This window comes from Podarcis liolepis (genome assembly GCF_965112155.1).
Source record: "Podarcis liolepis genome assembly, chromosome: 12".
NCBI classification, from domain to species: domain Eukaryota; kingdom Metazoa; phylum Chordata; class Lepidosauria; order Squamata; family Lacertidae; genus Podarcis; species Podarcis liolepis.
This window is the reverse complement of record NC_139563.1, coordinates 51067303-51128697: the sequence shown is the minus strand read 5'-3', so window position 1 is coordinate 51128697 and position 61395 is coordinate 51067303. Positions and strand designations below refer to the sequence as shown.

Genomic DNA, 61395 nt, shown 5'->3' with positions numbered 1-61395 from the left:
TGTTAAAATAAGATTGGCTTTGCTTCTAAACTTAAGTTGAATACAGTCATACCTTGGATCCCAAACGCCTTGCGAGTCGGAACATTGTGGCTTCCGAATTCCGCAAACCCGGAAGTGAGTGTTCTGGTTTGCAAACGTTCTTTGGAACCTAAACATCCCACTGGCTGCAGGAAGCTCCTGCAGCCAATCGGAAGCCGCGCCTTGGTTTTCGAACGTTTTGGAAGTTGAAAGGACTTCGGAAATGGATTCCGCTTGACTTCCGAGGTACCACTGTAAATCTACCCTTCTTAACAGAACAGGAGGAAAGATTATTCAGAAATTTGTAACTACTACTAACTAGCCAATAGGTTTCTTGGAAGAAAGCAGTAAAGGAAAGATACTGGAGGAAATTATCACTGATTGCAAGTTCGTGAAGTTAAACAAGTAACTTCATAGTTTGTTTTTTATGAAGATGAAATAATCAGTGCACCTAACCTGTGGTCTAGAATGGATCAGTTTCTTTGAGATTTTGCTCAGTGTCAACTGAATGTCTTAGGCAACTTTAACAAGGAGAAGAAAACATTATGGATTCATGTTTGGTGTTTAGAATGTCAGCTGTAATTTTGACTGCAGCAGGTGAAAATCAGGGCCATATAATTAAAAGCTACTGCTGATTTGCATGAGGCAGATAATTTTAGCACACTCTTGAAAACAAACCGGTATGAGAAAGTCATGAGTGAAGAGAGTTAAAACACAAATACCCATTTTTAAACCACCAAAATTAGTGTGATATAGCTGGCAATGGGGAGGGCCTGTTCACACTTGTTAGTGTTTCTTGCCTCTATTTCTCTTCCCCTGTCTAGGTTGTGAGAGAGAGCAGGTCTCAAGCTTTTGCAGTTCAAACTGCAAGTAAACCCTTCTGCCAAACAAGTTACATTCAAGCAAAACAAGAACAATCTTTATTTTCTTTAGAACAAAATATACAGCAGAAGCATTAATAGTCTTTTGAACATAGTAACCTATTTTTTACACATTGATGATGGATGAAATACCTAATATTTACCAACCCTCCTCTTCCAACAGGCTGGTAGCAGTAAAAACCATATGGAAATAAACTTAGGTTTCATTTCACTTAAACCATGATTAGATAACTGATTCCAGGTTTATGTCTCAAAACCAGCCTTGAATGATTGATACTAATTTGTTAAGTGGTATATAGAAACTGGAATAGAGGTATTTCTAGTCTATTTCATACTGTAATATGATACACATTTCCAAATACTTGTAACATTTAAAAAAATATAAAAATCAGTTTCTCTACTGTGCATGATGCAAATATATACGTTTGTAATAGGGAGCACCAGCACATAAAACAGCCTTACAAAATACCAAGTTAGCAGCCTGATTCTAAACACTTGGGTGGGACAAAATGTTCAAACACCAGCATAATACTCTTTCAGTAGCCATAAAGCACTGTGCTATGCAGTATGTTGGCACCAGTCAAGGTGTTGCATCCTGAACATTTACTTGCTTGTGGAGCAAGTATTAAGATCATACTGTTAGATATAACTCGGGGTGGAGGTGTTCCTTTGGGCTGGGCAATGCTTTTACTTTTGGAAGGGTATTTTTTAAATTTTACTTTTACATCCTCTTTCCATTTTCTATAGAACAGCACATGTATTATTTGAATTTGAAGCACTTCATATTCTTAATTTGGCTTTAGATCACATCAACCTCATGTGCCCTATTACGGGCAGAATTTGCATGCGGTACTAACCAGCCCTTAAAGAACGTAACTGAAAATAGGGGTAGCCACTGAGTGTGCCCTAGATGATACTGAGCTCATAACCATTCCTACTAGCCATGCTGGCTGATTCTGTGTGAATCCAACATCTGGAGGGTACCACATTGACTACCTCTGCATTACAGGAACAGCAAGGCTTAAGTCACTAGAATTGTCACTACAATACTAGAGTAAATGACAGTGTTTGCATTTTAGCTGGTGCTTTCTTGATGTGAAGTGCTTCAAGCAAGAGTGCTTCAATGCGCTACATGTGATGTTTCAATAATACAAGCAGCATTGCTTTTTACGTTTTCCAGAATAAATTAAACTCAAACCTCAAAACTGAAATCAGTGGCTAGAAAACAAATGCTATTCATATTAAATTTGAATTATTTTCCCTTACAGACCTCCATCTAATCTAGTCTTTCAATACCCTTTTGCAAAGATATGTATGTGACCCCACACATTTGTAATACACTATGTGCTTATGCCGGTTTTTTCAGTGTATATTACGACTACCTGCTGAATCCAGATTATGTGATTGTAACTACTGCAGTACACACAGTAATCATTTTCAATAGGTTTTACAGTTTATTCCTGCATTTGACTTGTACAATTAACTACTGCCAAAATTTTCCCTGTAGCAAAATTATAATTATAAATTGGTCACTCCAAGATGATGGCTACTATAAACACTTATACAGCGTATTGTCATGTACTACAAGCGCTCGCCAAAGAAGAGGAGACATTTTAAAAGAATCACCAGCTTTTCATACCATCTTGTCCCTAAGGATTTTGCTGATCCCTCGTTATGGTGCCTGTGGATTAATTGGCAAAAGGTGTTAGTCGGATGCCTCCTAATTTGTGCTCCCTTTAGGGAAGGATGAAAACCAACAACTGGATGTAACAATTCCAACCAAGGAACTCCCAAGAAAAAAAAGTCTGTTTACAAGCTGTGTCAGCTTGCCTGCAGTGTAATGACTGTCATGGCATGCCTAGTTCTGTAGTTTCAATAAAAGGGTAACATCTCCAAGCCACAGCATCCTTGTAAAATGTTTTCTTTAGGAGCACAGTCAACTTCTGTGGTTAGAAAACTATAACTCTAATTTATGGGCTCATTCATTCGAGCAAAGTAGTGTAGAAGAAAACATACAAGGGTTTTTTATGCTGGCTATATTATTTCAGATATCTGAGTAAGCTTGAAAGCATATGATGTGTCTTGCAAACAGTACTATATACATGGATTATAGCAGGGCCCCTGCCACTTCATAATAACCTCCCTTGTACAGCACCTATGAAAAAGGTGTGTGAAAATTGCACCTGTGTACTGGTTGCAGTCCACAATTGGTCATTAATTTTCATAATGCGTATGTGGAACAGGTGTGAAAACAGCTGCACACAGTGGTATACATGCTTCTCTCTTGGGAAATTAATCTACAGGAAAGTTGGGTGAAGTAACCCATTACTGCTTATATGAAAATCTTTCTTGAAGTGCAACCATAGCCATCTCTGAAAACTGGGTTTTTTGAGATGTGGCCAGAATACAGGAATTCTGGTTGGGGTATGCTGTGACAACTTTGGTGCAGAATGTTACATCATTAATAAATATTCCGTCCCCTAAAAGGATATGAAGTAAAGCAGTCCAGCTATAGTACACCTGAATTAACACTTTATACGCCAGATCCATTTAAATCATTGCAGTTTGGAAAAGAAAACCAAGAAGGAAAGGGGAGGAGACTTGAATTGGCAGTTGTAAGCAAAAATATGAACTAAGGGAAGCCCTGGAATTCTTTGTTTTGGTAAATCATTCATATTGTAATGTCCTACACTAAGATGAATTACTTAAAGTCCAAGGCAATCTCACGGCTTCCTATATTGCAATCCATAAAACTATCGCTGGCAGAAAGCCAAGTAGTATCTCGTTACAGTCATTTCTCAAATGTCTGCTAACCTACACATTAAATTAGAAAACCCTAAAAGCAGCTAGGAAAGGGGAAAAGCACTTCCGACTCTTGCATTTGGAGTCTTAACTGTGCCAGAGAGGTAGGTATTTGGTTATAGAAAGTTTTCGAACAGCCACTGTTGGATGCAACACAAGCAAATGGGAACGTGAAAGATGAAAGCTAAATTCACACACACAACTTGAAAACGAGGAAATTGCAGTTACTGAGGAAGAGCTGCAAGAGTTGTTTTTCTGCTAAGAGGTATCTTGGGTGTTAATTCCAAAGAGGTAACAAAAATATGGTAAACCTGTGTATTTTAGTCAGTATTAGAACTATCTTCCATTTTATCCATGACCTTTAAAAACAAACTTCTTAAAAACCCAAGTGCTAGCAGCTAGAATTCTGAAAGTTGAAATGAGCCGGTGCAAAACTGCCAACATGTCATTTAGGCATTTTAAGTGTTAAACTGGGTGTGAATGTCTCATTTAATCTGTATTTGTTTCACTTCGTTCCACCCACAGGTGCAAAAGGTTGCAACATTAGGCTGCAATCCTTTGCACAAGTTGGTTCCACTGAAAAGATCTTACTTCTGCATTTGGTATGGGAGGGTGGAAGTGAGAGGTCAGCTTTCTGTTCCAAACCTAGACAGCCCCGCTCTTTCTTTTTTTCAAGAAAAAGTCTAGACAGCTGGAGTTAATACAACAAAATTTACATAAATCATTATCAACATCCAAAGAACAGCACACACTGAAAAATAAAGCCCGTCTTACAACAAGGTTTGTATGCTACTGTTGTTACAAAGGCTCAGATTTTTTAAAAGAGGCATTAATGCAAACTGCAATGACATCCTGCGATGCAGCTTTAAAGGCCATTCCTTCCATCCTCATGCTGCTTGAATTCATGGGTGTGTTTTTTTAAAGCAAAACCACAGGTCTCTTTCTCAAAATGAATGTAAGGGCTTGGTCCGCTGCCGAACAGTTATTCCCCAAGGCTTTGTGTCGACTGGGTGAAAGTAGAAAGCCACGAGGACATGGCTGATTTTGCACTCGTGAGAGCTCCTCCAACTGACTGACCTGGATTTTATAGTAAAAAGAGGGGAAGGTTAGGCAAAGGTAAGGCTAAGATGAGAGCAATTAATAGCACGATGCTTACTTAGAAGTAATTCCCATTAAGTTTAATAGGACTTGAAAAGTATGTATGGGATTGTAGTGCAAGGGCATTTACATCTATGTGTAAATAGATTTCTCAAACAGACAGCCTCTTATTTTGGCATTCTAAACAACATTTTTAAAGCTGGTTCAGACTGGCGAAGCTTGGGATGAACACTCCATAGGTCTGTGTAAGTATGCAACACTCATAGCTATCTCTGGAATTGGTGGTTTGGGGAAAGTGGGCTGAGGAGTATGCAAGGCTGAGGGGCTCGCCTCATTTCAGTAGTAAACTTGATGGCTGAGATGAGAGGCATGTGGAATCTTACAGCTTTCAAATTCCAAAAATGAGGGGTGCTAAAAAGATGTAACATGACTTGGGAATCCCAAATATATTTTGTTTAAGTTAATATAATTTCGTTCTGCTTGGTAAGTTAGGTGTGTGCAAAATGGTATAGAAATCATGGAAAATGATTGCCAACTACTTGCATTTATATTATATACAGTGGTACCTCGGGTTACATATGCTTCAGGTTACAGACTCTGCTAACCCAGAAATAGTGCTTCAGGTTAAGAACTTTGCTTCAGGATGAGAACAGAAATCGTGCTCCGGCGGCGCGGCAGCAGCAGGAGGCCCCATTAGCTAAAGTGGTGCTTCAGGTTAAGAACAGTTTCAGATTACGAACGGACCTCCAGAACGAATTAAGTACTTAACCCGAGGTACCACTGTATTACTTCTTATTATTTAGCATTACCTGACATTTTCAGAAGGTAAAATTAAAATTCTTTGGTTTGTGTGGTTTTTACCAAGCTAGGTGTTGTCCAATCACAAAAATAGTAAGATTTGAATTCCTCACACCCAAAAGCATATTTTTAAGACCCCTTACTGAAGAAATATGCGATAAAGTTTCACCTCCCCAAAAGACACGTCCTACGAGTGTTGTGCATGAGGTTTCCTGTTTCACTTCTCCATACATAGTGCTTCAGCTAGTTTCCAGCTATCCCTTCATTTACGGAAGGTAGCAACATTTGCGTGCTGTTGGTGGAGATATATACCACCAATAAGATTCTTGAAACAGCCTGTGGAAGTTAAGGTTTCTGTTTGTAGCATACAAGTGTCACAGCGCATACTGATTTCCAGTTATGAAGCATCTTACCTACGGCTCTTCCTGTCTGTACAACATTCCGGCTCGTTGTAACCATGGCATTTCCAATCTTCTTGCCCCGTTCACTATTCTGTACAGAGCTAAACGAGAGGAAAATGTCATAGCATCATACAACTGACTTTCACTGTTTCCAAGCATGTAAACTGATCATGAAACTAAACAAAGGAGTTGGCAATAAAGAAAGAAAAAGTACCTAGTAGGCAGATACTTTTATCAGGCCAAGCTACTAGATTTAAATGGCAGGTATTAAGCCCTGTGGTCACTAACTCTCAAACAACAATAAAGGTTCTTTATAATATTGTAAGCATGGATGTAGATCTAGTTTGCACATACTGTTAAACCATAGTTGTAAAACTCAACTCAGCTACCAAAAAGGGCACTTTAAAAATGGAAAGAATTAGGAACCATAGAAATATAGAAAGCAATGATAAAACTACTATATTTAAAGCAAAAGTTTTATGAATTTGGAGGGAAGAGACCTAAACTAGCAAACGGGGGGTGGGGGGGTGGAATAAAACAACTTTAACAGGTACAAAGACCAAAACGGGGGAAATTATTTTCTACTAAAATTTTGTGAAGATTTAAGGAGTTTTCCTCTGTACTGTTCTAAGTCCACTCCACTCAGAAGAGATACAAAAATTTCTGGACACAATAACACCACCAACGTTGGGGGATGCAGAGGCAAAACTTATGGAAGAGCTGATTATAGAAGAAGAGATTAAATATTTTTTTTAAAAAAAGGTAGGCAAACCCCAGGCCCAAATAGGTTCTCCACAGTATTTTATAAAGCATTTAAATCTGATGGTTACACATATGACCAAACTACAGTGGTACCCCGCAAGACGAATGCCTCGCAAGACGGAAAACCCGCAAGACGAAAGGGTTTTCTGTTTTGGAGGCGCTTCGCAAGACGAATTTCCCTATGGGCTTGCTTCGCAAGGCGAAAGCCCATAGGGAAATCTCCGGGGACCTGTTTTAAATGCTGGTGGTGGGGAGCAAAGCCTTTCCCCCCCTCCGGCCTTCAGAAGAGGTCCAGGAAGGCCGGCGGGGGCCGAAAGGCTTTGCTCCCCACCGCCAGCATTTTAAAAGCAGTCCGGCATAGCAGGGAAGCGCTTCCCACTATCGCGGATGGCTTTTGAAGGCAGGCGGGGGGAGCAAAGACTTTCGCCCCCCGCCGGCCTTCAGAAGAGGTCCTGGACCTCTTCTGAAGGCCGGCGGGGGGCGAAAGTCTTTGCTCCCCCCTGCCTGCCTTCCCGACGGCTTTTGAAGGCAGGCGGGGGGGGGGAAAAGATTTTCGCCCCCCGCCCGCCTTCAGAAGAGGTCTTTGTCCCCCCTGCCTGCCTTCCCAGGGGCTTTTAAATCGCCCCGGACAGCGGAGAAGTCCTCCACTGTCCCGGGGCGATTTTAAAATGCCGCCCGCCAGCATTTTAAGATCGCCCCGGACAGCGGAGAAGTCCTCCGCTGTCCCGGGGTTTTTTAAAATGCTGGGGGTGGGAAATGCTGGGGGTGGGAAGAAAAGCCCTTGTCCCCCCCCCCCCCCAGCCTTCAGAAGAGGTCGGGGACAGACTGTCCCCGGACCTGGTCTGAAGGCGGTTTCCCTAGGAACGCATCGCAAGACGAAAAACTCGCAAGACGAAGAGACTTGCGGAACGAATTAATTTCGTCTTGCGAGGCACCACTGTATATATATTGACGTTCTAACTGAGACCTATCACCACCAATCTGGAAACAACTGAGGATAGTAGCAATCCCCAAACCATACAAGGACCCCTCAAAGGTAAAATGTTACCATCCATTTTCTGTACTTAACCTGGATTAAAATTCTTTCTACAGCAGAATGGTCAACAGAATGTAAAAATTTTTTGTTGTTGTTGTTGAAAAATGCATTTATCTGGATCTGGTTGGTTTGTCCTGGGCCATAAGATTACAGACCCAATTAAAATAAATGTAATTTATTATGGTCAACAAACTATTCCATCAAGTGCTGCTTTGTGCAGAACACAAAGTCTGTACTGTGTTCGCACAAGTGTGGCACAGGCAGGCATGGGGGATGAGTGAAGTGGGGACTTTGGAGCAATGTGCAGCAGCACGCTGCTTGTTCACGTTATTTTAAAACCATGGTTTAGTGTTATGTGTAAACTGGGCCACAGAGTCAATCTGACAATTACTGTGAACATTTCAACAGTCATCGCCTGCCAGAATACCAAACCCCAGTTTAACATGAAACTATGCTCGCCAATTTATAAAAATCCTAGCCTTCAAACGCATATTCAGTTATAGTACTTACTGTGACAATCTTAATTTCACATCTGAAACTGAGTATTGGCCTTGGAATGGGTGACTGAAAAGTGTTTTGGAAGGAGGTGGAAGAAAAGAGAAGAGAAAAACAGAACACAAATTTAAAATGTTGTGTGTGTTGTAACAATAAAAACAGAAAACATAAGCCATTCCTTTCTAACTAGACTGAAAACATTAACATTTCTTGACTCCTGGTCTGATCAGTTTGCACTGGGGATAGGGAGAGATCTCAGAAGCCCCAATGACTGTACAGTGGACAAAACATTTGGCACTGATCCATCTCTGAATTTCTTCCCTGGGTTACAATCTGCTGCTCCTCTGAAATGCCTTCCATTTTAAAGTGGCTGTTCAGTTACACCACAGTCACTTCCAATGTCTTCCAGTCTTCTCTCCTACTTCTGACTCTTTGGGACAGTGGCCACAATCAGGAGCCAAGGGACTCTGCACCTCCAAACAACTGTTTAAGTAAGTACTTGTTGGTGTGACAGTGCAGCGATATGGAAGAAATTAAATTCTTGGCTAAAAGCCTCTGGAGTTCAGTTGGAATTACATTCAGATAAAATGCTCAAAGCAACATCAAGAGCACAGATACATCCTGCTGTTAGGGGCTTGGAAGCACTAATTGCTTGAATTGTGTTGTGTTCTGATCTGCAGAAACAGGACAAATTTTGGCCACCTTACACCAGGCAAGCAGGCAGAGAGTACCATATTTTTGTTTACCTAAAGAACAGCATTCAAGGCAAGCTAAATGCAGAACATGCAACATCTGAAGCACAAGCAAGGAGAAAGATATGTGGGGAAAGTGAGTTCCAGAACTAGAAGTTTGTAATTTTGAAGCCTGGTACTACTAGCAAACGGAGAATTCTTGCTTGTGCTTCCTGGAAATAAAACGGCAGACCTAGGAAGTCACAGATGCTCAAGCACTCCTCTCTCTACTTCTTCCATACAAACATTAAAGCTAAAATTTCTTACCTGGGATTTACCTCTGCGAGAGCTGGGTGTTTATTGCTGTTCCACACTCTGTAATTGTGTGTATTCTTCCAAGCCGCTACAAAGGTTGTTCCAAAGTCTGATAATATTTTTTCACTGTCTGATGAATAAAATAGATAAGAGAAACTTAAGCAGTTTCAGTACTTCGCATGATATCCGTTTGCATGCAAAGAAGCAAGCACATTTTAATTTTTTTAAAGGCAGTGTGCACCTTCTGCACAGTAATACTGTCAATGCAACATAGCAACAAATAGAATGGGGATGGCGCTGGCTTACAGACTGGATTTCCACATGTTTGAAAGCCCCAAAATCTTACTTGTTTTCCCCCTTGATGTGTTGTGTATCACTGTAAATACAGGTGTGGAGGGGCTGGTGTCATCCCTGATTACGTCTATGACAGTGATGGCCAAATTTGGCCCTCCAGCTGTTTTGGGACTACAACTCCCATCATCCCTGACCACTGGTCCTGCTAGCTAGGGATGATGGGAGTTGTAGTCCCAAAGCAGCAGGAGGGCCAAGTTTGGCCATCCCTGGTCTATGACATACCAAGTCACTGAAAGACAGCTCCTCCACAGCTGTTTTTCAATGGCATGGTGTCAGCAGACAGAAGAAAGACTCCACCCTCATATATAAGCATGCACATGGGCTAGCATTCAAGAACAGGAGTGTGGACTTGGGACTAACTGGCAAACAGGCAAATCTCTCCTTCCCCACTCAGTGAGGAGTGGCAGCTGCAACTGCCAGGAAGCAAATAAACAACTGGAAATAAAAGGTTTCATTAGTGAAATTGATGGGAAGTTAAAACTAAGCAGATTGTGCAATTAAGATATAAGAAACAGCTTGAAAAGAGACAGAATTTTAAGAAGGAACTAATCTGGATTTTAACTGGATTTGGAGAGGTGGGACCATTTCTTCCCATGTATCTGATATAAAACACTGCAATTCATCACACAGTCCTTTAGACAGAGCCAAGCGCTTTGATAGTAAAACCCAGATCTGCATTATTGTGTGCTAGCATGTAGCATTAGATCAGATTAAGAGGCAGATTTAGGGCCGTGTGACTGGTTTGGTTGCACTGAGGAGCCCCAGGGGTGCTGCAACTATGATGTGGAATGGAAGGAGAGAGGCGAGGGGGCAGCAAATTCTGGCATTGCACAGGGTGCTGCTAATATTTGAGACCCCAAGACCCGCCACTGAGATTAGGTGGCGGCAAGTCTCATGGACAAGACTCTCGGGCCTCAGACAACCTCTGCATGAGCCTGTGAGAAGCAGTCCCTCTTTTTAACACAGCATCAGAGCTTCCATACGGTTACTAACCAGGTCAGACCCAGATCCCTATATTTCTTTGTCCTTTCCTTTTACTCTTCCTAGTTACAGCTGCTAAGTATAATCTTAGAGGATTTTTTAAAAAATAAAAAAATGGAAGCAATGGCACCAGGGTTTACCTGGCTGCAGAGTAGCAGCGAGCAGCGCATGGAGATATGAGCCAAACTGGGCTCGGATCCATTCATCTCCTCCTTCCCAGCCAGTGCCGTCTAGGAAGACATCGTCCCGGTTCTCAGTTACGTGCTTTACCAAGAAGTCTGCAAATCTCAAGTCAGCTGTGGTGGGATTCAGAACCTTCCTGAGCTCTGGATCATGGACTTGAACCAGAGCTTCCTCTATCTGTTGAGAAAAACCCGACATGAAAAGAAGAAGAAGAGTTTGGATTTGATATCCCGCTTTATCACTCCCCTTAAGGAGTCTCAAAGCGGCTAACATTCTCCTTTCCCTTCCTCCCCCACAACAAACACTCTGTGAGGTGAGTGGGGCTGAGAGACTTCAGAGAAGTGTGACTGGCCCAAGGTCACCCAGCAGCTGCATGTGGAGGAGCGGAGACGCGAACCTGGTTCCCCAGATTACGAGACTACCGCTCTTAACCACAACACCACACTGGCTCTCAGTGCAGTGCAGAGGAAAAACTGAACTCTTAAGAGGAGCTACTCACTTCTCTTGAACCACAAGCCACAACTGATGTGAAGTGCTGCAGCATTTGGAGATGAAACTCAGTCTGACTGCAGAGTTGCAGGTGGCAACAGTGGCTTATAACTAACTCAGTCACCAATCAACCATCTCTAGTTCCTACAACAAGCAATTAGCTTCTTTTTCCTTGTGATGAACTGAGGTATAGAATAGACCACAGAGTGAGTTTGGGGTACGGGTCCTGTTCTGGGGAGGCAGGGCTGAACAGCCTCTCTCTGGGTCTATTTCAACTCTACAACAGGATTGCTGGAGATAGAAGGGACGTTCTCCAAGCAATGTTGCCACTCCACGGGGCAGGTCACTATGTGTTTAGAAGGAAAAGCTGTGGAAGATTCTTTCAAGCAACTACCATGTGGGAGCTGCAGTCTGTAGACTGGACATCAAGGCAGTCTTTTCTGGAACAGTTCTGTATGAGTAGAAAGAACCATTAGTTTTACTCTGGGTATTTGAAAAGTGCCCAAATGCGGTCCTGGAAATTATGTTTCCCTCCTACCATAAAGAGACGAAATAGGACGTGGGATAGGAGGAATCTTCCTGTTGGGTAGAATATACTCAGTAGTTAAGCAATTGTATTTGTTAGAAAGTATGACCCTTTGCCGGCTTAATCCTTATTTTTATGGCACATTTTACTAAAAAAACTCTTCTTCTTCTTTTTTTAAAAAAGTTGCAATTCAGTGACCTGTCTATGATATAAAAGAAAATGATTCATACCTCTACAATAGCATCACTTAGATGCTTTTGCTGACGGAAAAGGATGTTGGTGGCTCCTGCAACAAACCCACGAATGGTTATATCAGACAGGAGATGGTGTTGTTGCAGCGCCATGTACGGCAAGCAAAGGTATCCCTGAAACAGAGAAAAGGGAGGAAGGAGATCAATGTGAGAAAGTAAAAGGTTGAAGAGCAGGAGCTGATACTTTAAAATGCTGTGATGTTCTAATGAACAAGGAAAAAATAATGAAGATTGTAATTGCAACTTGAACTGTTCCTTCCTCATCAGTTAACAATTACACCTCCGTGGAATATTGCTCTGTTGAGTTAAACTATTACTGCCAATAAATTAGCAGGAAATCTAGGCAGGATACAGATTCAGCAAACTGTATGAACACACCCTGTGCTCAGACACTGCTTTCTCCCAGACATACATGGGAGCAAATATGAATTAAATCTAAAGCAGACAAACTGTGGCTTGAAGCCTTTGCTGTGGGTTAAATTGGAAGTGAATATGAAAGGAGAAGTGTGGGAGGGAGGGAACATAGAAATGCAAGGCTTTTTTGCAGTAACGCCAAACCAATGTCTTGTGGTTCCTTGCTTTAAATGCGTCCAGTTGATGGTGCCTGCATTTTATAGTTGTCAGATAAAGGGCAATGAGAACGGATTGATCTGACTGCAAGCCCAATTACTGTGACCTTCGGAGCCTCAGCAAAGAACATAAGGACAGAATGTACTATGCTGGGAAGTTGTATATGAGTAAGGCATACTGCAGAAAGTTGATCGTTTCATTATTAAATTTTATAGGAAACTGTCACCACTAGAACACTCTTGCTTTGTGACTACTCACTTTTAGAAATTACCCCCCCCCCCAAGTAATATTGCAGTAACACTGTGAGTTTAACATGGAAAATTTTTGGTGGAGGAAGGGGAACTGTTTTTAAATGAGTAACCATGGAAGAATTACAGGAAGTCAAGCTCATGGTACAACAGTATCCTATAAACTGAGTAAGTAAACTCATTCTAAAAGAAGCTGATATCAGGTTTTCCAGCTAGAGTTTCACAAAATTAAGATTACAGAGCACATGGCTACAGTTTGCGTGTGTCTGCCATCAATTACGCCAGTATTTTCCAGGAAAGTTTACTATTTTTAAGAAGTCTTTGAGCAAAACACTTTTATGTAGATTATACCCTAATTTTAACTGATGCTATTGAAAGCATAATAATTTTAACTTATAAATAGAATCAGTAACTCTAGCCCACTTCCAGCTGTTATAAAAACTGTGCTGTTGACTTGAAAGACTAAAGACACATAGAGGGGAAAGGAAACAAACATGAACTGGGGTGCTGCCTAATACAATCTGGGCATGAGAGACAAGAAGTCCCATACTATAACATCTGTAATGTTGTTTAGCCCTTCAGACCGCTTCGCATGGTGCCCTTCCAATGTTTCGGTCCAAAGCTCCCATATCACCCTTGACCATTGGCCTTGCTGGCAGGGGCTTAGGAGAGTTGGAGTTCATCCGGAGACCCCCACCTTGGCTACCTCTGGCCTAAGGTATCAACATGCTCCTGACATTATCTTACTTACAGGAGCCACCAGCACTGAAGTTGTTCATGATAGATTTATTTATACAGTACAGTGGCACCTCTGGTTACGTACTTAATTCGTTCCGGAGGTCCGTTCTTAACCTGAAACTGTTCGTAACCTGAGACACCACTAATGGGGCCTCCCGCTGCCGCCGCGCAATTTCTGTTCTCATCCTGAAGCAAAGTTCTTAACCCGAGGTAATATTTATGGGTTAGCAGAGTCTGTAACCTGAAGCATCTGTAACCTGAAGCGTATGTAACCTGAGGTACCACTGTATCTGTCAGCCATAGTAGTCAACGGGACCCAGATATTCTGTAGGTCTCTTTTAGACAAGCATTTCCCAGTCTGTGGGTTGTGACCTGCAAGTGGGTCATGGGCTTTAGGATTCTTGCTTGGATGTCTCAAGTTACAGATATAAAATCGGCAAACATGCAGTTAAAATGCATGAAGCCGATGACTGCTGAAGATCTGAGGTCCACAATTCATGTGACAATAAAACCACTGTTTTACACTACTGGATAGATAATCCCTTAGTAGTGAGAATTTAATGAGTGTTTCATACATGGCAAGTGCTGGAAACGCAGAGCTAGGCTAGGTCCCAGACTCAAAAAGTCGGTGCTGCTCTTTTGAGACTCTTCGTATGGAATAGGGACACAGGGCAATATTCAACCAAGTCTTGTTCAGAGTAGACACATTAACTTTACTGAAACTAAGCCATGTGCATTAACTTTGGTGGGCCTATTCTGAGCTGAATAGGAAGCTGCCATATACCAAGTCCGGCCAACAGCTCATCTAGCTCATTATGGTCTCTACACTGACCAGCAATGGCTCTTCTGGGTCTCAGACAGGGGAAATTCCTAGTCTTTCCTGGAGATGTTTTGGACTGAACCCGGGACCTTCTGTATGCAAAGCAGTTCTCCACCAATGACCTATGACCCTGGCCAGATCAGAGAAAGTGTTTGTTAACTTCCATCCTAGCAGGGCCCTGCCATGAGTGAGTACACCCCAGTTCCTGGTAATGGCACAAAGGCTCTGGGGTGTTCTGTCTGTTTTGGTTTTTTGTCCCACTCCCTTTGGGTATTAAGATACAGTGGTACCTCGCAAGACGAATGCCTCGCAAGACGAAAAATGCGCAAGACGAAAGAGTTTTCCGTTTTTTGAGTTGTTCCGCAAGACGAATTTCCCTATGGGCTTGCTTCGCAAGATGAAACGTCTTGCGATTTCTTGCGAGTTTGTTTCCTTTTTCTTAAAGCCGCTAAGCCGTTAATAGCCTCTAAGCCGCTAAGCCGTTAATAGCCGCTAAGCCGCTAATAGCAGCTAAGCCGCTAAGCTGCTAATAGCTGTGCTTCGCAAGACGAAAAAACTGCAAGACGAAGAGACTCGCGGAACGGATTAATTTCGTCTTGCGAGGCACCACTGTATCCTTGCAGTTTGCAAAAAGGTTAACACCACTGGCCCTGTCAGCACAGCTGCCCGGCTTGTATTACCAGGACAGAGAGCTGGAAGACTTGTGCCTTCCGTTAAGAGTTTGGGGGTAATCCTTGACGCCTCCCTTTCCATGGTGGCGCAGGTTACAACAACAGCCAAGACGACATTTTTCCACCTTCGCCGCATCAAGCAGTTGGCTCCTTACCTTTCCCGCCCTGACCTGGCCACAGTGATCCATGCGACGGTCACCTCCAGGCTTGACTACTGTAATTTGCTCTACATGGGGCTGTCCTTGAAGCTGTCCCAGAAACTCCAGTGGGTGCAGAATGCTGCAACGAAGCTCCCCACAGGGTCTCTGCCATGTGAGCATATTCACCCAGTGCGTTTCCAGCTGCACTGGCTCCCGGTGGAGTACAGGGTCAGATTTAAGGTGCTGCTTTTGACTTTTAAAGCCCTTCACGGCCTAGGACCCTCGTACCTACGGGATCGCCTCTCCTGGTATGCCCCACGGAGGACCTTAAGGTCCATATATAGTAACACCCTAGAGGTCCCAGGCCCTAAGGAAGTTAGATTAGCCTCAACCAGAGCCAGGGCCTTCTCAACACTGGCTCCGGTGGAACGCTCTGTCTCTTGAGACCAGGGCCCTGCGGGATCTGATCTCTTTCCGCAGGGCCTGTAAGACAGAGCTGTTCCACCTGGCCTTTGGCTCAGAATCAGTTTGATTCCCTCCCACCTTTCCTTTTTCCTTTCTCCTCCTATGATGAGATTGCTCCCTAATTGTTTTAATGTTGTATCTTAATCTTTTAAATTGTATTTTAATCAACTTGTTTTATGGGTTGTTAGCTGCCCGGAGCCCGGTCTTGGCTGGGGAGGGTGGGGTATAAATAAAAAAAATATTATTATTATTATTATTATTATTATTATTATTATTATTATTATGCTGTGCTCCCCCCCCCCCCGTCACATTATTATATTTCCCCTCTCCTCTAATTGTGGAGCTTTGATCAGATACCTCATTCATCTCTCTACAACTGTGGCAAATTTAAACTGTGCAAGGTTTGTTATGACCCCATGACATTCACCATCCGAAAAAGGAGACCTTGTAGAAAACGGGTCCTCACCTTTTCAAAAGAGAGGCCACAATGTTTTGTTGACTAATTTACTAAAGGAATTGCTTATTTGTTTTTAAAAATTTTCGCAGTCCACCTTTATGAGTAGCACTTGCTCCAGGACAGCTTACCCAACGAGAGGATAAAAATACAACTTTGAAACAAGATAAAAAGCAACGTGGAAACTTTCCAGAAGCCAAAACATGCCAGGTTACCTTAGTGAAAACAGCTAACGGCATGCCATACTGGTCCTCTTCCAAACCTGATATAAGGCCAGGAACAAAGACGGCATGCCCTGTGTTAGGTTGAGGCTGCACAGTAATGGGAATGCTTTCAGAAACTGCAGGTTCCTTTGGAAGGATTTCAGTCTGTGCTGCTACTGCAGTGATTTCACCTTCTCCTTCTTTCAAACTGGGGTCCTCCAGGATGTTAGGATCCAGGGTTTCCCAGTCACTTTCAGATGATTCTGGAGAAGTGCGTGAGGGAGGTTTCAAATGCTGCCCATTGTCCCTGGAGACGCGTGCTCCGTTGAGATTGTCCTCGGTCTGAAATAAAGGTACTTCTACTTTCTCAGTGTCCCGTTCTTGGTTTCCAGACAACGTTGGGCCTTCTGCATCTGTTTCCACGTTTTCGTTTGAAAGCGCCACAGTGGACAAGGAAACATAATAATCTGTAGAAGGTGGGACTTCCTGTTGGCTGACATCCTCTGAAACACTCTTCCTCGGCCGGTACTGTGAACAGTCAGTGAGACCATGCTCTATCATACCTGGAAATTATAAAAATCTCTTGGATAACAGCATCATGAAAAGCGAGTTTATCATAATGCAAAACACATTGCATACTTTGAAAGCTACCTTACAGCTCTGTATCTGAAGGCTCCCTTTTCCCTGAGCAAAGATGCTTTAGCTGAGATTTCTGAATGGCAGGGGGTTGGACTAGATGATTCTCGGGGTCACCTCCAATTCCACAATTCTAAGAATGATCTTAGATTTCCATGCACAGTATATTTATAGCTTGAAGTGCAGTTCCTTATATTTGCTAAAATATACCATACTAGTGGTACCATACAGCACTTATGGTGTTGGAGGAGACTCTTGAGAGTCCCATGGACTGCAAACCTATCCATTCTGAAGGAAATCAGCCCTGAGTGCTCACTGGAAGGACAGATCCTGAAGCTGAGGCTCCAAGACTTTGGCCATATCAGGAGAAGAGAAGACTCCCTGGAAAAGACCCTGATGTTGGGAAAGATGGAGGGCCCAAGGAGAAGGGGACAACAGAGGACGAGATGGTTGGATAGTGTTTGCGAAGCTACCAGCATGAGTTTGACCAAACTGTGGGAGGCAGTGGAAGACAGAAGTGCCTGGCATGCTCTGGTCCAGGGGGTCACGAAGAGTCGGACACGACTAAACAACAACAACAACCACCATACTAGTGATCTTTCATGAGACAAGCTGTATCCGAATGTCATTCTGATCTATGGTTTAGCAATACCTGAATGAACATAGCCTTCTTCCGGCCTTGACATTTCCCTTCCTCTCCTCTTACTGTATGACTGGTAGGAGGAGTTCTGGTTAACTGTGATTTTTCAGGTGGTCTGGGCCAGCAAACTGTGGTTAACATTAACGATGGTTTGTTTCAAACAATCCAACTTCGAACAGTGATTTCTAAAAATGGCTTGTGGAAACCAACCACAGCTAATCACAGTTCTAGGTTCAGGTGACATGGGAAACTGTGTAACATGCTTTCTATTGTTGTAAATACTTTACTCTCACTTACCAGGAAAGAGTGATAAGACTGTCATTAGGGCTCCCACCAGTCTATTCACTGGAGAGATATAAAACAGAACCTGAAAGGGAGGGGAGTGGGAATGACAAACGTTAATTTCTAGAGAAAGAGAAGGACGAAAAACAAACAATTCCAGTTCATAACACCCAGAATGACAGCAGCACATGACTTTCTGAGGCATAAAAAAGTAAAAGGTAAAGGACCCCTGACAGTTAAGTGGAGTCGCAGATGACTCTGGGGTTGCAGCACTCATCTCACTTTACAGGCCGAGGGAGCTGACATTTGTCCACAAACAGTTTCCCGGGTCATGTGGCCAGCATGACTAAGCCGCTTCTGGCACAATGGAACACTGAAACCAGAGCAGAGCACGTTTACCTTCCTCCCAGAGCGGTACCTATTTATCTACGTGCACTTTTTGGTGTGCTTTTGAACTGCTGGGTGGGCAGGAGCTGGGACCGAGCAACAGGAGCTCACCCCGTCACGGGGATTCAAACCGCCAACCTTCTGATCAGCAAGCCCAAGAGGCTCAGTGGTTTAGATGTTTAAAGAACAACATGCAGAACTCTACAGCACTGGAAATAGGAATCACAAGCAGCAATTTTTTAAAAGCATTAGACACAATTTTTCCTATATTGCAGTTTAGCTAAATTATTCAAGGATGCCCCAAACACCATCTATATCCAGAGCCTAGGAGCCAACAGAGTACTGTGTGCTGTTAATAGTTCTTGAATGCATCTGGAGCCAGGTCTCATGGTATATGGTCTGAGGCAGCATGGACCTGCTCTTAGTTAAGACCTATTCTTCAAAGAGGTTCACCTGCCCTTTTGTTTCATGACCCTACCCCCTCTTCTTCTGCAACATTTGTAATCTCCTCAGATAATTCCAGCTATACAGCTGAAAGAACCCTCAGTACCTCGGCTGGAGACTGAACCTAGAAGCAGAGGATATGCAACTCTGTGTTTGGTCTTCCTTCCTCACAGGTTCATAGAATCATAGAGTTGGAAGAGACCACAAGGGCCATCGAGTCCAACCCCCTGCCAAGCAGGAAACACCATCAGAGCACTCCTGACATATGGTTGTCAAGCCTCTGCTTAAAGACCTCCAAAGTAGGAGACTCCACCACACTCCTTGGCAGCAAATTCCACTGTCGAACAGCTCTTACTGTCAGGAAGTTCTTCCTAATGTTTAGGTGGAATCTTCTTTCTTGTAGTTTGGATCCATTGCTCCGTGTCCGCTTCTCTGGAGCAGCAGAAAACAACCTTTCTCCCTCCTCTATGTGACATCCTTTTATATATTTGAACATGGCTATCATATCACCCCTTAACCTCCTCTTCTCCAGGCTAAACATGCCCAGCTCCCTTAGCCGTTCCTCATAAGGCATCGTTTCCATGCCTTTGACCATTTTGGTTGCCCTCCTCTGGACACGTTCCAGTTTGTCAGTGTCCTTCTTGAACTGTGGTGCCCAGAACTGGACACAGTACTCCAGGTGAGGTCTGACCAGAGCAGAATACAGTGGCACTATTACTTCCCTTGATCTAGATGCTATACTCCTATTGATGAGGCCCAGACTTGCATTGGCTTTTTTAGCTGCCGCGTCACACTGTTCAAGGAAACATCCCACAGATTTCTGTGCATTAAAATGGGAAGGGGAAGTATGACTTGACACTCTGGAGTACTCTTGCTTTTATGCTTTGCGACATGTAAAAAGTTCAGATTAATAACCATCTTCCCATGCTGCTGTAGCTATAATAGCAAACTTTTTCAGCAGGGAGCCGGTCCACTGTCCCTCAGACCTTGGGGGGTGGGGCGGACGGACTATATTTTGAAAAATAAAATGAACGAATTCCTATGCCCCACAAATAACTCAGAGATGCATTTTAAATAAAAGCACACATTCTATTTGTGTAAAAACACGCTGATTCCCAGACTTTTCGCGGGCCAGATTTAGAAGGCGATTGGGCTGGATCCAGCCCCTGGGCCTTAGTTTGCCTACCCATGAATTAATCCCTTCCACCATTCATTTTTAAACATACGTGGCTACTGGATGAATATAAACCAACAGTACCGACAGGCGCACCATAACCTCCTATGGTTCCTGCAAATGATCTCAGTGCAGTGGATGCTCAGGTTGCGAACGTGATCCAGGTGGGAAGCACGTTCACAACCTGAAGCGCCGTGTCTGCACACACGCAGGTCGCGATTCAGCGCTTCTGCGCATGCGCAAGTGCTTAAACCCGGAAGTAACCCGTCCTGGTACTTCCGGGTTCGCCGCAGTGTGCAACCTGCAATCACGCAACCCGAAGTGTCTGTAACCTGAGGTATGACTGTAAATATCCTCTCAAAAATCTACAATGCTTGAGAGACGATTTGCTCTTCCTGCCCAGTTCCTATTTACATTGGCTTGGCTTCCACTACACTAAACACACACTCTTATAAGCCTGCCCGTATTTTATTACATGTCAAGGCTGTGACATGGTCTGAGCAAAGGAGAAGTGCAGAGAGCTTCTCTCTGGGAGTGAGCACAGTGTTGGCTGATGTAGGCGCCTTTTTCCCAGCAGGGTGGAAGGAGACATGCCTGTACCATTTTGTGGTACTTTCCTTTTCTGCTCTTTTACATTTGGCAGCCATTTTGTGTTATGCTTCCTTGCCTACAGCTGTCTCTGTACATTTGCATATCTGTATCCATATAGCCACACCACAACTTTAGCAAAGTTCGCTTACCTTTGCCATGGCAACTACTGCTGAACTGAAACATTAAAAAGCAGGCTAACAGAACAGGCATGTCTCAGCTAACTGCATGCGTGGGATAGCTCATAACATCTATCCACAGAGGCTTTTAATCCATATTCCATTAAACTACGTCATTAAGCAAGTCCATTTCTGTTCTTTCTGCCAACTTGGGGAGAAGGAAAAGATCTTACCTTTTTCTCTAGGAGAATCAGCTTAAAAAGTATTAAGACCTTCAAAACAAAGAGACACAAATCTTAAACAACAGCAATAGGTATGCATATTAATATTTCATGATATCATTTCCATTTGACACCAGAAATGCACAATAAATATCTGAACAAATGATTTCATGTACTTTTATAACTTGGCTTTTCTTTTAAAATACTCAAAGCACCTGAAAGGATCAATCAACCAATTAAACAACTCATAGTAGTAATGAGACATTATACATTTCTAGGTTTTAGGCCCAGATACGGGGCAGAAACAGCTTTGGTCATCCTGGTGGATGATTTACAATGAGAACCAGACAAGATCACAACACGATTCATTTTCTTAGACCTCTCAGTGGCATTCAGAACCATTAACCACAGTATTTTCTGGACCGTGCAGCTGGGTTGGAAAGGGAAGGAATGGTACTACATCCCTTCTCAGTCCTTTCTGGAGGTTTGGTCCCAGAATATGATACTGGAGGATTTCTCTTGTAGCCTATACCTCTGGCTTCTGGAGGCCCTAAAGATTCTATTCTGTCCCCCATGCTGTTTATCGCCTAAGTCAAACCATTGGGAGAAATCACCCAGAAGCTTAAGCTCAAATTGCAGATGATGCCAAGCTCCGCTTCTCTTTTCCACCTGTCAATCTCAGGGAGGCTGTGGAAATCCTAAATAGGTGTCTGGAGACAGTCCTGAGGTGGATAAGGGTGAATAAACTGAAACTCAGGCCAAATAATATACAGGTGCTACGCTTAGGAAAGCAAGCTGATCCGGACACAGGGGTACAACTGCTGTTTTATGGGCCTTGACATCCCTGAAGGACTAAGTTTGTGGTTTCTCTTGGGCTCAGCACTATTTTTGGAAGCACAAGTGCCTTTTTTCCGGGGGAAACTGGGATACCACCTGTGACCCTATCTAGAGGGACTGGACCTTGTCTCAGTAATCCATGCGGTGGTCACATCCAAGGTAGATACTATAATACACTGTACATGGCCTTTGAAGATGATTTGGAAATGTCAGCTGTTGAGTTTGATTGCTAGTGGGTGCAAGGTGATGAGAGCACGTGACACCAATTCCGGGCCATGTTTAAAGTGCTGGTTTTGATATTTAAAGTCTCAAATGGTTTGGGGCCATATTACCCGAAGGCCGTCTACATCAGTACAAGATCTGCCTTGAGAGGAAGCTGCCTCACACAAGGTCAGATCTTTTGTCCATCTAGATCAGTGTTGTCAATAATAATAATAAATTTTTTTTATTTATATCCTGCCCTCCCCAGCCGAAGCTGGGCTCAGAGCGGCTAACAACAGTAAAATGATACAATATACTAAAATCATTTCATTATAAAATCAATTCAAATCAGATTAATGGCAACCATTGGGCTAGAGTTCTGTGAGGATTGCCAAAGGAGGGGGTCAGGCTGTGCCCTGACCAAAGGCCTGGTGGAACAGCTCTGTCTTGCAGTCCCTGCGGAAAGATGTCAAGTCCCACAGGGCCCTAGTCTCTTGTGACAAAGCATACCACCAGATCGGAGCCACAGCCGAAAAAGCTCTGGCTCTGGTTGAGGCCAGCCTAACCTCTCTGTGGCCCGGGACCTCCAAGATCTTTTTGTTTGAAGACCGTAAGGTCCTCTGTGGGACATACCGGGAGAGGCGGTCCCGTAGGTACGAGGGTCTTAGGCCATATAGGGCTTTAAAGGTTAAAACCAGCACCTTAAACCTGATCCTGTACTCCACCGGGAGCCAGTGCAGCTGGTATAGCACCGGGTGAATGTGATCCCGCAGCGAGGACCCTGTAAGGAGTCTCGCCGTGGCATTCTGCACCGCTGGAGTTTCTGGGTCAGTCTCAAGGGCAGCCCCACGTAGAGCGAGTTACAATAATCCAGTCTGGAGGTGACGGTCACGTGGATCACAGTGGCTAGGTCAGGGCGAGAGAGGTAAGGAGCCAACTGCTTAGCTTGACAGAGATGAAAAAATGCCGCCTTTGTTATAGCTGCAATCTGCGCCTCCATGGAAAGGGAGGTGTTGAAGATTACACCCAAACTCTTAACCGACGGTGCTGGCACTAATTGCACCCCCTAATACTGACTGGCAGCAGCTTTCCATGTTTTTAGGGAGGGGACCTGGGACCTTCTTTATGCAAAGCAGTTCTTCTATCAATGAGCTACAACCCGTCACGATTAAGTATCACATCCAGCCCAAACGAACTAAGCCAACTATCAACCACAGAACAGTAAGCTTTACAAACTTGAGTGGTCTTAATACATTTGAGAATGAATCCCCTAATAAACCTTGCTGGAGCAGATGCATCTTCACTGTTTGTCAAAAGCAGAGCAAAGGCAGAAGTAGATGTACCTCCTTCAGGACTCACATCAGGAAGAAACGTACCTTGTGTCTAAACTGAAGGACAAGATCTCGTGGAGACAGGCCTAAAAGTAGGGACAGCAAAACAATTAGCACACCTTAGTAAGAACCACCAACTCTTCCTGCTTATAAATGTGGAGAAACCTGCTGGCAGCAGGATTAAAAGATTTTGTACTATTTTCCCAGCACTTAGGGGCAAAGAATCTGTGGGAGCTTACACGGTTCATTGATCACAAATGCAAATTGGATTTTAACTACTAATAATAGTTGACTGCCTTCTCCCATTAAAGCCAGGAGGAAGGAACATTATCTGGCCCTTCTCCTATTAATAGGCCTTTAATAATCCACTCATTACTTTTGAATAAACATGATTTTGAAAAAACATCTGAGCAACTCTCCTCACCCAGCAGCGAAAATGACAAGCATTCTATGTAAAAGGAGAAAAAGTGACAGGTTTATCTAGCCCCATGACTGATGGGAAAAGTAATCACAATAATTAGTACATTATTTAGGCGCACACAGACTTGGCATTAGACTTTAGTACCAATAAAGTACTTTAGGAAATGAAAATTGAACAGTTGTGTTATTTAGTAAATATTGCTTACCAAGATAAACTTGTGATCCTTCCAGGGGGCTTCCTCCCAGCGAGCTATTCATATGCTCATAAAGTTCCTGAAAAGCCATAAATTTTGAAAGCATTAAAAACACTTTCTAAAGGCATCTACTAGAAAATAAATGAAAAGGCTTCATACAGCATGGATCTGCCAAAATACTATGCTACGAAGAAGATTCTTGGCATTTTTTTCAATGAGTCACTAAATGCATAGACATCGATCCAATGGACTCCCAGAGGCTTCAGCTGGAATCCAAAGAGATTCTTTGGTAGAACCCAATGAGTAGCTGTAAACCCAATGAGATCTTTGACCCTTTTAATGTGCTATACCACCAATGGCACTTGAAAATCCTCTCATTTGCAATGGGGCATGGGGAAAAGAACTGGTTGAGAAAAACAACACACAGCTCCCCTGGGCTCATTCTAGGACAGTGTTTCTCAACTGTGGATCCCCAGATTTCTTGAACTACACCCTGACCATTGGCCATGCTGGCTAAGAATGATAGGAGTTGTAGTCCAACAATATCTGGGGACCCAAGGTTGAGAAAGGCTGATCTTGGACTATAGGGCATTGCCTTAAACTGAGCCAGACCCCCTCGTTTACCTAGCTCAGTATTGGCTACACCAGGGATGGGCAGAAAGTAGACTGGGTCTTACCTAATAGATCCCTGGGTAATTTTCAATAGATCAACAAGCATTTCTGACTCACAACTATTAAGCAAAGGTAGCAACAAAAATGGCTCTTTGCTGAAATGAAGAAAGCTGGAGTAACCAGGAATGGACTTTGGTGGGGAAGGACTGTGAGGTTCTGGGCCTCAAAAACAAACAAACCCCAGGGTCAGAATTCTTTGATTCTAAGTGTGTGCCTTTTTTGCAGCAGGTGGAGCTCAGGGTGATAGCAAGAAAACCCCAAGGATACCACAAGGCTGGGTCTTAACCAGTGGTAGCTAACATAGTCCACTTGAGATACTGTTGGACTCCAACTTCCATCCACCTGGTATGGTCCGTTTCCAGGGATTATGGGAATTAAGTTCATCAACATCTGGAAAGCACAACATTCATATCCCCTGGTCTATTTTCTTTATTTCATAGAAAGCATATACCGCTTGATTTAAACGCGTGTGCACCCACCCACCCCTCAAAGTGGTTTGCAAAAAGATAAAACAAGAAAATCAAGAAAAAGAACCCTTCTGAATGCAAATAATGTAAGCTTAAGGGCCTTCTTTTCTATCCTGGCTGTGGACTCCAGTGAGTGCACCTATCTCTCAGTCTGCATGGGCTTCGCCATTTGCTTCAAGGGAAAGGAAAGCTATGCAGGTAGAAATGAAGGAAGGGTGACTTTAAAGTTTAGGAATCAACTAGATAATAATGAAGGCCCTCTATGGTTCACAGATCAGCATCACACAAGAGTTTGCATTTCTATACAGAAAACTTACCTTAAGTATTGAAATTTGAGAGAAGTCTTTTTCTTCAAAGTAGGCATGTGTAATTAGCTGCAGCTTAGCCTGGAGTAGCCCATACAGAGGCTTGAAAGGAAAACACATCATCATGTTACATCAAAGAAAGGCAGGCACACAGTCAAGGACAAAAACAGCTACCCTTCAAAGCAAATTACACATATTGATCTCAAATTGATGACAAATTACACATACATTAGGTAACAGTTTATTTGTAACGATTGACTATGTCAGTCATCCTGCTGTCAAAATGAGCAATAGTTTATTAATGTGATAGTGTTCCTATCTGATCAGAGTAGTGTGGTAAAATACAGGCAAAATTGGGCTGCCTTGCTCCATTTGAGAGCTGGCGTAGAGTTACAGTGTTGGACCAGAGAAGGTAAAGGGACCCCTGACCGTTAAGTCCAGTCGCGGACGACTCTGGGGTTGTGGTGCTCATCTCACTTTACTGGCCGAGGGAGCCGGCGTTTGTCCACAGACAGTTTTTCCAGATCATGTGGCCAGCATGACTAAGCCGCTTCTGGCAAACCAGAGCAGCGAACGGAAATGCCGTTTACCTTCCTGCTTGGAGTGGTACCTATTTATCTACTTGCACTTTGACGTGCTTTCGAACTGCTAGGTGGGTAGGAGCAGGGACTGAGCAAAGGGAGCTCACCCCGTCGCAGGGATTCGAAGTGCCGACCTTCTGATCGGCAAGCCCTAGTCTCTGTGGTTTAGACCAAACTCAGGTTCAAACCCAATGTTCAAGTCAGCCGTGAAGTTCACCAAGTGAGTCTGGGCCCGTCACTAACCCTCTGTCTAACCTGCTGCATAGGACTGTTGTGGTAAAACAGGGCAGGAAGAACCACACACACTACCTTGAGCATCTCTGAGTAAAGTCTGGATAAAAATGCAATACTTAAAGAAATATAAATAAGCTTTGCTTGCGCAAGTCAACTTCTCCATGAAGAATCTCTCTCTCTCTCTCTCTCTCTCTCTCTCTCTCTCTCTCTCTCTCCTTTTGCAATTCAACTCCAGAATCTAACTTTGAGTATCATGTACACACTCACAAAAAGCATTTCACATCAAGTAGTTGTTACATGAGGTATGAATTGAAAAGGCATGCTGGGTGGGAGTTAACGTGGCCTAATAGCTAAATTTTTGGATCTTGGGTTGGGAGCTGGGCAAACCATGCTCCAGATTCAGTTCCTCAACTGTACAGTGATGGACCTCACAGATCTGAACAATGATAAAGAGTACCAAGTAGTGTAACCAGAAGTGTTGAGTGTCCTATTTCACTTTCGTACAAAGCTAAAGGAGGAAAATGCTCTGGGATGCATTAAATTAGAAATGCTGTCATTTTAAGAGCTTGCAAATTTTAGAGAGCCAGTGTGGTGTAGTGGTTAAGAGAGGTGGACTCGTAATCTGGTGAACTGGGTTAGCTTCCCCGCTCCTCCACATGCAGCTGCTGGGTGACCTTGGGCTAGTCACATTTCTTTGAAGTCTCTCAGCCCCACTCACCTTACAGAGTGTTTTTTGTGGGGGAGGAAGGGAAAGGAGAATGTTAGCCGCTTTGAGACTCCTTTGGGTACTGATAAAGCGGGATAGCAAATCCAAACTCTTCTTTTTCTTGCAAATGGCATTTTTCTGTTTACTAGAATACAGTTTTGAAAGAATGCCTTTGTCTTGGATTTCAACAGGAGTGTGCCTAACATGAAAGAAAGATCCCCAAACAGGCTATTTTTAAGGCATGTAACTATCTCTTACCAGCTGACTTAGAACACAGACACTTTTCTGTACTGTTTCTCGGGTAATATCTGCTTGCCGTACTTTCAAGGCCTTTGAAAAAGAGTAAGAGAGAACAAGCTTTTACTGTATTTTTACACATCCACTTTTAAGGAACAAATACTCATTTAGCCGCAGCATTCATAAAAAACAACTGAGCACTCTACAACATAAAAAATAGGACAGGCTCTGCCTGTAGGCATGTTGTCTAATAAAGCGCTGGGCACGTTATGGAGAAAGGAGAAGGAAGGTAAAAAGAAGGGAGAGAAGAAGGGGTCAATAAGGAAAAGCCAAGTGAAAAGATTTGCTTTGAATACAATAATAGAAGAGGAGATCCATCCCTTTTCTATACATTGTCTACATTTTTGGCACCCCCAGTAATCATATCAGCTTGAATGTGTTTATGAAGCTTCCACAAGTTTACATGTGAAGACATACATTAGTTCTGAAAAATAAGGCACTTTTCCTGTGTAAGAAGAATGTTGAAGCAGATAATATCCTTACAGGGCAAACAATCCTATGCATAGATCTACCCACTCAAGGTCAGTGGAGCTTACTTTCAGGAAAGCATGCATGGGACTGCGAACCTAACACTCACACTACAAGGCTCATCCTTGTAACGCTAAACCATGGTTTTGCATCATGTGCGAACTGAGTCACAAAGTCAGTTGCTTTCTTAGCCAAAATTACATAGTACCACCATATAAAGGTAAAGGTAAAGGGACCCCAGACCGTTAGGTCCAGTCGTGGCTGACTCTGGGGTTGCGGCGCTCATCTCGCTTTATTGGCCGAGGGAGCCAGTGTACAGCTTCCGGGTCATGTGGCCAGCATGACTAAGCCGCTTCTGGCGAACCAGAGCAGCGCACGGAAACGCCGTTTACCTTCCCGCCAGAGTGGTACCTATTTATCTACTTGCACTTTCACGTGCTTTCGAACTGCTAGGTTGGCAGGAGCAGGGACCGAGCAACAGGAGATCACCCCGTCATGGGGATTCGAACCACCGACCTTCTGATTGGCATGTCCTAGGCTCTGTGGTTTAACCCACAGTGCCACCCGCGTCCCAAGTTGCACAAAAAAGCAAGGGGGTGTAGATGGACAGGTATGTAATGTGAGATCTATTTTTTAAATGCAAAAATAGTAGTAAGTGAAGACAAGACCAGTAAAATTATAACAGTCACAGTGAAATAAAACAGTAGTTCCATTGCCATAAATCTTTTATTGTAATATCCTGTGATATCCAGTTAGAGTTATGAAATTGCTACAGAGGTTTAACAGACTATAAATGCTGCTGGAGTATGACAGGGCAACAATATTAGAATATAAATGAATAATTTAGGAACTCATGATTTTAAAACTATCATTTCATAGAAAGGAAAAATGGTCTGCCTTTACCAAACATATCAAAACCTTCATAGTCATACCACCCAAGTTACATCTCTTAGGTTAAGATCAGATCAGTTTCTCTCACAAAAGGAAGACATATATTTACGACTCTATTTCTAAACATAAAACTCTTGGAAAATTAATAGTTAATGCTCACGGCCAACTTCCACCTGCTTCATCCAACTGCTAATTTAAACATGAATCAACAAAATAATCTCTATCAGCTTCTCTGGGTTTATGTAAATAGAGAAGTTAGTCATCCAGTAAAGGAGCAAGAGGTTAAAACACATGTGATTATGAATCCCAGGCTATTGGATATTTTGTTGCAGATTAAGTGCTATTTGATAGCTAAATGTATACTAAACTGGACAGAAAGTAAAAAAATATGTTCCAACGTATAGGGATGTTAAATTCTCGAGAATAATCTTTTGGAGAATATTCTCGAGACTGTTCTTGATTAAAGAGAGTATTAGAGAATTTTCATTTAAAATAGGAGAATATTCATTTTAATGCACTGAAAAAGATATCATTTTAGAATCATAGAATCATAGAGTTGGAAGAGACCACAAGGGCCATCGAGTCCAACCCCCTGCCAAGCATTTAATGCATTGAAAATTTATTCATGGGTAAACTTGCTCAGATGGCAACCAAAAACTGTACAGATACTTTTATTCAATGGGGCAATGCAGTGAATTCACATTCTTTGCTAGGCCTAGGTATTTTAAGTGTATAAAGCATTCAGGCCACTTTCTGTAAAAAAAGCACACTGTATGGCCAAGGGTATAGAATTGCTAAGAATAAGGTCACACCAAAATAGAAAAAAGCGCTATTACATATAGTTGAAATACATATGAATTCAAATGTTCATCAAATTAAATGAATAGCGCTTTTAAAACTAACTAACTAACTGCATTTCAGAACTGCCAATGGTGAATGACACAATGCCCAGTAATGTAACTGGATCAAAAAAATCATTATTCATTACTTACACTGGCAATATCACAGCTTGACTTATTATTTCCTAGATTTTTTTAATGTGGGTTGTAAAACTGGTTTTTACATTAGAATTTACAGTTTGTGGAGAATATTCTCTGGAGAATATTCTCACCTCACATCACTACTCATGTAACATTTGATATCAAGAGAAGTCACCGTGTAAACAATGAACATTACTCCTGCAGTTGCATTCATGGTATCAATACAGGCCAGAAAATCTGCAGCTGGATTCTTAGCTAATATTTCCATGTTCATATTTCCACATCATGCTAAACCATAGCTCAGGAGAGCCTTAGGCTCATGCATTCATCCCCCTTCTTCTCCCATGTGACAGGAAGGAATTCAGAGTCTTTTGTTTTGCTTAACCATGGTTTATCATTTCACTCACTCAAACAAACAAACAAACAAACAAACAAACTGTGGCTTATATTAACTACATTTTGTTTGAAACAAAGGCCACTACGAAAAGTTCCTCAATTGCCAAATGCTAAGTCCAACAATTCACAAGAACTGAAAAAAGCTCAAACATATGACAGAGGCTCTGTCATAAAAAGATTCAGGAAAAATATTACCCTGCATCAAGGGCCTCAAAGTCTTAATGTTCATATTATACCAATATCTGCACCAGTACTTTGTACAAATGGTCAAATTTGGAGGATGCCAAACTGGAGAAGCTACCTAAGTTCCTGCACAAGACCTCTTTTCTTTTAATGTTCACACAATAGCAATATAATTACCTTAGCTTCAATCTGCCTGTAGCATGAGACACCATAGACTGTACTTCGCTCTCCGCTTCTTGGTGGCAAGTGAAAAAACACAGTGTCTGAAAGAGGAACGAAATGGTCTTACCATTCACTAAAGGTATCACATAGAGGTATGAAGTTTCTACAGCGTTATCCTGCTCAGTATCACCCTGAGAGCCAATTTGGTAGCTAGCCTAACATGTCCAGGAAAAACTAAAACACTATGGTGTGGAATAATGGGTAGAACATGGGCCTACAGGAGTATTTTACATTACCATGCAGAGCCTGCTCAAGCTATTTTACTGCCCTGGGGGAAATTAATTTTGCTCATCCATCAATGGATCTTTTTGTAACAGCCAGGAGTGCACCTCAGTCAGCAGCAATAAGGAACTGTATCTTGCAGCTGCTGCTCCCTATCCCATTCCAGGGAACTATAAACCTGCTGCCCAAGAACTGGCTGGTTAGTTGAAATCCGCAGGTGAAACTTGGCACCACCACCGTTCCTTGACTCTCGACACCCTCTCAGAATCGCCGGGTCACAATGCTGCAATGACAGCAGAAACCACAACCAGCGGCTTTTCTGTCAGCCTGTGATCCAAATTCTGTCAATGAGTCTCTTTGTCTCTCTTCTTTCTTGGTTTATTTCCTTCTGGCTGGTAAGGAGAACTACTCCAGTTTCTAAGCCCTAAGTTTTACCTGAGGCCTACCTTTTTTGGCCATTCCTCAACTACACACCTCCACCACCCCTGGTTTCCTTGGCTTCCAGCTTTTCATTATGCTGCTTACTTTACTGAACTTTCTTTAATCACTCTGTTTGTTGACCAGCCAATCTCTCCAGCCCTGCCCCATAGGAGAGCCTCATCAGCTGTTTCTTGTCATTCTAGGTAAAGGTAAAGGTACCCCTGCCCGTACGGGCCAGTCTTGACAGACTCTAGGGTTGTGCGCCCATCTCACTCAAGAGGCCGGGGGCCAGCGCTGTCCGGAGACACTTCTGGGTCACGTGGCCAGCGTGACATCGCTGCTCTGGCAAGCCAGAGCCGCACACGGAAACGGCGTTTACCTTCCCGCTAGTAAGCGGTCCCTATTTATCTGCTTGCACCCGGGGGTGCTTTCGAACTGCTAGGTTGGCAGGAGCTTGTCATTCTACACTGCCTCTAATCTTCTCCCCAGGGTTTCTCTTTCTAAGGGCTCATCCACACTTCCACTTCCCCCAGAAATACCTGCTCTTCAGCACTGAATCGGAGCAAATGTCAATAGAGTTTTCGCAGACTTCTGCGTGCTCTGATTCAGCAGTAAAGAGGTTTTCCTGGGGAAAACCGCTTGGACCCATGCATCCTTCCTTCAGTCACTTTGCCTTCACTCCCTCCCAGGATTTCCCAATCCACCACAGCCACCCATATGTCAGGTTTTAATCCCAGCCAGACTGAAATTTGCTTTCCTCGCAGAGGATGGACAGCAAACAATTTAAGTTTCCTGTTTAAGTGAACATTCCAAGCCCCACCTTCTGCAAACTTAGCTAATCCGTGTTGGAGCCTTTACTATCAGAAGTGCATCAGGATAAGCCAAATCTGGCACCTTAAAGCATGTTTCCTGCCAAATCCGAGGCAAAAAAGGTACAGAGAAATGTTTGCTAATAACTTGCTTGTCAGCTACTTTAAGAGCTGGCCAGGGTGGGGCTCCTGTCCACCATCTCTCACTCCCACTTCAAATGAAGAAAAAGGCTGCTGACCAAGGTTCTACAGATATAAAATCAAGCTTCTTGTGGTCAACTGGATTTTTTGTTTTAAATTGTCAGTATTAATCGGCAAAGAGCATCAAGCTTGAATGGCAGCCTTACAAGAAGAAAGCACTTGCTCTAAGAACAGCTGTCTTACACTTTACAGACAGAGCAGAGATACCCAGGGGAATGCTCTCAACTGAACAGGTCTGATTGCTTTGTTGCTATGATAGCTTTGTAACCATTACTTTTGCTTTTACCAAAACTATGCACTAATGCCTTGTTGCCATAGGAACAGATTGGCCTGCAGCTGTGTTTTGCCTTTGCATTTGGGGCTGCGACATCTAGGAATGTTTCACTTGGTGCAGTAAGAAGCAGGTAAACATTAACTAGTTAGTGTGTGCCCACTAGTCTATGTACCAAATTTGCGTATGTCTGTCGCCTTGCCTAATTTCTTCTCGGCGGAATATTTTGCGCCTTACCTTTGCAGCCGCAGGGGCTAGAAACCTGGTTTCTATAAATTAAAATAAAAATGCTGAGATTTTCAGGGTGCTGAATACTCCAGACAGTGCCCAGTTCTGTGCTTGTTCATGTAACACAACACTGAGCAGAACCATCCCAAATGACTCCTTACCTTCTTGATAGTTGTGAGCCCCATCCGGCAATGCTAGGAAAGGCAAGTATTTCCATTCCTCTGGCAAACTGTGATTGTCGTGGCCTTCTCCTGGGATAAGGGGAGGGTAGGCGAACTCAACCTGCAAACAAGCATGTTATGTTCAGTGAATTGCTACACGGGAACAGAAGACTGACCCACCAAACCCAGCAGCCAGTAACCTGATATCTAAGTGAAAAATGGGTAAGCAATCCCTTTGTGCTTTTCCCTAAAACAAATCATTGTTCCCATCAATCCAGCCAACGTGAAAAACAAACAAGCGTGAAAGTGTAAGACATTAGGGATAATGGATACCATCACATTGGGCATCTCTTCTCTAAGGAAAATTGTAAGTATGAATGTGCTTTGCATCAATATGTAAAACAAACCACCTGACAATCCTCTATAAACCTTTGCTTATTGTACATATCCCTCTCTAGAGATTGCCAGCTAATGCAGCGCTCACGACAACTTCAAACTTGTTGAAAGCTAGAACATAGGAACATCTATAAAATGCACAGAATGAAATTCAGTGATAGCAAAACAAAACAGCAGTATTACTGAAGAGATCAAATTCATTAAGACACATTACAGCATATATTAAATTGCCAATATTGTGCAAATTCAGTTTATTTCTCAAAATAGCAAGGGGGGGTTTTCCTCCCATGGTGTTTCCCTTCATACTCACTAATGGAACATTTTAGCTTGTGAATTTTAATTCCTAGGAGCAGAAGTGGGGTTGAAATACAGACCATCTCCTTCCCCTCCACCTTAAAAAAAGCAAAATCCTCCAAAAGGTGGTGAAGTAGTTTAATATTTTTAAGTAAGACCAATTTAGGGAATGATTGCCATGTTAAGGTGTGGTCAAAGTCCAAGTTCTGTCAGGCACAAAATAGCATGACACTGAAATTAATGAACCAGACTCTGCGTGCAAAAAACTCTTGTCTGTTCATCAGACCCCGCGAGTGTAAGAAGGTCCACAAGATGTAGGCTGACTATGCTCTTCCCCAAATCCTTTCCTGTTTGTTGCCTCTAAATTCCACCTAAAATTTCATAAAGATATAGCTTTGTCATTCTTTTAAAAATGAACCTCAGTACACAAAAAGTAACTTTTTTATTCACTAAAATAACACAATTAAGAACTATATTTTATTTTTTAAACCACAGAGTAATGCAAGTATAGAACAGCCCTGTTTTCAGGAAATCTAATTTGGGGAAATAAATGGGTTCAAGGTGAAAAGCCCTAGTTCTTTGCAGAATCATCATTCAATGATAATAGCTTCAATACAAAAAGCTCATCAAGGAATGCAAATTCAGCTAATATAAGATTCCACCACAGATCTCCCTATTCCAATTTCTAAAGCAGATGACCTCTTTCTTCCTTATGGCATATTCACAAAAGGCAGTTATCCGAATGGGAAACATCAGTGTCACAAGGTAGGCATCGGAGCAGAAATTATGACACTTCACTCTAATTGGAGCAATTTGCCAGTCATCGGGTAAGAACTTTATTCCATGTTGTGTCAGGAACAAATTTCTAATTTATAGCAGGGACAGTAACCCATGGAAAACAGAACTCAAGAATGCCCCAGAAATGACTGAAGCCTAATTATATGACCATTTTTCTGTCTTGTCAGGATTGAATCAAACTGAAGGCACAGTTTGTTGTGAGCATGCCCAGTTTTTTTGCTTAACTTTTGAGGTTTTTCTTTGTACAAATGGGTACACAGAAAAGAGACTTCTTAATACTTCTGCTGCTGTTTAAAAAGGTTTCTTATTTTTACTTATCAGTTTGTTTTATTTTGGAATTTCATAAGCCACCTTGTGTACTCTCCCCCCTCGCCCTGAAAAAAGATGAGATTCACAACAAGTTAAGTGAAGTCTAGTGGGACGCGGGTGGCGCTGTGGTCTAAACCACTGAGCCTCTTTGGCTTGCTGATCAGAAGGTCGGCGGTTCGAATCCCCGCAACGGGGTGAGCTCCCGTTGCTTGTCCCTGCTCCTGCCAACCTAGCAGTTCGAAAGCACGCCAAAAAGTACAAGTAGATAAACAGGTACTGCTCCGGCGGGAAGGTAAATGGAATTTCCATAGGCTGTTCTGGTTTCGGTGTTCCATTGCGCCAGAAGCGGCTTAGTCATGCTGGCCACATGACCCAGAAAAACTGCCTGCGGACAAACACCGGCTCCCTTGGTCTGTAAAGTGAGATGATCACCACAACCCCAGATTCGTCTGCAACTGGACTTAACTGTCAGGGGTCCTTTACCTTTTTTAAAAAAGTGAAGTCTATTATGGCTTATTTACACATTAAGCTTATATTTGAAACGATGAGGAAGAAAGATTATAATTTCATAAACCCTGCTCACCAGCTCTGCAGGACAGTTTCAATTTATCCTCCTTCTTATAATGAATTTGGTGCCTTATGCAATGCTAGCTCTAGCGACGGCTAATTATCACAAATGACGAGGCACCCACAGGACAAAAAGGTGCTCAACCAACTGCAGAATCAAGCTTGTAGCTGATCATGAGTTCAAACTGGAGCTTTGACAAACAATATATTGTATATTTTTGTTCTCAAGGAATGTTGTCCAGAATTGCTTATAAAACAAGTAACCTTTTCATCTTTAGGGAAATTGTGTGATGGAGCAGAAAAGAAAAGGGAAAACATTAAACAATGTGTGTTAAGAATTATGGCAAACCTATTATAGTAACCCAACCTCCAAGTTCCTACCACATCTGGGAAAATAGTTGCCACAAACCAGTTACAGAGCAGAAATATAATTGGTCTTATAAGTGTGAGGAAGCAAGACAGCTAATGATAGCTCAATTACCTGTGAGTTAAAGGGCTACTTTAGACACACCCAAGGTATACCCTGCGGGATTTCTCGCTTTTTGAAAAACAGTGTGTATAACAAACAGCATTTGATATTCCTTTCAGTTTCAAAGAATTGTTTGTCCTGCGGCAGAAGGGCTGCTATTTGGGAAATATAAACATAAAGCACCATCGGTGGCATATAGTTCTTTGGAATCATAGAACTGTAGAGCTGGAAGGGACTTTGAGAATCATCTAGTCCAACCCCCGGGAAAGCAAGAATATTCAGCTGCCCCATACAAGGATTGAACCTGCAAACTTGGCATCATCAGCACCACAATCTAACCAGGTGAGCTATCCAGGACTCAGGAAGGGAAAGCTATCAAAAAGGTAATAACCTATGTATTGGATGGGAAAGGGCAGTATAATTTAATCAGTAACAAATGGTCCCTCTGAAAAGCAACCATCATGTGACTTATCATGCCAAACCGTCAGGTACTGTTTCAGTTTCTGGCTCAACTGCCTTCCTAGAAAAAGTATTGGAACAGGACTGAGGAAAGGAAGTGCACTCTGACTTCTGCCATCAGCTAGGGGTGCTAGGGCCACGGAAAGCTCCCCTACCCAATGCCTCTCAGGAATAGCATAAAGGCAAGAAGGACACCAACTTGCTCCATCCATCAGCACATTAGGAACACTAGCAGGAAGATCACTTTTCTTCTCTTTCATGCCTGAAAGGCCACTTAGCTGCAGCTGTCTGTTATCCTGGGAGTGCAGATACGTGGGGGGAAAGGACTCTCTGGCTCCATCCATCAGTCAAAGGAACAAGAGCCCATCACTATTCAAGCAATACCAGCACTAAGGAACAATCAGCTTGCCCAAACAGGATATATATGCTCTCTTATACGTAGATCACTGCCTTGTTTTGGTCTTGATGAACTGATCTCTCTTCTGCCCTTTTTCTCTCTACTCCCTTTTCCTTACGGGCCTTGTCTTTTTTTAGTTTGTAAGCCTAAAGGAAAGGCCTGTCTCCTTTTCTATTCTGTGTGCTGCTTTGAGAGACAATAACTGCCTGGAAAGTAACAATCTGTGTGATGGGTGGGAAAAGGCAGCAGAATTTAATAATTAGTACCAAGAAGGCTGATCACCAAAGAATTAATGCTTTTGAATTATGGTGCTGGAGGAGACTCTTGAGAGTCCCATGGACTGCAAGAAGATCAAACCTCTCCATTCTGAAGGAAATCAGCCCTGAGTGCTCACTGGAAGGACAGATCCTGAAGCTGAGGCTCCAATACTTTGGCCACCTCATGAGAAGAGAAGACTCCCTGGAAAAAACCCTGATGTTGGGAAAGATGGAGGGCACAAGGAGAAGGGGACGACAGAGGACCAGATGGTTGGACAGTGTTCTCGAAGCTACCAGCATGAGTTTGACCAAACTGTGGGAGGCAGTGGAAGACAGGAGTGCCTGGCGTGCTCTGGTCCAGGGGGGTCACTAAGAGTCGGACATGACTAAACGACTAAACAACAACAAACAAATCTGAAAGGCAACCATCGCTTGGCTGGCTGCATCAAACAGTTAGGTGCTGGGGTCAGTTTCTGAGAACTGCCTTCTTAGACACAGTACAGGGGTCTCCACTGAGTAAGAAACAGTGTTCCCAGAACAGAATCATTGTATTATATAGCTGGAAGGGATCCTGATGAATATCTGACCTAGACCGACCCCTTGCCATGCAGGAATCTCAATTCAAAGCATCCATGACACATGGCCGTCCAACATCTGCTTAAACACCTCCAAGGAAGGAGAGTCCAAGGGAGTCTGTTCCATGGCTGAACAACTCTTACTGTTGCAGCAGGAGGGAGAAAACTCGTTTCCCAAGAAATGTCTATAAAACATGATCAAACTGTGCCAACTTTCGTCAGTCAATTAAGTGCCCACCAGGAAGAATGTTACACAAGTTTGAGTGAACTTAACATAAGAATACACAAAAGGAATGTAGCAACTGAATTACCGTAATACACACACAAAAAGAATCAGTCAGCCTGTGACCAAATCCCAGGCAAGTTTACCCACACACAACTCTCACTGAGTTCAGTAGTGAATTTTACTCCCTACTCAATGTGCTCAGGACTATGAAGTTTAGCAATATGTTTTTCACAATCCATTTTCTGTCTTTGTTCATTCATAATCATTATTTTACATTTAAAACGGCTAAGTTGCCAGATACCTTTACCTGATAATACTCACAACTTGTTCTGCCACTTCTCTTCAGATCTACCTGAAATTTGGCACCTTCTGCTAAACATACAACCTTTTGAGTCTGAAACCTGAGAAAATCTTTTTTCTAACTGAGTAAATGTTCCCGTGTACAAATGCGGTGTATTAACTACAGCTGACAAATCGAGTCATTCCTTCTTTACAAACTAAGTTCCGTTGATGCCAGACAAAGTAATCACAGCCTCACCCACAAAGCACAATATATTATTTAAACAAGGTCAAACAAAAAATGACATAGTCTATTCATAAAGCATGGAAAAGAAACAGCCTTAAATCACACATACACATATTTATTACACTTAAGTTCTATACATGTCTAGCTTGAAGGAAGCTCTCTTGAATTCAAAGCACATATGGTACTTCCAAGGTATAGGATCTTAGCCACAGAAATGTGCTTCATCATAAAAGGCCATACCTGAGTCTTATAGTATGTCACAAATGTATTGCAGCTCAAGAAATGTACTTTTTTATTTGCAGGTTAAATATTGCAAGTTAAGCGGGGTGGGGGTGGGGGTGAGAGAACAATAAAATATTCTATGACTGAAAAGAAGAAGCCTCTGTTGTAACTCTTCACCTGATGCCACGCTGAGCTAGTATCACACTCTTTCACTTGCTACTCAGGTTTTATGGCCACTTTTAGGTACAATAATAATAATAATTATATATATCTATATCCACTCCGTGCAGGCACTAACAAAATTTGTCCTACTTGTGGACTTAAAAAAAATTCTGATGGGCCACTGCTGGAAACAGGGTACTGGACAAGAGGGAAATGTGTCTGAAAAGCCAGGGTGGATAAAAAGCAATGGTTTTTAAAAATACAATAAAAATAAAAATCATTTTTTTAATTTAAATGGGATTTTAAAAATAAAATGCTTTTAGAGGAAAAATCTTTCTAAAGATAGTTTTCTATTTAAGTTACATTATAGTCCAAATCAGGAAATAAGGATTTGTTTTAAGTTTTTCATGTGTGCTAAAACTCAGTCTAAGTTTCTTTTAAAAACCCAAAACCATTTAACCACATCAGTTAACAAACACGGATACATATGCTATAATGTTATTCTTTTAGTTAAATATTATTTTTCTCCTTCCAATAAAGTACAGCAGAAAAGTTGTCCAACTATAAACAGTTAACTTATTAAACCTCACAATAATTTCATAATTATCTGTCTATGTATTTCTAATAGTATAACCAAATCAGTAATTTTTGATATACTGTAAAAACTACTCTGAAAATTTATTATTCCAAAAATGAAACCTTCATCTGGTTGTAAATATTAAGATTATACCAACAAGAATGAGTCTTTCTGTAAAAAAAATGATTTAAATCAAGTCTTACTGACTAGTGATTTAAATCATGAATTAAATCGTATCATTTATATCAAATCCACCCTGGTCAAAGCTCATCTTGTCTAATTTCAGCAGCAGAGAGGGCTCTGTGACAGGAGAGCATGCTTTCAAGAGCATTCGTTTCAGATGGCAACCCATTAAAGTCCCTTTCACTGCCCCATTCCCTTATTTAATGCCTTCCACAAAGATAATTCTGCCGGCATATGTGTCTAACGCCACAGAGGTGAGCCCAGACCTCATTTTACTTACCTCCATGCACAGGACTGCATGACAAGTCCTATAGTTAGTAAGTATGTTTAGGATTATTTCACAGAATGATAGAATTGTAAAATTGGAAGGGGCATGGAAGCCCATCTAATCCAACTCCCTGCAATGCAAAAATATTTCGCCCAGTGTGCGACCTGAACGCGCAACCCTGAGATGTAGAGTCTCATGCTCTGTTACAGACTGATGGTAGCTATCCTTCCTCAAACAAGTAAACTAAAATCTGCACTCCACAGCCAACAAGGAGCTGAAAGGTTGGAGCTGATCGCTCTACTGTTTCGTTCCCTGTAATCAAAGCATTGCAGGATGGTTGTTATTATTATTATTATTATTTCTTTCTTTTATTATTTGTTCAATTTGCATACCGCCCTTCATCCGATGATCTCAGGACGCTTCGCAGCGTAAAAATGCAAAGTCGAATCAAATCAAGGATGCTGCTGTAATGCCCATTTCCCTTTTGAGGCTGTGTTACATGCAAGCAGGTGTAAACAGGACCAGCCTGGGCGAACAACATAAACCCTCCTTTTGCGTTGGAGGTGTTGTTGTGTGTGGTTTTTTTGTGGGGTGGGGGAACCATCAAGCGGTGTGCAAATTATTCACAAAATAAATAAATAGGCCGAGCGATTTTAAAAAACCAAAAACCTCGCCTTGCCCAAGGCGAAAAGGCACCTCCACAATTGTTCTCCTTCTGGCTGATAATTGGTGGTTGGAGCCCACCCAGCAGGGCGGCTGTGGGCAGGATCCGTGCACTGCAAGGGGTCGGTCTAGATGACTCTTGGGATCCCCTTCCAAGTCTACGCTTCTGACGCGTGAAAGGGGGGAACCTCGAGCGACGAGGCTTAAGGGAAGGAGAGGGAAGGGAAGAAGAAGGAGAGCCCTCCTCACCTGGCAGCCCTTCTTGTGGTGGAAGCCGACCACCGCGATGTGCAGCACGGGCCCCCTGGAGCCGCGGGGGTGCAGGTCGCCCTTGGAGCTGCCCCTTCGCTCCATGAAGGAGCCCGGGACCAGCAGCGCCGCCGCCGGAGGAGGTTGTTTACCGGCGGGCTACGGGCGCCGCTTCCTTCCGCGGCCGGCCTCCCCAGCCCGCCGGCGCCCGTCCTCTGAGCATGCTCCCTGGCCGCCGAGGAAGCCGCGCCGGGGGGGAGAGGCGCCGGGCCCCGCCGAGGGGAGAGCGCGGCCTGCCGGCGAGGCCTCAATGGCGCGCGGGAGCCAGGGCCGCCTCACGGGCGCGCGAGGCCGGAGCAGGAGGAGGAAGAGGCGGCGGCGGCTGCTGCTGCGGGGAGCCGAAGGGAAGCTGCCAAAACAGGGCGGCCGCCTTCCCCGGTTACCTCAGGATGGTTCCTCCTGGCAACCGGCGGCCAGGGCTCTGTTCTTAAAGGTGCAGCCCGTCGGAGAATGCCAGACCCCCCCCCCCAAACCTCAGGGGAGCCCAGGGTAGTCCCAGAGGAAAGAGAATGAATGGATCTTTATTTGCAAAGCGACAATACAATATACAAATAACAGAAATAAAAAGTCGGTTAGATAAGGACTTTAGGGTCCTGAATCAGCAGTCAAATAGTGGACCTTATTCTAATTGCCCCAGCTAAAAACCTTGCTTTTACTTTCTTGGGCTCCATGATCACTGCAGATGGCGACAGCAGTCACGAAATTAAAAGACGCCTGCTCCTTGGGAGAAAGGCGGTGGCAAACCTAGACAGCATCTTAAAAAGCAGAGACATCACCTTGCCAACAAAGGTCCGTATAGTAAAAGCCATGGTTTTCCCAGTAGTAATGTATGGAAGTAAGAGCTGGACCATAAAGAAGGCTGATAGCCGAAGAATTGATGCTTTTGAATTATGGTGCTGGAGGAGATTCTTGAGAGTCCCATGGGCTGCAAGAAGATCAAACCTCTCCATTCTTAAAGAAATTAGCCCTGAGTGCTCACTGGAAGGACAGATCCTGAAGCTGAGGCTCCATTACTTTGGCCACCTCATGAGAAGAGAAGACTCCCTGGAAAAGACCCTGATGTTGAGAGAGATGGAGGGCACAAGGAGAAGGGGACGACAGAGGACGAGATGGTTGGATAGTGTTCTCGAAGCTACAAACATGAGTCTGACCAAACTGCGGGAGACAGTGGAAGACAGAAGTGCCTGGCATGCTCTGGTCCATGGGGTCACGAAGAGTCGGACACGACTAAACGACTAAACAACAACAAAAACCTTGCAACCTTTGCTGTCATCTGCTCATCCTGATCTGCCAAGATAAAGGACAATGTGGCAGTGGTTGGGCGACCCGGAATGGACAATAAAAGAGGGGCAATAACCTCATTCCTCAAGTCTTTATAAAGAGTGCAAGCCAGAAGGGCATGCGCCACCGATTCGGCACTGCCATCTCCACAGGGACATAAGCGTTTTTTGTGTGGAAACTGTTGGAACCGTCCCTTGAGTACACCTGAGGGCAAGACATTCAATCTTGTAAGAGTAAAAGCATGTCTATATTTTAGAATTGCTAGGTTATGCAGATAGGGTGCCAGATGGGCGAAATGGGAAGGTGGAAAATAATCATACCATGGGCAAAATTTCCTTATTGCGGCCAAGTTGTTCTGACGCTCGACATCATTTAGGCGCAGACAAATTAGACTGTTTGCTTGAAGTAGCCCCAGAGGCTTGCACATTTCTTTCTCTATCACGATTGTACATCGCCTTTTTTTTCTGCCAAGGAGCATGTGGTTCTTCCCCTCCCCATGTTGTTGTCCTCGCAGTAGCAACCCTGCATAGGTGCCAGGGCCCTGGAGCACCCACAAAATTTCCCATGAAGGTGCCAGGCACCCACGGATTTCTTTTTTCTTTCTTTTTAAAATAATTTTATTTCGTTTTACAAAATCAATCACACAACATTCTTGAAAACACTGCAAATAAAACAAGATTCTTTTGAATCTTAGGACTTCCCTCCTTCCCTCCAGGAATTCTGTTTTTTATTTTTTATAAGATATTTATTAAAATTTTTAAGATATTACAGTAAAAATGAAAAAATAAAAATACAAAATACAAAATAAAAAACAGTTAAAACACCTTAATTTTCCATTGCATATTTTTCTTATGCTTATTTCCCCGGACCTCCTCATACCTCCCTTTTTTGTATTCCACTTCAATTTGTTAGTTCAGCAAATCCTTGCCATTAAGCTTTTATCCATTTATAAACCTTTTTTTTTCGTATCTCCTAAAGCATTACAGCTGGAAACCCCTTAATTTCTATCTAACATCATTCTAACATTCATTAATTTTACAATATTTCTGTAAATAGTCTTTGAATTCCCTCCAGGAATTCTGAAAGGCACCCACAGATTTTGGTGCCAGGGCCATGCACAACGTTGTATGGCAGCCAAGGCCCCGGGGACCCATGGTTGCGGGGCCAAGCTGGCATTTCTGCAACCCTGTGAGGAAGGTTAGGCTGAGTGATAGTGGTCAGCCCAGGGTCACCCAGGGAGCTCCATGGCTGAGTAGGGACTCAGTCTCAACCACTATGCCACACTGGCCAATATCGTCATCGTCATTGTATGCCGCCTGTCCATAGCGTTCAAGGCAGCTTGCGAAATGGGAAGATTTACCACAACGGCCAGAGTTATGGGTATCACGTGGCATGACAGAGCTTTGGACAAAGTCTCTCTCCCAAGTCCACATTCCCAGCATGTTCACAGTCCTGTCTCAGCAACATCTATGCTGGCTTGGTCATATCCACAGAATGAACATGTGGACATGTTCCTATTGGAGAGCTGGCTGACCAACTCTGCATTAGAAAGATGTCTGCAAACATGACATGAAGGCTGGCAACATCATCCCTGCCATGTGGGAATCCCTGTAGGCAGCCCTGCACAGGGAAGTTCTTAATGTTTGATGTTTTACTGTGTTTGATGTTTCAATTTGCTGGACGCTACCCAGAATGGCTGGGGCAACCCAGTTGGATGGGTGGCATATAAAAAAATAATATTATTCCTACATACCAATACTACTACTACTATAGACAAATGCAGTGCCTTTGTGGGTTCTCTCGCCACATACACAACAAGAGGTTGCGGTGCTTAGGAGGCTGGGCTTGTGCTTTGCTTTCCATCATTTGCCTCCCTTCAATTAAGTTTCCTCTCTCAGCAGATAAAATTGGTGGGTGGGGACCATTAAGTGTATGGTTATAGCACAGGTCAGGGCACAAGTCTGGAACATGTGACATCTGGCCAATGAAAATCAGCACACTTGTTTAATGTTACATTAAAAGGTAGCCCTATAACTGGCAGAGAGAAAGTGGCTTGAAGGAAGCCAGTTGTATGCTACTGCTTACAAGGCATGCATTATTACATATAGCACTAGAAAACTTGTCACCTTTGGTACTATGGATTAAAAGCTGGCAGTTTACCAGCAACATGGGTACATCTAGGGGATATATACTAGCATCAGTTGGTACCCATAGCAAAAAAATAAGAACCAGACTAGAGCTCATTTACACTAGTTTCCTGTCATCAGTCTAGCGCAGGATTTCCCAAACTTGGGTCTCCAGATGTTTTTGGACTACAATTCCCATAATCCCTGGTCCTGCTAGCTACGGATGGTGGGCGTTGTAGTCCAAAAACACCTGGAGACCCAAGTTTGGGAAAGCCTGCTGTAGTGCATATGACAATATATACACATACATCCCATGGCCTGACTGCTCGGCCCGCAGCAGTCTTCTAAGTGTGGAAGTGGAGAGCAGATAAGAATACAGGCTTGACCCTGACTATATATTATACATAGCAAAGCCCGTGGCCTTTTAGCTTGTTTGGGAAACCTCATTGCAAATGCTATTTGTTGTATTTAGGAAGGGCAGGTACAGGAATTGGGTGGGTACTGACTGCTTTCCTAATCTCCAAGGTTAGAACACAAAACGACGGGCTAAAATCCATCTTTTTGACATGCTGCAGATTTTAAAAACGGGTGGATAACGCAACCCATATTTTAAAGGGATGCAACCCTCGGATGCCTGATGCTTGCGCATTTTCAGAACTCCGGCCTTTCGAGTCCTCCTTCGGCCATAATCCAAGCGCCCCAGATTTTCCTTACTAGGGTCAATCTAGGAACAGGTGGGTGAAAAGATACCCATGAGCATGCACAGAGTGCCTTCTCCTTTAGGTCTTTGGAGGCAATAAAAAGTGTTCCAGGAGATGCGTTTCGGATATAAAGCAAGGTACGCTTTAAAAAAAAGAAACAAACCAGAGTAGGGTTTAGCTTTTAAAGTTAGCGCTCGGTCGTCACGTGCCCCTCGGCCTCGACCTGCGCTGGGACTCCTTTTCGAGGGCTTTCCTAGTTCGATTGCTCTTATCGATTCGCTGAGTCTGCTCAAACTAGAACGGCCGGCTCTGTTATGAGTGGCCGGGGACGCAAGAGCCCGCCTCCCCCGGCATTTATTTATTTATTTTTTAAACCAGTGAGCAATAAGAGGACGGCGAACTCGATTAGTCAGGCCTCGCGGCAAAATGGCGGCCAACGCGACTACGAACCCGTCTCAGCTTCTGCCTCTTGGTAATTGAATGGCGGGTGCTCGTCTCTGAGCGGTGTAGCCGGGGAAGAGGGATAAAGAGGGAGGGGGAGGAGAAATGGGGTGGGGGAGAGGGGGGAGAAATGGGTTGGGGCAGGGTGGGGGAGGGGAAATGGGGTGGGGTGAGGGCTGGAAATGGGGTGGGGGAGAGGGGGGGGAAAGAGGTGGGGGAGGGGGAAATGGAGTGGGCTGAGGGAGGGGGAAATGGGGTGGGGGAGAGGGGGGAAATGGAGTGGGCTGAGGGAGGGGGAAATGGGGTGGGGGAGGGGGAAATGGGGTGGGGGAGGGGGAAATGGGGTGGGGGGAGGGAGGGAGAGGGGAGGGGGAAGAGGGGTGGGATGGGAGAGAGAGGGGGGATGAGGGAGATGAGAGGAGGTGTGGGGGGCAAGTGCAGCATTTGTACGTGTGGCATCATGGCCACATACCTGGGGCAAAGTTACACGCATGGAGAGGAGGGTTCTTTCCCTCTCATGGCACCAGAACTCATGGGCATCCAATGAAACCGAATGGAAGATTCGGGATGGATAAAAGGAAGCATTTCTTCACGCAGCGCAGTTAGTTCAACTGTGGAACTCGCTTCTGCAGGAGGCAGCGATGGCCCACAACTTGAACGGCTTCTAAAGGGGATTGGACAGATTCACGGAGGATAATAAGCCTAGCAAAGGCTACTAAGTGCAATGGCTGTGCTTTGTCTCCACAGTTGCAGCCAACAATGCTCCTGAATGCTAATTGCTGAAAAGCAAGGAAAGGTTCAGAACTGAAATCACATTAAAATTTGAGGCTCTAGCAATCCTTTTATTTTGTATATGATCATAATCAGCTCCCAACTGCATCTTTTGAGCTTTGGGATTATTTAATTGACCCACTGGATTTATTTAATGATGTAATATGCTAGTGTCCCCTGCTATTAAGATTGCTTTTAGTTTTGGATACAGACTGTTTTGTAAATGAAGTATGTTTAAAATCATTGGTAACTGAAAACACATCTTGAAGAAATGCTCATACATTTGTACATACATTAGTAACTGCTAATTAAATGCTTTTTCTGATTAACAGAGCTGGTGGACAAGTGCATAGGCTCACGAATTCACATCGTGATGAAAAGTGATAAAGAAATTGTTGGCACACTCCTAGGATTTGATGACTTTGTCAGTATCCTTTACAGGGAATAATGTGGAGGCTTTTCACAGTTTGCTTTTTGGGATGTGTGTGTGCGTTGTTGTTGTTTTTTGCAAGCAGCTGTTTAAAATAACGTTCCCCTGGAAAGGGAGTTGTTCTGGTGTTTTGAATTGGATAAAAGTAGATCTGCATTTAGGTTCATACCTTTGGTGGTGGTTTGCACTGCAACTGCAAGTTTATTTGCAGCCACTGGGCTTCTGTGATTACTGTGTCTGCAGTACTGACAGATGGTGCCTGTACATAATGGATGGGGTATTATATCCTCGTCCTGCAGATTCTGCTGGGCTATATCACCCCTCACAATTGGCCATGCTGAATGGGACTGATGGGAATTGGAGTCCAACAAGATCTCAGGTTCCCTACCTGTGTTGTACATCATTCTTCCAGGCTGCAAGCCTAGCACCTGTTGCACATGCTCTGAGACACTTGTGTGACAGCCATGTATTCTATGAACAGGACCTACACCTTGATAATATAAATACACTGTTAGCCATCTTGGATATCTACTCATCTAATGAATGCAGGGGGAAATGTGAATCACTACTTTTGTAGTAACTTTTTCCTTGACATCAGGCTTCAGACATGGTATTGGAAGATGTTACAGAATTGTAAGTATGTCTGCTTCTGGCTTTCAATCTCAGCACATCTTGTACCAACAGTTGTCTTTACTTTCACTCACTCTTCAGAACTCACTCTCTTGACCTCCCACACTTGGACATAGGCTGACAATATTATCTCCTTTTGTGAGGCATGCTGTAATACTGTTCACCAGTTTTCAGAAAAAGCAGAGTGTAATTCTCCTAAGGTGAGAGTGGAGCATTATATTAGTGGTATGAGGCACCAGCTGGGGAACCCCCAAGGCTCAGAGCCCAGAAATTGGTAGTGGAACTACAATAAGGGGTCAGAGGGAAAAGAGGGAGCAGACTGAGAGGAGGTGGTTTGGTAGTTGAAGAGGTAACAGGGTTTAGTGAGCAGGAAGAGCCTGTGGTAGAGAGCAGTCCAGAATCGGGGCTGGAGAGGAGGGGGCCCAAGAAGCAGATGAGGTGGACCTCTGAAGAAGCCCTCCTGTTGTGACCAGCTCCCCTCCCCCCTGGTCTCCCAGGACCAAAATAAGTATGAAGATGGTGGAGCAGGGACAGACACATCAATGGAGTCTCAGATTGCTTGGGAAGGACCATGGGGAGGTGAAGACTTAGGCAGCTGTGGGAAGGCAGGGACCTTCAGTCCTCACAACTGCCTCATTGAGGCAAGATCTACTGGGAAGAGTTGTTGTGTTCACTAGGCTTGGCCTCCTGAGCTGTTTGTTTCTTTGAATGAAGAGTTAACTTCATTGATGCTGTGTGAGTTATTATTATCCTGCTCTTGGCACCTGCCTCCTGACACTGGGGTGCTCCTTTCTAAAAATCCCCAGACTACTGTGGCAGCATCTTTCAGAGGTACTCATTCCTTACTTTTCACGTTAGCTACTGTATAAGGGTATAATTGCAACAACTCTCCTTCCCATGCTTTCTAGGAAAGTACCAATTGCAGAACAATGTAGGTAGGATTGCTGCAATTATTTATCTTACCAGTTTTCCCCTTCAGGGACATTTGGGTACTCTGGTGTGGAGAGTAGCAGTCTCTTATCAGATAATTAAGACTTGAATGAAAAATAGGTAGCTAGTTTCATCAAACTTTCTAGTTTTGTATCCTTTTTTTCTGTTTGTCTTGTGTTCAACAGTGAGATCACACCTGAAGGACGAAGAATTACAAAGCTAGACCAGATTTTGCTAAATGGAAATAACATAACAATGGTAAGGAATTCTTCTTACATTTCTGCCCCCTAGTTAATTCCTGCTAGCTAGGCCAAACTGTAGTTAACTGTGGAAGCTTGGTTAATTCAGAAACTGTTGTCAGAAACTGAAACAGAATCCAATAAAATACCAAAAAATTGTGGTATCCTAAAAAAGAACTGAGATGTTGCATGTTCTGAATCAGGGAGGTGGAGATATGGCCTAGGGTGGGGGGTCTCAATAAATGTAAAACAAGGGAATATAAACTACAGTGGTGCCCCGCAAGACGAAATTAATTCGTTCCGCAATTTTTGTCGTCTAGCGAATTTTTCGTCTTGTGAAGCACGAAATCCCATAGGAATGCATTGAAAATCAATTAATGCGTTCCTATGGTCAAAAAAAGTCCAAACAAAGCCAAATTTGGTACAACAACAGTTTATTAACTGCTCTTTAAAGTGACACATACTGTAAAGAGCAGTTCAAAAATTTAAGGGAAAATAAATTAACTTTATAAACAAAACATGTCTTTGTTTTTAGTCAAAGAAAAAAAAGTCGCGAGACGTTTTCGTCTTGCGAAGCAAGCCCATAGGGGAAATTCGTCTTGCGAGGCAAATCGCGAACGGAAAAACCTTTCGTCTAGCGAGTTTTTTGCCTTGCGAGGCATTCGTCTTGCGGGGCACCACTGTATTCTAATGTAATTTATTTACAGACATGTGTATATAATCTTTTTTGACCTGAAAAATTCAAGGTGTCTTATACAATGGCCTGCTTCACACAACATGCTAAGCCTAACCCTGACTTGGTGAGAACGTTGGGGGGGGGGGTCCCCAGAGGCAATCTCATAGCTGCCTTGCTGCTCCTTCATCCTTTTTGCTGCCAAGATTTGGTCTAGATTACCATCTGCACCAGAGCTTGCGGCTAAGTTCTCTCCCCAGTAACTGTGAGCTATAACCAAGTGTGAACCTTGTTTGACTTAGTGTGTTGTATGAGCCAGACTGCAAATGGTGGGAGGAATCTTGCTGCCTGAGACGGGTAGTCAGGGGGTGACTCTGCCACCAAGAGAACTGATCTTGCTGGGCATGTTTCTGTAGCTCCATCCTTGAGAGGGTAGAATGGTTGTACATAACTTTTCTAGATGAAATGCTTATGTTCTTCATCTTCTCATGTGAACTTTCTTTTCAGCTGGTTCCCGGAGGAGAAGGACCAGAAGTGTAAATAAAGTCATATGTCATCATTGAAGACTTCCTGTTAAAGCTTCTGTAGGAATATATTGATGAAACTTGATGCGTTTTTTATTTTTATTTTTTACATTTATATAAAGGCAAATTTCCATTTCAGGAAAAATGCATCGTTAACAAAGACTTTGTAAGTTGAAATCATGACTTTGTTGTAAAGGCAAAATTAACTTGCTGTTCAGAGCAAGGCAATAAAGAGGGTTTTTTTTTTAAAAAAAAAAAACACCATATTGAACACAGTTGTTGTTTTTGTAACTGGCATTTTAGATGTCAGATAAAACCAGGAATTTTGAATGGTTCTGGTTCAGGCTGCTTAGAGCAGGTTATGAGCTGGTTATAAATATTGCTTACTTTTTATCTATATCATACAGGAGCTGGTTACGCTGTGGTTCATAATGTGTGGGGGAATTGTTTTCTCATGCATTTCTCTCCAGCTTTCCTTCCTCGTCCCCACAGCCTAGAGTTTTAGGCTGTGAGAGCAAATATCTTGCTAAAATACCTTGTGATTTTATTTCCTTTAGATGAAAACAAATGTTAGCTGCTCTGTAGGTTGAGATAAAAATAAGTAAAAGGAAGAGATTTCTATCACCAAATTCTTATCATATTGTACCAATTGCTCAATATCATTCACCGTTAAAACACTATTCTGCCTTGCCATAGAAGTGGCTTATCTACTTAAAAGATGTTCTCAAGAACCAAATAAAGTATAGTGGACGTTTGGGTTGCGAACGTGATCCGTGCGGGATGCACGTTCGCAACCCGCAGTGGCATGTCTATGCACACATGGGTTGTGATTCGGCGCTTCTGCGCATGTGCAAAGCGCAATTTAGCGCTTCTGCACATGCGCGACCACCGAAACTCGGAAGTAAACTGTTCCGGTACCTCCAGGTTTCGGCAGTCCGTAACCTGAAAAAACGCAACCTGAAGCGTCTGTAACCTGAGGTATGACTGTATATGGAAGGAAGAAAATGTACCTGTATCCTTTAAACAACAGACACCACAGTTAATTCCTATAATATTTAAAGCAATTCCAAACTGGTCTCATAGTACAATGTTATCATTATTCATAGAATTGCTGATTTGGAAGGCACCATGAGGGTCACCTAGTCCAACCCCTTTGCAGTGCAGGAATCTCTTGTCCAACATAGGGCTCAAACCCACGACCGTGAGATTTAGGAGTCTCATGCTCTACCCAGGGGTCAGCAAACCTTTTCAGCAGGGGGCCAGTCCACTGTATCTCAGACCTTGTGGGGGGCCGGATTATATTTTTTGGGGGAAACCCCAAACGAATTCCTATGCCCCACAAATAACCCAGAGATGCATTTTAAGTAAAAGGACACATTCTACTCAAGCACACTGATTCCCGGACTGTCCATGGGCCGGATTTAGAAGGCGATTGGGCCAGATCTGGCCCCCAGGCCTTAGTTGCCCTTCCCATGGATTGAAGCAAAATAAGCACAAAAACTTGGTCATATATGCTTACTCTGGATTTATTTATTTTTAAGTAGCTTTCCACACAGAAACAATGCAAATATTTCCTCTTAAAAAATATTACTGCGGTCAGTATATGAGATATTTTTTACAGTGTTTTAACAAAGCCAGCTTTCCATCCCTAAATGCATTTACTTGGAAATTGGTTTACTGACTACTCTGATCTTCAGATTTCATGCTAAAGTTTTTTCCTTACAGTTGTGCTGCTCAGCTTACATTTCTAGTTAACCGGAGGGAATTGAGAGAGAAGCCTTGTCTGTAGACAGTTTGTGACATTAGAAAATAATGATAAGAAAGGTGAAGTTGCTATGCAGGATAACTAGAGTTTAGTTTTCTATAGAGACACAAACAATTAAACAGTTTTCAGACTTAAGAGCATCTTTTAAAAAATGCACTCAACAAGATGTTAGATCTTGCTGTATGAAATCTTGTCCTGCTTTAATTAAGCAAAAATTGCAAACTGAAGGAAGTTTATCCTTGAATTCTGTTCACTGTATCTATAGGCTTTGAAGCAGACTAGGAGGAGGTTGCCTCTGTCAGTACAAGGGGACTTCTTTTCACTGCCCTTCTGGTGGCAACCCTCCATGTCCACTGAAAAGCCCTCCCAAAGATTGACCTCAAAGCATAGTGGGATGGAACAAGGAAGGAAAATTGGTGGGGGAAAACTCCTTCCCTGTATGTGAAAGTGCCTTCAGATCTAAGCTACATTGGTTTCCTAATGTACCGTATTCTTCCCACTGGTATTCTTTCCACTAGAGGGAGCCGATGGAAGTTAGCATTTTAACTGAACTACGGCGGCTTTAAAACAATGCTCTCGAGTCTGAACCATAAGAGAGTTCATGGAAGTTTTGTCTTGCTCAAACTTGCATATAAATCCATTCATGCTTCTTCCCGTAATCTCCTGCTTATGCTTAATTGCTTCATTAAAATATTTTCTTTGAAAATTCATACTTCTACTAAGTACTTGTTTGTCATCTGTACTGAATGCATTAATGTTCACATTGTCATTTGATAGAAGCAAAGTAGGATGCTATAACTGAATTATTAATCCCCCCCCCAATTATAGGAAGTTGTTTAGTGGGAGCTACTTGAGTGAATGTACAGAAGTAGAATATCACGGCCAAAAGACATGTGGCACACGTGCTAAAGAATAGACATGATGAGATTCATTCCATTCTTGCTACAATCCAGTGTATACATAAGGTAAATGGACCCCTGACCATTAGGTCCAGTTGTGGCCGACTCTGGGGTTGCGGCGTTCATCTCGCTTTATTGGCCGAGGGAGCCGGCGTACAGCTTCCGGGTCATGTGGCCAGCATGACTAAGCCGCTTCTGGCGAACCAGAGCAGCGCACGGAAACGCCGTTTACCTTCCCGCTGGAGCGGTGCCTATTTATCTACTTGCACTTTGACGTGCTTTCGAACTGCTAGGTTGGCAGGAGCAGGGACTGAGCGACGGGAGCTCACCCCGTCGCAGGGATTCGAACCTCCAACCTTCTGATTGGCAAGTCCTAGGCTCTGTGGTTTAACCCACAGCGCCACCCGCGTCCCAGTGTATACATACCTAGGAGTAAATTCCACTGAACTCAACAGGACTTACTTCTGAGCAGACATGCATACGACTGATGTGTCTGTAAGGATTTTCCAGAGCATCACATAAGGAATTGGTAACTGCAAGTCATCAACCTTAGCTTCATTTCTACAAACACTTTTGCACCTTATTCTTAAAGTACAGTGGTGCCCCGCAAGACAAATGCTTCGCAAGACGGAAAACTCGCTAGACGAAAGAGTTTTCCGTTTTGGAGGTGCTTCGCAAAACAAATCTCCTATGGGCTTGCTTCGCAAGACGACAATGTATTGCGAGTTCCTGTTGGTTTCCCCCCCTTTCCCCCCCTTTTTCTAAGCCGCTAAGCTGCTTATCAGCTGATCCGATCAGCAGATAAGCCGCTAATAGCGCTAAGCCGCTTATCAGCAGATAAGCCACTAATAGCGCTAATCCGCTTATCAGCTGATCCGATCAGCAGATAAGCTGCTAAAAGCCGCTAATAGCGCTAATCCGCTAATCCTTCAATGGGCTTGCTTCGCAAGACGACGATGTCTTACGAGTTCCTGCGGGTTTTTTCCCCTCCCCCCCTTTTTCTAAGCCTCTAAGCCGCTTATCAGCTGATCCGATCAGCAGATAAGCCGCTAATAGCGCTAATCCGCTAATCCGTCAATGGGCTTGCTTCGCAAGACGAAAAAACCCACTAGACGAAGAGAATCACAGAACGGATTCTTTTCGTCTTGTGAGGCACCACTGTATATTCAAATAAATACCTCATTTATCCAGAGCACATAAACTTGTTAAAATGACTGTTGGTAAGCCCTTCGACCTTAAAAAGGGACTAATGAAATATACGAAACCTGCATCCGACTCCCATCCAGCATAAAGCCAAAGCATTTTCAATACAATACTTGGCAAATTCTTCGTCCCCAAAGATTACCAGGCCAGCAACTGTGTCTCTCTCCTTAAACACAATATATGTGCAGTACCACATGACAGGTTACCAGGCAACTGCACAAACCCAGATGCACTGGGAGTTTCATAGCAGCTGGTCAGTTGCTTTCAACCAGTGGAAAAGTACAGACTCACATCTGAGCTTGAGGCTTTTTATCAAGTTCATGGCTGATTTCTCTCCTGCCCCCTGATTACAGCCCTGACTCCAGTAGTAATTGTCCTTTCAGTGGGGGGTAATTTATTAGAATTCCAGCGACATTCTTGAAATAGGCATTTTAAACTTTTAAGATCAAGGTGGCAAGTTATTTTTTGTTCAGTTTTGCATGATGCATAAAGGGAAGTCCTCTTTCTGCACATAACTGTTAGTTCTTCTTCTGCCCATAACTGCTGCATTATGAGGAAGCCTTGCTCCTTTTCTCTTGCATCCTGGGAAGTCTTGCTTATAATCTGCCTCTGCACAAACTGCACAAAACTGTTCCAAACACCAAGACATTCCTTCCTTGTTCAGTCATCCTAAGCTCATGGAAAACAAACTGTACCTGCTCTTCATGCCTAGCTGACCACATCTACAGAACTTGATTGTTATATTGTTTCATGTTATGATCAATCATTAGTAATTGTTTGTGCCATATTAATCTTTAGTTACAATTTAATTAGGAGGCTTCATGCCTGTCTAGTTCTAGCTCCGATTCTCAGCCTTTAATGTATCAGTGATAAATGATCATATGTAAATCCCACCTCTCACATGTAATCCCCGCCTTGTACTTATGTTAACCAATCACAAGTTTCTTTGTGTATGTATCAACCAATCAGCCACAGGCCCACCTGTGGCAATGCTTGCAATATTCAATAAAAGAGGCTCCCAGGGCCCGCCCTGACAGACGCCTCATGTTGCACCTGCCTCTCTCGTCTCCCGTGATTTTTCATTCCTACACACTAGGATAAAGATGATTAACATTGCTTGTTCAATTGTTTCTCTTAAATAGAGTAGCCTATCTTTGTTGCTCTGGTCAGAGGAATTGACTCCTTGGAAGCAGGTAGCAGATCTGCACACACACACCCTGCATGCCTGGATAGCTCAGTTGGTTAGGGTGTGGGGCTGATAATGCCATGGTTGCAGGTTCGATTCCCATATGGGACAGTTGCATTTTTCTGCATTGCAGGGGGTTGGACTAGATCAGGTGCCCCCAACCTGTGGCCCTCCAGATGTTTTGGCCTACAACTCCCATGATCCCTAGCTAACAGGACCAGTGGTCAGGGATTATGGGAATTGTAGTCTAAAACATCAGGAGGGCCGAAGGTTGGGGATGCCTGGACTAGATGATGCTCAGGGTCTCTTCCAACTCCCTTCCAGTTCTATGACTCTTACATAAAGCACCTTCTCACGCCTGCAGAGAACCCTGAGCTACAATTTCATCACCATTTGTTAACCATATTTCCCAGGATTCTTTGGGGTCTGGGATGTGCTTTAAATGTATGGTGATTCATTTTGTTGTCATGTGACTTGATCAAGTGTGCAGAATTCAATTTGCTCTGTATAATAGAATTGGAGAACCCATGAGATGATATTTTCTGGTATGTGTTTTAATCTACTGGCTTGGACTCTAGTTTTTTAACATGTTTATGCGTTTGTACTAGTATGCAAGTTTTACAGTTTTGTGTGTTAATCTATAAAGAATTCAGCCTTCCCTTAGTGCTCCTGGCTGACAATCCCTTAGCTTTCAAAAGCACATAATTTATTCCATCTTAAATCCTATGTTAGGATTGTCCTTGCCCATCCCACATACTCCTTGCCTCTTCTGTTTTCCTTCCTTTCAGACATGTGTTTCAATTATGCCCCAGTATCACAGCTTTCACCCTTCATGTTCCTTCTTTCTGTTCAGTTTTCCAGTTTACATAGTACACTGCCTCTTCCTATCTTCTCCCCACTGTCAACATATTAGTCTTGATGCAGGCCAGTTGCCAACCTTTTCCCAATTCACTCATTTCCCTCTCAGTTGCTGTCCAACCTTCCATGAGTATCACTTGACCTTGAGTTATTGGAATGTCATGACATCACAGCAGCTTAGCCAATGATTTGAGAGAAGGACCAGCTGAAAAGGAACAGCCAATTTTTAGCTTGACACTTAATACCAGGCACGCCCAAACTCAGCCCTCCAGATGTTTTGGGACTACAACTCCCATCATCCCTAGCTAACAGGACCAGTGGTCAGGGATGATGGGAGTTGTAGTCCCCAAACATCTGCAGGGCCAAGTTTGGCCATGCCTGCCTTAGAGGGAATAACAACACAGCTGTATCTTATTGGTCCTCATGAATAAGTCAAGTGATGCCCATGCATGTGTGAATGATGTTCTAAGACACTGCATAAAGAATTACTGCTAAGCTTATCTACATCACATATTTGTGGTTAAATTGTTATGTATCAATAGGAGGTAAAGGTAAAGGGACCCCTGACCATTAGGTCCAGTCACGGACAACTCTAGGGTTGCGGTGCTCATCTCGCTTTATTGGCCGAGTGAGCCGGCGTACAGCTTCTGGGTCATGTGGCCAGGATGACTAAGCCACTTCTGGCGAACCAGAGCAGTACATGGAAATGCCATTTACCTTCCCGCCGGAGTGGTACCTATTTATCTACTTGCACTTTGACATGCTTCCAAACTGCTCTTCTGATCGGCAAGGCCTAGGCTCTGTGGTTCTGACCTTCTGATCGGCAAGGCCTAGGCTCTGTGGTTTAACCCACCCGTGTCCCTTATGTATCAATAGGAACATGAGGTTAATTCTGAAAATCTCAGCTGCCTTTGGTAGGGAAACATGGAAAAAGTTGCCTCCTAAGAGAAAATCATGTGAATGATTCATACTGCCCAGGGGTTTGCAGTGTTAATCAGAACACGGTGACTTGTCTCCAGACAGGATCTGGTTGTTAGGCTCTGCTAATGTGAGATTTATCCATGTTTGTCCAGGGCATTGAATTTTCAACTGCTCTTGGGAGGTGGGAGGCTGTATGGAAATAAAGGAGAGCTGAAAATATGGCCTTTTATCACCACAGCCACAAAATATGAGATGTTAGGCTGGCGGTTTACGGTCTGCAGAATAATAGACAGCAGCTGCCTGCCTTGCATGTATTTAGCGCTAACTAGCCTAGTAATTGTTGTGGCAGGGTTCCCCAATATCTACTGCTTTATGAAAAGAGCAGTCAGCAATGTTCATCACTTGGTTAAAACAAAAATCTTTGCCGCAAAGATTTATATAACATGACAGGGTGGGATTTACACTGTCTAGTTACTGATCAGTAAGAAAGATGAGAACACTTTATGAGAGGAGAACACTGGGCGAAAATGATGCTGTTATGCAACTACTTTTTCTGGTGCAGAGAAAATGTAAGATAGAATTGGCTTCGCAGTATGAAATACTTGACAGGAGCTAATGGTTTCTATGACGAAATAAAAACATATCTGCTAATAGAGTGGCGTTTAAGTCTATATTTCTTCAATGAACATTGAGGGTAGTAATGGATTATGTTTCGTTTTGTGGTGGGATACAATTTTAAACAATACATGGAATCTAACTGCATTTCCAGTCACTTTACACTACACTAGGTTCTCCTCAAATAAGTCCACATTGTGAGATAGGGTCTCCCTGAATGCAGGGTGTTATGTACTGAGTTGAATAGGATCCAAAATGCAGCAGTCTGATTGGTCCTAGAACAATAGGATCCAAAATGCAGCAGTCTGATTGGTCCTAGAACAATAGGATTCAGAATGCAGCAGTCTGATTGGTCCTAGAACAATGCAGCAGTATGATTGGTCTGCAGGAGCCACCCAATCCAGCTCCAGATGGAAGTGAATCCACAACCTGATTGGCCTACAGGAGAATTCTGGAATTAGCCAATCATGTGCAGCCCATTGTGTAAATAATGTATATAAAGCAGATACTTTGAGGGGACTTCCATTCCCTCCTCACCACTATGAGCTGAATAAAGAGCATTAAATCCACTCTCGACTCTGAGTATATTTCACAGGGAGAACCTGACATTTCTGTAGAGATGACTCTTTCAAAACAATGTTTATTTTCAGTTACCTGAAAACTATTGTATGGTGGTTTCTTTACTTACCCAGTTTAATTATCAATATACAATATTTGACTGGATAATAAGCAATGGACTTATCATTTCATCTAGTAACTTCTCTGTAATATATATTTTGTTTACAAAACTTTACACATATTAAAAGATGGTCTCTCTTATATTAAAAAATCATTACCATTCATTATGAGCTTATCCACTGGGAATTAATTGTTGCATGAACACAACCGGTGTCTGTATTAAGCCAGGGGAGCACTTGTCTCTTTGCAAAATATTTTCCTGTCCTATTGACGTTGTTTAGTGATTGAAGAAAACCCTCAAAGGAGTTATGAGTAAATGGACATCTTGAATTCAACTAAAACTGTAATTTCTTTCTGCAAACCCCAAACAGGAAATGTATCTCTGGCAAATGTCTTCCTTCAAATAAAGTAAATGTGTTTCAACAGTCTCGAGGCTTTGCTGTTTTATGGAATTGTGCTTTCAGCAAGCACTTAATTTGATATTCTTTTTTTTCTTTTTTTTGGGGTGGTTGGATATAGTCCAGAACTAAAAGTCATAAGGTTTATATCGTAGGTGCAAATAATGAACACTAGCTCATAACTCACTAAAATGTCAGGGGTTTTGCCTCCAGAAATCGAAATAACCACTTTCCATGTTTCACATGCTTTACGGCTGGTTCTCTACATTGTGTGGGGCACAAAGGAGTTATATTTCCTAGTGGGCAGAGGATTAGCAGTGTTCTGAAAACAAGGTGGTTAGCTTGAGGGCGGTGATGGGGAAATGTGCAGCTTGTTTCAAAAGCTGTGGGTCCCTTTCGGAACAGAGGGTCTATAAGAAGCAAGGCCTTTTGGAACAAGCTGCTAAATTAATGTGGGAGGTTTAATAATAATAATAATAATAATAATAATAATAATAATAATAATAATTTATTTATACCCCGCCCATCTGGCTGGGCTTCCCCAGCCACTCTGGGCGGCTTCCAAAGGAATATTAAAATACTGTGATACATCAAACATTAAAAGCTTCCCTAAACAGGGCTGCCTTCAGATGTCTTCTAAAAGTCTGGTGGTTGTTGTTCTCTTTGACATCTGGTGGGAGGGCGTTCCACAGGGAGGGCGCCACTACCGAGAAGGCCCTCTGCCTGGTTCCCTGTAACTTGGCTTCTCACAGTGAGGGAACCGCCAGAAGGCCCTCGGTGCTGGACCTCAGTGTCCGGGTAGAACGATGGAGGTGGAGACGCTCCTTCAGGTATACTGGACCGAGGCCGTTTAGGGCTTTAAAGGTCAGCACCAACACTTTGAATTGTGCTCGGAAACGTACTGGGAGCCAATGTAGGTCTTTCAAGACCGGTGTTATATGGTCTCGGCGGCCGCTCCCAGTCACCAGTCTGGCTGCTGCATTCTGGATTAGTTGTAGTTTCCGGGTCACCTTCAAAGGTAGCCCCACGTAGAGCGCATTGCAGTAGTCCAAGCCGGAGATAACCAGAGCATGCACCACTCTGGCGAGGCAGTCCGCAGGCAGATAGGGTCTCAGCCTACGTACCAGATGGAGCTGGTACACAGCTGCCCTGGACACGGATGTAACCTGTGCCTCCATGGACAGCTGTGAGTCCAAAATGACTCCCAGGCTGTGCACCTGGTCCTTCAGGGGCACAGTTACCCCATTCAGGACCAGGGAATCCTCCACACCTGCCCGCCTCCTGTCCCCCAGAAACAGTACTTCTGTCTTGTCAGGATTCAATCTCAATCTGTTTGCCGCCATCCATCCTCCAACCGCCTCCAGACACTCACACAGGACCGCCACCGCCTTCACTGGTTCTGATTTGAAAGAGAGGTAGGTTTAGCAAAGTGTGTCTGTGTACAGTGAGAACTGCAACACAGCAGGGACCCCTGGGAGATGTGCTGTACCACTATTCACACTGTAGAAAGAGGCAGGGCCCCTTCCACCTTGTGAGACACCCATTGGTGGGGGTACAGACATTACAGTGCAGTATTTTGCATACCCTTGCACCCCTTCTTCTGAGGAAAATAGGGGTGCCCTATTCAATAATATTTTTTTTAAAAAATAATCTTTATTAATTTAAATTGCACACATTTACAAAGAATTTTCAAAGAATTTACAATCTCATACTACAAAAAGAAAATTAAAGAAAAAAGAATTAAGAAAAAAGAAAAGAAAATACAGAAAAAAGAAAGAAGAAAAGGCAGATTTACGTGCATTAAAAAACTTAATCTTCCTGATTAAAAAATTGCATCACAATTACTTTTTTTTTCTTGTTTCATTGATGCACAGAATGACCACATGCTCAAAAAACTTAATCTTCCTAATTAATACTTAAATAAACACTTAAATAAAAAAGACTTTGGACAATATGAGTCTTCCAATCATTCTCATTGTACTGTTTATACGGTCGTCGTTTTTCCCACAGTTTTATATTCTTTAATATTGTTCCCATCTACGCCACAAACGGTATTTGTTGTGTTTACAAGTATCACTCAAGTTCTGCTAATATGGTGTGGTTGGTACAATATGATCTTATTCTATTCAATAATAATTAGTGTGATTATTCCCTGCCCATCTGACTCGATTGCCCCAGCCACACTGAGCAGATTCCAACATATAAAAATAATAATAATAAAACATTAACCATTTTTTAAAAAAAACTTTCCCTATACAGTTACAGATAGGTAGCCGTGTTGGTCTGCCATAGTCAAAATAAAAAAATTCCTTCCAGTAGCACCTTAAAGACCAACTAAGTTAGTTCTTGGTATGAGCTTTCGTGTGCATGCACACTTCTTCAGATACCTTGAGATGTCTTCTAAAGGTTGTATAGTTACTTATCTCCTTGGCTCGGAGGCTGTGTAACTCCATACCCTCCAACATTTCTCCGATGAAAATAGGGGTGTCCCAAGGAAAAGTGGGACATTCTGGTTTCAAATCAGAAACTGGGACGGCTTCGGCAAAGCCGGGACTGTCCCTGGAAAATAGGGACACTGGAAGGGTTGGGTTTTGCCTACCCATGTGGCAGTGAATGATAGCCATTCGCTGATGTGGAAGAATGAGGTGTACCTGAGTCTTGAAGACTTGGGGGAAAAGCAGAAGCTAATCCTATTCTTGGTGACTCAGGCCCTGGAGAATCAAGGTTATTGCAATCAGCCAGGACATTGTTCAATTTCTGGGTGGGGTTTCTTGATTAGGAGGAGGAGTTTGGATTTGAAATCCCGCTTTATCACTACCCGAAGGAGTCTCAAAGCGGCTAACATTCTCCTTTCCCTTCCTTCCCCACAACAAACACTCTGAGGTGAGTGAGGCTGAGAGACTTCAGAGAAGTGTGACTGGCCCAAGGTCACCCAGCAGCTGCATGTGCAGGAGCAGGGAAGCAAACCCGGTTCACCAGCTTATGAGTCCACTGCTCTTAACCACTACACCACACTGGCTCTCAGATTACACTGGCCTGCGATGAAACTGGCACAAGCTCTCTAGGTAAAGGGACCCCTGACTATTAGGTCCAGTCGCGGACGACTATGGGGTTGTGGCGCTCATCTCGCCGAGGGAGCCGGCGTACAGCGTACATGTGGCCAGCATGACTAAGCCGCTTCTGGTGAACCAGAGCAGCGCACAGAAACGCCGTTTACCTTCCCGCCGGAGCGGCACCTATTTATCTACTTGCACTATGACGTGCTTTTGAACTGCTAGGTTGGCAGGAGCAGGGACCAAGCAATGGGAGCTCACCCCGTCGCGGAGATTCGCACCACCGACCTTCTGATTGGCAAGCCCTAGGCTCTGTGGTTTAACCCACAGTGCCACCCACGTCCCTCTAGACATGGGCATAGTCAGGATTTTTGTTGGGGGGGAGCAGAATCTCAGATTTGTATTTATTTTTGTTGATTTGCAGCTGCCCCCCTGGCTACGACTATGTCTCTAGGTATGTATAATAAGTGGTATGATGTTTGTGACATGATTCAGGGCAGCATTTGAAACAACCTCATCTTCCAAAAGGAGAAACAAACAAAGTTGGTCATGGTTAGCTGTATGTAGTCCAAAGCCTAGACCTAGACTGTGTTTCTTTACAGTCACCATCTAAGCTGAAATTCAAAAGAATGTTCATTGATTCTGGCCAGGCAACCCCTGTCCTTTTGCTGCTCCCACTACCACCAGGGCTTTTAGGACTTATTCAAAAATTTGCTGTTTTTTCCTGAGACGAGAAAACAAGTTTTTGCCTCTGTTTTAATGGATACAGCCAAACCTCGGTTGTCAAATGTATCCCGTTCTGGAAGCTCGTTCGGCTTCCAAAACGTTCAACAACCGAGGCATGGCTTCCAATTGGTT

General features: G+C 43.3%; 2 protein-coding genes across 3 annotated transcripts; one reads left to right on the top strand and one right to left on the bottom strand.

The window, feature by feature from the left end:
• Positions 1–915: 915 nt before the first annotated feature.
• Positions 916–40633, bottom strand: AVL9 (AVL9 cell migration associated). Of its 2 annotated transcripts, XR_014517679.1 has the most exons (17): positions 40156–40616; positions 32559–32679; positions 30202–30287; positions 27068–27139; positions 25301–25390; positions 23857–23923; positions 23276–23316; positions 20874–20912; positions 17944–18013; positions 16383–16933; positions 12041–12175; positions 10753–10972; positions 9290–9407; positions 8307–8360; positions 6011–6099; positions 4086–4778; positions 916–4041 (listed from the first exon to the last, which is right to left on the bottom strand). XR_014517679.1 is itself a non-coding variant. In XM_083468189.1 (16 exons), the coding sequence occupies exons 1-16, from the start codon at positions 40258–40260 to the stop codon at positions 4684–4686; spliced, it is 1953 nt and encodes a 650-aa protein (XP_083324315.1). In that variant the 5' UTR covers positions 40261–40633; the 3' UTR covers positions 916–4683. The 2 variants fall into 2 exon arrangements, 1 of the variants encoding a protein (XP_083324315.1); XM_083468189.1 differs by having other exon boundaries at positions 916–4778; positions 40156–40633.
• Positions 40634–44650: 4017 nt separating this feature from the next.
• Positions 44651–51436, top strand: LSM5 (LSM5 homolog, U6 small nuclear RNA and mRNA degradation associated). The gene is made up of 5 exons (XM_083468667.1): positions 44651–44795; positions 45868–45963; positions 46571–46598; positions 47711–47783; positions 48945–51436. The coding sequence occupies exons 1-5, from the start codon at positions 44750–44752 to the stop codon at positions 48975–48977; spliced, it is 276 nt and encodes a 91-aa protein (XP_083324793.1). The 5' UTR covers positions 44651–44749; the 3' UTR covers positions 48978–51436.
• Positions 51437–61395: the final 9959 nt, after the last annotated feature.

What these genes read in the sequence shown, in the direction of transcription:
- LSM5 (XM_083468667.1), top strand. Translation starts at nt 44,750, where the DNA reads ATGGCGGCCAACGCGACTACGAACCCGTCTCAGCTTCTGCCTCTTG. An exon ending in TTGGAAGATGTTACAGAATT is followed by an intron (nt 46,599 to 47,710) that starts GTAAGTATGTCT and finishes TGTGTTCAACAG; the next exon opens with TGAGATCACACCTGAAGGAC. An exon ending in ATGGAAATAACATAACAATG is followed by an intron (nt 47,784 to 48,944) that starts GTAAGGAATTCT and finishes CTTTCTTTTCAG; the next exon opens with CTGGTTCCCGGAGGAGAAGG.
- AVL9 (XM_083468189.1), bottom strand. Translation starts at nt 40,260, where the DNA reads ATGGAGCGAAGGGGCAGCTCCAAGGGCGACCTGCACCCCCGCGGCTCC. An exon ending in TCTGTGTTCTAAGTCAGCTG is followed by an intron (nt 25,391 to 27,067) that starts GTAAGAGATAGT and finishes TTTCCTTTCAAG; the next exon opens with CCTCTGTATGGGCTACTCCA. An exon ending in CGCTGCTACTCTGCAGCCAG is followed by an intron (nt 9,408 to 10,752) that starts GTAAACCCTGGT and finishes TTTATTCATCAG; the next exon opens with ACAGTGAAAAAATATTATCA.